The 60,948-nt window shown below is 38.3% G+C and overlaps 2 long non-coding RNA genes across 4 annotated transcripts; one reads left to right on the plus strand and one right to left on the minus strand.

The window, feature by feature from the left end:
- Positions 1 to 12,521: 12,521 nt before the first annotated feature.
- LOC143688024 (uncharacterized) lies at positions 12,522 to 14,559 on the minus strand. The gene is made up of 2 exons (XR_013177790.1): positions 13,999 to 14,559; positions 12,522 to 12,643 (listed from the first exon to the last, which is right to left on the minus strand). It is a non-coding gene; the product is annotated as an uncharacterized LOC143688024 (long non-coding RNA).
- Positions 14,560 to 14,653: 94 nt separating this feature from the next.
- Positions 14,654 to 60,565, plus strand: LOC143688027 (uncharacterized). 3 transcript variants are annotated; one of them, XR_013177791.1, is made up of 4 exons: positions 14,654 to 14,764; positions 53,543 to 53,763; positions 54,633 to 54,823; positions 60,090 to 60,565. It is a non-coding gene; the product is annotated as an uncharacterized LOC143688027 (long non-coding RNA). The 3 variants fall into 3 exon arrangements; XR_013177792.1 differs by having other exon boundaries at positions 54,633 to 54,811; XR_013177793.1 differs by having other exon boundaries at positions 54,633 to 54,738.
- The last annotated feature ends 383 nt before the right edge of the window (positions 60,566 to 60,948 follow it).

Raw genomic sequence — 60,948 nt, forward strand, 5'->3', positions numbered from 1 at the left:
AGTGGCCAGGGAAGTCTGGGCAGCAGAGGGGGTCTCACAGTCCAGGCCTCATGCTCCATATTCCTGAGCTCTGCCCTCTGCCTAAGTCATCGTCAAACATTCATTGGAAGCACGTTTAGCATGGAAATTCCCATTGCAGATTATAGCAAATCATTCTCCATCACAGAAAGAATGTGGGAGTCGGTTCAGGCCTCTTCCCTCTGTCTATAATCACCCACCTCAGACCCGCCCAGAATTCATAACTGCATTTCAAATAATGAGAAGATTAAAAAGGCAGTGGCATTGCTCACAGCCATAAGGAGATGAGCTGGGGGCTGGGTTGAGAGGAGGCAGAGAAGCTCTGAAAGTTCAGCCTGTGAATCATTATGAAAATGTTATGTTAGCCAAACCTCCCAGGTAATATCAGAGTGAATGGTTAACTTCATTTCCTCATTTCTGGACGTATGAATTTTATGGAGCACAAGTGAAAGCAGGAGCTACAAGACACAGCAGTAAGCTTTGTTTGATCATCCTGATAGCAAGTGGCCTTTTCAGCATTTCAAAGGTAATTTGCAGAGAAAGCTGCCAGCACTTGTGATCTCCTATTCCAGGCTGCAAAGATTTAATTCTGAAGCCTAAACTTACTATCTGTGATCTGGGCTTTAAATGTACCCTATGTTCTTTCTCTAGATGAAGGGAAAGCTCAGTGAGTCTTGCTATAGTGGAGCTTAGCACTGTGTAGAGTCATTAAATTGTTTGAATTTCACCTTTACCTGTCTCTTTTCCCAGCATGAGCTTCTTCATTAAGTAAAGTTAAAAGCTGTTGAATTCTAAATAAGGCAGAAAGATGAGAATTGTGATCATGGAGACAAAATCTTCCCAGGACACCATGTTATGCTATTAACGCGTGATGTTATCAAAATATAAGAGAATAGGGTCATATTCATTAATTAGATAGTGTTGTTTAAAGACTCTCAAACTGGAAAAGAAAATCTAGCACTGCCTTCATCATTGGCCCATCTCTATCTCAGTGCAGGGTGTGAACTCATTTCAAATACTGCTTCTGCTCCTCACGAACTACCCTTGGCAAGTTACATACCATCCCTAAGCCAAAGTTCCATCCTTTTTCTTCTATGAGTGTAACGAATAAATGAAAGTACGCACACAGATACAATGAGCACCTAGTACGGCATCTGTCACAGAGTGGAGTAACATAAATGGAAGCTGCTTCTATTTTTATCAATGATAGGTGAGTCAGTTCTGGGTTTCTTTGGTCTCTAGTCAATTCCTAGGCTTGTTCTGTTCTAAATCACTGACCCCTACAGGCTGTGCTGCCCAGGCTCCTGGATCTCTGACTTCTGGCAGGTTCAGCCAATGGAGGCAGTGGCACAATATTGGATGAGGGTGGGGTGGGGTGAGTGGTGGGGATGATGAGCAAACAGGCTGTTTGGGGATGTCACCCCTGTGGCTCTAGCTCTTGCTAAAATGACAAAGCTGTGTGGTCCTACTTCTCTTGGGGGTCCTTGGTCACTAGACTCCAAGAACACTGCCTCTGCTACCTCTTTCCCTTTAGTCTAGGGATGGTAGATGTTTCCTTCTGTTAATCTCTGGGTTGTCTCAGTGTCCTTATTTGACTTCTCAGCTCTCCATCACTTATGTAATTCATCCCCTGAATTAATTGCTTCTATTTTAAATACTCAAGTGTTTTCTTCTCCCTTGCTAGATCTGATTGGAACAGTATGGAAGCATATACAGAAGGCATATAAGAGAGAGTGCTGACATAATTAATGGATGATAGACTTGAGATATAAAATGCTGCTGCAATACTTTAGCACACACTCCATTAAGAGAGATATAGTGTCAAAAATCTCCAGAAGTAATTAAATTTATGATGTTCTACCCTGGCCAGGATGTTAAGATATCACATCTGCTTCTGTATGCCTCACCTTTGGAGAAATGGTACAAGTTGCTGCTGACCAAGTAAGGTTAGCCAGAATGACCAAGGAGTCTAGAAAGAGGGCACATGAAAAGCATTTGAACTTTATAAGGTTAAATCAGGATAAAAGACAACTGGGAGGAGACATGACATTTGTAATTCCTAAACGTTTGAGCATGGGTAAGGCAGATTGGAACTTGGAGTGCTGCTCCTGCATGAACTTGCCCTTGGACAAGCTGTTTAAAGTTCCTAAGCCTTGTTTTCTCACTTGTATAAATGAGCCATTAGTACCTACTTTGTATGAAGTGTCAGGTTTAAATGAAATAGTGTGTATCAAGCATTTAGCACATGCCAGGTATGTGATAAATGCTCAATAAAATGTGGAGCCGACTCTTTGGCTCCCTCACCTTTTTGGGTTTTGGTTCATAAATGTTGTCTCTTCAGTGAGATTGTCCATGGTTTCTCTGCTTATCTCCACCTCCCTGATATTCTTGTTTCAAATACTTTGTACAACTTCACATTTTGCACTTTTTTTTTAGATTTTGTACCTTACATTTTATTTATTTTGTTTTTCTCATCTCCTCCATCAGACCCTAATCCCCAAGGCAGTAGGGACATCATCTCTTTAGCTTACTGCTCTAGTCTTAGTACCTACCATAATGCCCAATAAATATCTGCCAAATGATATCGGATTTTCCCACAATGTGCATTGGAACTTGCTCAACATTGGGTGTTCTTAACAACGTAAAGGTCTCCACTACAAAGCATGGGCTCTTGGATTCATGCATTGAGTGATATTTGTGCCAAGTGCTTTCAAAGATTCCTCTCTACTCTAAAGTACTGTAACCCGTTCACTTTTCAACCATCCCCTCATGTTCATATTACAAACCTTTGCCTAAGGGTTCCATAATTCTCATCCCAAATTTAAATTGATGTGAGAATTTTTTTACTCAGAGAAATCAAAGTTCACTGAGAAAATCTATCAAATGATTTGTCTTTCAGAGTTTCAACTTGACATTTAGTACCCTGCTGACTCAGTTAAACAACTGGGCAGCTTAACAAAAAACAGCATTTTGTATCTTAAGTCTATCAACCATTAATTATGTCAGCACTCTCTCTTATATGCCTTCTTTATGTACTTCCATACTGTTCCAATCAGTTCTAGCAAGGAGCAAGAAAACACTGACTGTCTGCTTAAATTAGTCATTTAAATAGTACATGTGAGTTCTGAATAATCTCATCTAACATGTATTTGGCAAAATAATTTTTGTTTGTTGTTAAGGACTTAACATGTTATTTATTTCTTTAAACTTGCAGTAAAATCTATGCGTGACTTTTCTTTATACATATGGCTTAAATGTAATTAATGTCAAATGATACCTTTTGTGAGATTAAGCTCTGTGTGTGTACATGTGTGTTGAAACTACCCAATGATTCATAAACATGTAAGCAGGTAAGCATTTATAGTACCTTTTTCACCTGCCATCAGTTCCCACTTGTACATAATTGGATCTTTGCAATTGATGACTAAATGGGTGGATAAGAAAAAGTTGTATGAATATGTTTTTCTTTTCTCTTGATATCTGTGTTCACATGGTACAGCAGGCACTGTCATTTACCTGCCCATATGTGCTAGTCCTACCTGGAGGTTACCTTACGTGCAGAGAACTTCCTGTATCTCTCTGCCTGAAGGTGTTCTCTGGCTGTGGAACTTGTTCAGCCACATTCATAACATGCTTGAAATACCGTCGAGTTAATACCCCAGCACTAACCCTCTTTCAGTGATGGACAGGATCTGGTGGATAAATACCACAACTTTCTTACCATTCAATGGGACCGTTCTATAAGTTATCCCAGGCTTTGACGTGAAAAGTCCCTATTAGAACAGAGTCCCAGTTGGCCCAGCAGCAGTCTGCTCATTTCTCACCTTTTATTGCCTTTTAACTCTTCCTTGATATCCTTCCCCAATTCTTCACAAAACTTCCTGGTTTAAATTCCCGAATAAACAACTTGCACCCAAATACCTATCTCGGTATCTGTTTAAGGGGAACCCAAGCCAAGACAGTTAGTAGTGAAAGTAAGGTTTTTCTGAGATGGAGGGTGTTCCCAGGACACCAGACTTTTGGTGTTAAACTTGGGTAAGTCCAAGGCAAACTGGAATAAGTTAATAATTCAAACTAGCAGGAGTCCTCAGGAGCCGATCTTTAGGAGAAGATTCTGGAAAACAACAAAATCCTACTTGTAGTGGGATACTTATAACTCCCCTCCTACTTCAGCCATCAAGAAGTGACTCCTCACCTTGCTAAAGAAGAAACGTTTTCTCTTGCCTAGAGAACATTCAAAACATAAAGCAGCTAGCTGTCTTGGGAGATGAAGTTTGCTTCCCTTACCCCGACCTCACCTCATGTTTCTAGACCAAAAGCTGCAGACATGTCTCAGTGGGACCCAGACTAGAAAATACTGCACTTGATATAGAAGGAAATGGATAATTCATCAAAAGAGCAGCAGAGTCTGACTAATATGTTCTAGCAGGAAGTAGAAGAGCATGTACGGGAATAGATCTTGAACTTGTTGACATAATAGAAGAGGCAGTGAGAAATATAATGCCAGATATAAGGACACTCTCCTGACTCAGGATATCTGAAAAGGAAGCCTGAAACCTGACCTAATATGCTGCTTGGATGGTACTTTGATGCTTGGAGAAGATGATTACCTTCCAGTACTGGAGGTGGAGATGCTGGAATTCCCAAGACAGAGCACTGAAAAATGGATGACTAGTCACAGAGAAAATAGCATGCTAGGATCATTTGTTAGATAAGATCAGAGAGCCCCACCGGTTGACACATGTTCTATGGACAAGCCCAGAGGGTGGAGCTCACTTTCTTAAAGCAACATAGAATGCATGAGTGAAGGGACACGCACATCATTGAGAAGCTCATTGATAGCTGTCTTCTTGAAGCCAGGGCTGATGCTAAGTGATGATGCTATAAGGATGATAGGGTAACACAACTGTCAGAGGCAAGATGGGCATAATTGCCATAGTAGGCAACAAGTCTTGAATGGCAACCAGAGGGCTTTGCCCTGCAGAGATCTACAGTGATGTTTAAAACACCGTGGTATTCATAGATGGTTAGCAGATGAGGATATTGCTTGACCATATACCCTAAAAACCCATGTAACCAAAAAACATCAAGGGTAAATGAGCCAAAGATTGAGGCCAACTGCTAAAATGGAAAACCACAATCCATTTCCTGATTTATAGAACAAGTTCTAAGGCCCAGAAACAGTTGATTGAAGAAGTGACTGGGCTCCTTTGAAAAAGAAACATCAATACCAAAGCTTGTATATATAATAAATATTTCATAATCCTTTGCCAAAGGGACCTATAGACATGTAACTATAGTTTTTGTATACTAGGGAGGGAGGATATAAAAATTATTCATGAAATAACCGAAATACAAGGACCACAAATAGCATCATGGCATCCCTGCTGAATCAGTGACAAAATAGAGTGGATTTAATAGGGGCATGGATGTATCTGAATAGTGCAAGTGGTAGACTATAGCAGATGCTGTCCATCTCAGTCCCACCAACATACCCTTGGACTAGCCCAGAGGTGATGGAAAAACAGATCTGTTTGTGCTAGTGTCTTCTGGTACGTCTCTGCCAGAAGCATTTCCTGGCACACCTCTCAAAGAATGAAGGATAGGAATTGATGAGAAACACAACCTAACTTCCTCAACTGTTGGTGAACAATTCCGAAACATATTCTATACAGACTGTCAGAGGTTCCTAGTGAGTCCCACCTATCTAGAATAGAGTTGGCGGTTGAATTGTATCCCCCCAAATAGTCCAAGTCCCAGCCCCTGTCGTGAATGTGATGTAACTTTATTTGGACATAGAGTCTTTGAAGATGTTATTAATTACTGTGAGAAATAAATACCAAAAACTACTGTTGTTTTGAGCCATCCAGTTTTTTGGCACTTTGTTATGGCCACCCTTGGCAACTAAGGCAAGCAATAACCTCCTCATTCAACCCTAATTGATTTTCTTTCTCCTTGTTGCACTTCTCAACTTCCTCAAAGTGACTGCTGCCTATGAATTTGAATATAGCCCAGATCTGCTGGGGCAGGGCAAGGCATGGACCTAGTACTCCTGGAGAGAAGTAGCATCCTAGAGAGCAGGGAAAACAGTCTCTTCTCTCCCTTGCTCCACTTTTCTGATCAGGATTTCAGACAACTCCAACACTACCACACACTCACTGCACATCGAAAACATGTCTCTGAGCTGCCAGCTCTACATCTTCTAGCTGAGGGGCCCAGTTCTGCTAGCACACCTTGTAAATCTATTTACTCAATTTATGGGACATCCTGGACATGCTCAGCTGAGAACACACGTGAATGCCATCTTGGTGTCTAATTCTTCAAGGACCCAAACTGACACACCTTATCTCCCAACTTTATAAAAAATATATTTTTGAAAAAAAGTTTATGTTTCAATGATATGCAGAGCCTCTGAAGTGCACATTCCAAGGCAGGGGCCCTTCTTGCCCAGGACTAAAGGTAGATCTGAGTAAACCACTCAACAAACACTATTGACTGCTCTATGCTAGACCTTGTAACAAAGAAATACAAGATTGTCTCTGCTCTCAGGAGTTTAGTCTGCCTGGGGAGAAAAGATTGATGCATAAAACTATTGCAATGTATAAATGACAGAATCTATTCAGGTTTAGCTTGTGCATTATCTCTAAATGCAACAGGGGTTCAGGGAAGAGGAGTACATGAAGGGTCAGCGTGACTGAGGATAACATCATAGTGGGAAATTTTGACTTGAGTAGAAAGACAGGCCGGTATTTGAGTGGCCACTGAATAACATGCTCTTAAGAGGCATGACCAGATTCCAACCCCCTAAAGGAAACAGACTCATGGTCAAAATCTCTGTTTTTCCTTTCCTTTTCTTCACAGCATGGAGACCTCCACTATAGTGGTTATTAGAACCTGCTCCTTGGAAAGCTGTCTTTGTGACAGTAGGAAGCTAACAGTTCCTTTATTTCTCTTTTAAATTCTTGATGGTGTTTCTGAAAATGGAAACATGATGAAGCAGCCAAACTGGTCACGGTTAAATTGTCTGCTCTACTTGATTCCTTTCCTTGTTCTGAACATAGTCTGTTTCCCACAACCTGTCCTGCTGAAACAAAGAGAAAATGCTTTTTTCTTATATTAGGGCACTTACATCAGAATGAGACGATGCTTCTCTGTCCTCTGTGTTCTTCTCAGAAAAGAAAAAGTTAGGTCACTCAACACTTTTGAGATTTAGTCGTTGGAATCATCTGGTGAGATAAGCATTAAATCATACATGTGTGTAGAGAAAGAAAATGATTTAAGCATAACAGAAGCAAAGTGGTGCAAGATAAACTGTAAATACCTCTTTATTTTTTAAATATTTTTTTTGAGAAATCTTCACACACATACAGTCCATCCATTGTATAATTCAGTGGCTCACAATATAATCACATAGTTGTATATTCATCACCATGATCATTTTTAGAACATTTGCATCAAGATGAAGTGTAAATACTTCTTAACAGGGACCACATGTGATTTGGGCTAGGGAGGGGTAAAGAGAAAGTGGAAAGGAAGGAATTAGAAGCAAATAACACTGTGGACTAGAGGTTTCCTTTCACTTTCATTTAATTCTTACAACTTCCAGTATTGGCAGAGCAAGGACCGGTTCAGAGTATGTACATGTCAACCATGCTTGCTAGCTTCCCCATTGTGATGTCATGGGAAGAAGATGAAGCTGAGGCTTTATTACCATGATTATAGTCTGCTCTGCCTTGAGCTGTGTCCATCCAAGGAACTAACTTTAAATCTTCTGCCTCAATTCTATTTTTCCAAAGTAGCGGGAATGAGGGTGCACGGGTAGTTCAGTGGTAGAATTCTTGCCTGCCATGCAGGAGACCCAGGTTTGGTTCCCAGCCTACGCATACCAAAAACAAAGCAGCAGGAATGGAATTAGATCTGTGCTTTTCAAATAACATTCCAAGAAGCACCAGCATTCCTTGAGTTGTCTGGGGAGAATAGAGGGTACCAAGAGAATGGTGCTTACCATCATTTCACCAATCCCCTCTCCTAACCTCTCCTAATTTTTTTTTAAAGTATCTCTGTATATCTCTCTTTGTTATATTTGAATTTGGAGTAAAATTTTGTGGGGGAAAAAAGGCTTGGCTCACTGCAAAAATTGGAAAGCCATTAAAATGGAATTGAGAGTCCCTGATAGTAGAGATCAACTAAGAGCAAGTGCTTTTAAAGTCTTCTGCCATGAAATCCTGTTGGCTGGTGTTTCTTATATGGACATTTGATTTATGTTCAGCAGTGGCAGAGTACGGTTCCAAGGTTTTGTGTCCTTCAGTGAGGAACTGATGTATTACCAACAAACCTATGTATACCTTTTGTGGCATCACATTCCAGGTTGGCAGAAGAGAAAGGCTAATTCTACTATTTATCAAATGTAGTCACATAATTAGGTTTTCTCCACCTGATGTAGCATTTTGACTTTTTGTGGTTATCATGGGTGTCTATCCTACCCTTTGAAGTATAACCTGGGAAAGGTATGGATATAACAGCCAAGTTTATCTACCAATTTGATGGGTGGTTGGAGCTCACATGGGTTCTGCTTCTTAAGTATTCTCAGGAGCTACAACAGGAACAGGACCTGGTCTCAGGAGATGGGGGGGGGGGGTGGTGGCTATAAGCTGGGGTCGTGGAGGGCTTATACCATCACCTTTCTGAAAACTCCATCTCCTCCCATCATTTCCTCCCCTTTCTCCATCAAAATAAGTTGGCTCTAATCCATAATATTGATATGAAACCTTACCATTTCAATCAGTTAAATTGGTCTAGTTGGATTGAATTAGCCTGTTATTGATGCAGAGCACATAACAGAGTTTTAGTAAATGTTTTCTGTTTTTATCGAGTGACCATAAAAACAGGAGAGAAGTAACATATAAGTTTATCTTTTATTATTACCAACAACTATTCTCCTAAAGGATAGGGCTGCCTCTTTCAGCAAGATATTACCCTCTGGAGCATATGATGATATTACCTCAGCTAGAAATAGAAATGGGATGGAGAAGAAGACTGGAAAAACAATACCAATATTTAGTTCCTACTGCTTTGGGAATATTGCAAAATTAATCTGAAAATGACTATCTTAGGCCTTTTGACAGGTTTGAATTTGATTCTGCCCTAAGTCTCCTTGTTCCTTCTCCTCCTTCTCCATGCATTGGTTGAGTGGTTCATGTGCACAGCCCTTAGAAAAAGTGATGGAGTGGGAAAGACGATGGAATGCAAAGGCATCCAAGACAAGCATCATGCTTGAGAAACACAGATGGATAACATCATTTAAGGATTGTACAGCAGACAGACAGCCTTTATGAAATTTAAAAAATATTAGATTTTTCAAACCAAAGGCATTCTGACAGGTTAACTCTTCAGGCCAAATAATGTACAGAGACATGGAATTTGCCTTAGAGGCCAATCTTCTACCCATGGAGGAACGATGCCTCCATCCTCTTCTTTGAGATCCAGTTTCCTCAAAATAATTGGTAAAGATGGAGACATGGAAATTATCCTCTTATCTGTTTCCATGTCATTAGAATGAAATACTCATAGTCCTATTGAATAATTTTTTTCTAATATCCTATTAACTTTGACACTCATTTCTCTGTGTCTTATATTACATTGTATTATCTGAGTAAGAATAAGTCATTTCCCCAGTAAAATGATTGTAGGCTCCTTAAAGGGATAGACTGTGTCTTAGATATAAAACTTAGGAACACCCCCTCCACCCCTATAAGGAATTGATCACTCACTCATTTAATATACTTTAAAATTTTTGTCTCACATTTTCCTTTTTATGTTTTGCTAAGGACTGGCTAATTGCATTTTCCTCATAAATTTAAAAAATACTGTTGAGTGAAGAATAACATATAGAGGGCAAAAGTAGAAGCAGTAACATCAAATAGTTTTCCTGCTTTTTAGGGACACTGAATATGGCAGTCGAGAAAGACATGGGTCCAGATATAAGGAGAGAAATAAGTGAATTGGAGATATATTTTGGAGACAGAACAAATATTGGCTTTGTGATATGGAGTTTAAGGAAAAAATAGAGAACAAAAGATGAATTTAAAAATGTCTCCTACATTTGAGATTTGAGCAGGTGAAGAGATAGGGGATGTATTTTGCCTTCATAAGGTCACTTTTTCCAAGACCATCATTACGGGTTTCTTAACCCTTCCCTATGTTTATTTCTTGGAAATGGAAGGCAAGACTGGCAATGCTATGGTTAGAAGTTTTTAGTTTTTTTTTTAGATAGATTTTGAAGAATAAAAACTGAAAGTGCAAGTGAAATGCTTTTCTCTTCCCCACCCACACATGAGTATCTATTTTACAAAAAGTGGGTTTTGTTTAACTTCTTATGCACCGGTTCTGGGTAGCTGGGCAAAGAGATGGCCTTCAAAGATCTTGGTTGGTTCTTAATGGCCTTTAGTTTTCATCAAGTAGATAGACCATCTTCAGTAGCTATCTGAAACTATCTGAATATCAGGATATTCCAAAGACTTAGGGCAGAGTAAATTTCAGTTGAGTATTGCAATTGTTTTATGAGTAAAAAACCCATAACAAGATTAGATTTGACTGATGATTTGGGGCACAAATGGCAACAGCTATTCACTATATTTAAGCTTTTCTCTGTTGCTCCACAGAATTTAAAAAGCCAATAATTCATGACAGCAGTCTTTTTTACTGCAAAAACACCATACCAGCTGAACAAAAGTTATGGCAGGTCAGAATGACTAGCAAATAAATAAGAATCAAATTGGGTCCTTATTTAAGGAAAAGCAACAACTTTACAGTTTCCTTTTTCTGCTGTACTTGTTCTTTTTTTTTAACACTGAAATCAATGTGCTTCATAATGATGCCAAATGTGTTAGTTTGCAAGCTGCCAGAATGTGATTTACCAGAACTGGAATGACTTTCAAAAAGGGGAATGTAATAAGTTACAAGTTTAGAGTTCTAAGCCTATGAAAATGTCCAAACTAAGGCATCCAGGAAAAGATAACTTAATTCAAGAAAGGAAAATGCATCTGGAACACTTCTATCATTTGGGAAGGTATGCTGGTCGCTTGCTGGTCCCTTGAATCTGCACTCCATTGCTTTCAGCCTCTGTTCCTTTGGGGGTTCCTCACTTTGCTTCTCTGGGGCTGACTTTCATCTCTTGGCTTCCCTTGATTCTCTCCAGGTTCTGGCTTGCTTAACATCTCATGATGACATCAGCTGAGCTCCAAGCATCTCCAAACATCCATGCCTCTGTTCTCCAAATGTTGGCATCTGTGTCAGCTCTGCTCTGAAGTTTCTGTCAACTCTGTCACTTCTGAGGTTTCTCCAAAATGTTTCCCATTTTAAAGACTCTAGTAAACTAATCAAGACCTACCTGTAATGAGTGGAGTCACATTTCCATCTAATCAAAAGGTCTCATCCAGAATTGGGCATATCAGGTCTCTGTGGAGAAAATCTAATAAAAAATTTCCAACCTACAGTATTGAATTAGAATTAAAAGAAATGGCTGCTCACACAAATTTGGATCTGGATTAAAACATGGCTTTTCTGGGGTATATAATACTTTCAAGCTGGCACACCAAATATCGTTGTCATTATTATGTCCGTTTGTCTACTCTTTGGCATTTTTCAAGGATGCACCTATAGGACTCCCATTTTTGCCCCAGGTCAGCTCTTGTTACAAATGAAAGTTTTTGCTTAAGTAGATATGGGATGGAGGCTGAGAATCTACAATTATAACAGGCTCACTGGTGATGTCAATGCTGCTGTTCCAGATAAACACTTTGAGTAGCAAAGTCCATAGAGAGATTGGGAGTGGGGATGGTCCTTCCAAGTTGCCCCCAGTTGTGGCAAGGGGACTGGGTTTCGTACTCCTCAAACCAAACAGTAATTAGATGGGACCATCCCTGTTGAAGCAGTTCCCTTAATCCTCTACACTATCAAATCAGGCATTGCCTGCTAATTTAAATTCAAATTAATCCAGTATGTAGAGCTGAGACAATGTTGTATGGGATTACGGAAAGGGAATGGCATTCATAGACTGCTGACCTGGAGTTGAATACTAACTCAATTCAACTTAAAGACAATATCCCAATTTATTTAACCTTAAAGATCTTATTTTCAAAACCTCAGTATGTTTCCTCAATTACACAGTTTTCAGAGAGATCAAGTGAGATATTATGTGTGTAAAGATTTTGTCAATGTTTTTTGGTTGGCTCTTCTAACTTCAAGATGTGAAGCAATCCATAACCCATACTGCATTTTGCATAGTAATATTTTTATAACAAATACACACCCAAATACTGTGTGTATGTGTGTGCATGTATGTACATACATGAATATACATATATTTATATAGTTCATATATATAATGAATTTCCTTATTCCCTTATACATCTATGTGGTATACTGAGCCATGTACCCCAACAAACACATGCTCTTAATCTTAGTCTACCTCCTTGTGGGCATGAACTGGCTGTGAATAGAACTTTTTGGATGTATTACTTTTAATTCAGGTGTGGTCAACTGAATCAGGACAGGTCCTAATCTGGATAACTGAAGGCCTTGTAAAGAAAACTCAGAAGTCACAGAAGCCGATGTCAGCAGGAACCTGGAAGAGAAAAGGAGAGGACATTGCTATGAGATGGTAGGCAGAAATACAAACTAAGAAACCCCAAGGGATACTGGTATTCAGCATCAGAACATTATAGTCCTTCAGGAGAAAGCATTCTTGAGGATATCTTTATTTTGGACTTCTTCTAGCCTCAATTCATTGAGTAAGCCAATTCCTTCCTGTTGTTTAAACCAACCTATTGTATGACATTTATGATAAGAGCTCTGGTAAATTAAGATAGTACCCATAACATAAAACCATGTAATTTAGCAAATGCAAGTTTTTAATTTGCCTAAACAGCTTAGGGAGCTAGTGATCTTATTATTTTTTTTAGTCCCCTCCATATTACAGCTCCCTTTCTAGGACAATTTGTTCACTCTCATCTTCACTTGCTCTGATTATCCTGGCTGTGGAAGGAAAGAAGAAGGGCTGTGAGGTTAACCACAGGTTTGATGGGAACTGTCATAGATGAGATTCCCTGGAAGGAGTCTCTGAGGCAGATATTTGCTTGCAGGAGGTCTATTGGGGTGGATTCTTAAAATCAATTCCTGTAAAGGAGTAAAGGAAGCTATATCCAACAGGGCAGATATTAAACTGTGATGCGGTTGCAGCAGCTCCCATGGGGAGCTTGAGAACTTGATGGCTCTTCAGTTGCTAGTTGTTCTTAGTCAAGGCAAAGTGATCTAGTTTGTATCCCTGTATTAAGTGGAATCTGGGTGGGGTGCTCCCTGGTGAAGCAGCATCCGTTGGCGTCATGTCACAGAGAGGTGCACAGCTATGAACCATCAGCCACCAACACCACTCATATCTCGGGGCATGAGTGCCTTGGTCCTGAACGGGTGCTGTATCACATAATACAGGAGTCAGAATTAGATGCCATTCCTGTGCTTCTGTGGAAGAAATAGGCTCATCAGAAACCAACAAGAAAGACAAGTGACACAGCTCCTTGGCACAGATGCTTTATGATCTTCACTCAGATGGAGATGGACAGTGTTTGGGACCAGACTTGGTTTACACAAGGCTCTGGGAGCATCATGGAATTGTTCTTTCTCAAGTGGAAGTTGCCAGTCTTGAGAAGTTGTCTCAAATCCTGGTCCTGTGGATGTTCCAGGTCAAGTCCTTACCTCCTAAACCTCACTCACCACTACCCCTTAAAGCATCCCCCAGCTATAAGAGTCTTTCAAAAATGGGAATATTTTCTATTGGGGGCTCTTCAGTCTTTGTCAGATATTCTCTCATAAATGTTCTGGGCGCATGAGTCATTCATATAGGTGTGTATTATTTTCCTGTGGCTGCTGTAACAAATTTCCACAAACTTGGTGACTTAAAACAACATAAATTGAATGTCTTACTGGATTAGAAGTCCAAATCCCAGTATTACTGGGTTAAAATCAAGGTGCTGACAGGGCTCCTCCTAGGCTCTAGACTCTCTCCCATGCCTTGCCTCTTCAAGCTTTTGGTAGTTTCTGGCATTTCTTGTCATGTCACCTCTTCACTCTAATTTCTGCCTCCATGGTCTTCCAGTGTGTCAAATCTCCCTCTTCACCCTGTTATAAGGATACATGAGATTACTCAGTTACTCCAGGATAATCAAGATCCTTAATACAATCACATTTGCAAGCTTCATTTTGCCATATAAAGTAACAGTCACAGGTTCCTTGGATTAAGACATGGGTATCACTTTGGGAGAAGGCATTATTTTCCCTCAAACAGATTTTTTAACTCATCAGTTAAGAACTGAATTCTGGATCAGAATACTGATTGAATTTTAGAACTGCTTCTGTCCAACATGGAAGTACCACCTATATGAGGCCACTTAAGTTTAAATTGATTAAAAGTAAACGAGTTTTAAAAATCCAGTTTTTCAGTCACACGAGCCTCCTTTCTATGGCTCAATGTCACGTGTGGCTGGTGGCTTCTCTATTAGAAACAGAACTGACTATGGAATTTTCCATTATTGCAGAGTTCTATTGGACAGCACTGTTTTAGAGAATTAAAACTCTAAAATCTAAGCTACAGCCACTCCAAAAGATTACAGACTCACTCAGAAATTGATCTACATGGGCCCTTAAAACCCCTAGGTGGGTTGTGGGAATAGGAGCAAAGCAAAAGCAAAACGTAAGTATACACACATATACAACCCTCAATCTCAGCCAAAGGAGACAGCCCTATCATGAAATTTTCCAGTGCTAAAGAGCTAGAGAGTAGCAGTGTTACAGCCTAGGGGATGTCCCAAAATAATCACTGTTTTGCATTGGGGAAAAAGGTTAAAGGGGAGGTCTAGAGGCAGTTGAGTGTCTTTGAGCTTCTCATGATGAAAGACCACAATACTGAGGAAGCTATTCAATGATATGATTGTTCTCAGAGTAGGCAAGTTGCTACCAGCATGCTTTTAATGTCTTTCTTGACTGAGAATTTTGTTTCCAACAGGATTCAATTGACCTGTACTAAAAGTAGGTGAATTAAGCTGATCATATACCCAATTGTGTTTACCAATACAGAAGAGAACTTGATGACTCATTCATTCAACCAATTTCTATTGAGTTATTATATGTGTATGCTGCCTGCTCTTCCAGTATGGAACTCATTGCTTTTCTGGGATGGAACACAATTCTGTAACATTTAACTCACCACATCCCACATCTTAGGTTATGGTCAACGAAGAGAGAAAGTCAGTTAAACAGTTTGGTGATATAAATGGTATGATGGAAATAAGCTTATGGGTAAAGAGAAGGGCACTGTATTCAGCTGGAAGACTTAGGGAAGACTGGTTGCCCTGAGATGCTACCTGATTTGAGCCTGGTAGGATGAGTTGGAGTTAGCCAGGCCAGCAGAGAGGGAGGAAAGGGGATGTTTGTAGATAATACCTATTTTTAACTTTATTTACTTTTGTCTCTGGAGGACATAGGGAGTGGTGCCTGAAAGAATGCTAAAATATGCTGATAATATTTTGTAGGAAAATTAAGTTGCTGGTGATTCAGAGAATGACCAAGATGCATATATGCAAGAACTATCTCTTTTAGTTTCAGGTTATTAATTTCTTAAAAGTTAGTTGTTGACTTTGAAACGTAGTGATGCTTTTGGTTTTGCAACTCCCTAAAAGGAGACTGTGCCAGAGTTTGGTTTCATATTCTCATGTATCTGCCCACCTGAAGTAGATGCTTGCTGGCAGAGAAGTCAAACAAGCTGCATCTGCTTGTTTGACTTGGAAACCAAGACAGAAGGGAATGATGTTGAAGAATTGGAAATAGTACTTTATCTTTATTTAGGCGCTCCCAGCATCAAAGTTTGTTGAAGAACTTAATTGTGGACTTTATAGGCAGTGTCAGCCTTTCAGATTTACAGAACACCATTTAATTCATCATGATGCATTTCATTAAAAAAAAAAGTGATCTGAAAGTGTATGACATACACACACCAGGTTCTCTGATGGTTTCTTTCAAGAAATGCAAGAGTTTTCTAGATCTTGCTCTAGATTTCACACTAGAAAAAAGCCAGGAAGAGGCAACTATAGGGAGAAATTGGTATGGTTAACATGAACAATAGGGGGAGATTTATAGAGGGAGAGTCATTACCCCTCTAGCAAGAACCACTGGAGGCTGTGCAAGAACAGCATCAGTCTACCAGGAGCAAAGCTGCCTGCAGGTTAGGAATTTGTGTTGTGTTCAATATCTGTCAATAACAAACTGTGTGTCTTTAGCTGCTTGTCTGCAGAATGCCAGAATATGATACATCCCCAAAGGAAAAGGGAAAGTCATTCAAAATGAAGGTACCTATGTAACAGATTGAGAATTTTGTATGTATATGGCTTGTAGTTGTGGCCCAGGAGAGTCTGTAGAAAATGCTTTCATCAAGAATTCTCTAGGTGCCCTGAACGAGCTGTCTACGCAAATGTTGGGAGCCTGCTGGGGCACAGACAAGTATCACGATGGCTGAAACACATGGATGTTGTAGCTATCAAGTCCTGATGTCCAGGAACTCTATATTTCATGCATGATTTTTCTGTAAGCCTACAACTTCTCTAATAAACAAACAACTCATCCCTTTAATAGTTGTGTAATGTTTTATAAATTCCTCAATCTCACTGATTCTTAATTCCCTCCTTGTAAAATAGGTATGATAATAAATCCTGCCTCTCTGGTTCACGGGAAGATGAAAATAATATCTAGTTCCTGAAAGTCACCTGTTTAGATTTCCTTTTTATTTTTTGTGTATTATTTAACTTAACTTTCCCTTCCTAACCTTAGAGAGAAAGGGATCAAGAGAGTAAGAAGAAGGTCTCCTCTAGTCTGGGAAATGATGACAAGGCACACACAGCAGACCTGCTCGAACATTTGTCATCAGTGACAGAAGAGGTGGCCTGTGTGCAGGCTCCCCATTGCCCATGACACTGGGCCAGCAGAGAGCAATATGGCAATATCCGGAGCCTGCCCTTGGACCACGGGGCTTTTAATTTGAAAGATTAGGAGGACATCAACCTCTCCTTGGTATGATCAGAATATGCTGGCAGTGAGTGTGGCATAAAGTTGGCTCTAGCTCTAGTCTGCAGCTTAGCATTTATGATGGAGGGAGGATGAACTTCTCTCCTGGCAGGATTTAGGGCCTGGATCTGAACCTGGCATTTGCAGCAATGAGGCCTTCAAAGCCAGGGTAAGGATTATCCTCCCGGGGCACAATGTGGATTGAGGAGGGAGGTGGGGTCAGGGTTCTGGTTGACCAGGATTGAGTGCCCAAAGGATTTGGTCATGGCCAGTACCACAGAGCTTTGTGGAAGGGCAGTTCGTCTTCTGGGAGACCAGGCCAGAGAAGATTGCTCTGAAACAAGTTAATCCTTCTCTCTCCCTTTTGTTCAACATTTTACCAGGAAGCTTCTTGGACAGTTATTATTTACAATTAAAAAAAAGAGAGAAAATAGATGACTTCGACCTTATTTGAGACCAAATGCATCAGATTTTTTTTTTCTCCTTTGAAACTGAAATTAAGTGAATTGCTTACCACTGTTTTGTTATTATAAGGGACACTCTTATCTGACTTTTGCATTAATATAATCCTTGAAAATGGACCCAAGGATGATTAGGAAAAATATCACGTACTGAAAGGCTATTCATTTTAGTTGACACAGGATTTTAAGTTTTAGAGGCGAGGAAAAGGAAAATGGGTAATGCCAAAATGAAATTGTAAATTAAGCTATTAATCCTAGCAAGACTAGAAAATACAGTTTGCTCCTAAAAGAGTTAAATTGGTGTCATGTCTCAGAACAAGATTTGTATAATTCTGCCAGAAACTGTTAGTGAGTTTTGTGGGTGGCTGCTTCATTCTCTGAGGGGAAAAACACCCCTGTCGTTATCCTCCTTGCTATTACTATGTCCTAATGTCCCTGAATAAATGGGGCTCACACAGCCACTGCATGTTGCCACTGTTGCACCAGATTATAACCACCGGTTTTCAAATATTCTCTTTTTATAAAAAACAGGTCCTTCTGAATTCCATTTAAAATGTAACCTCTAGGTAGATGAACTCCCCTAAGAAATAAATTTAGGTTTCTATGTTCACTACAAACAGCATAGTCATTGCTTTTTTTTTTTTTATCTAAGTTTGCAGCCACATTTTATAATTTCCTATGTCTGATTTTTTCTGAGTGATTATAAACACTGATCCCAGAGTCTAAGCTTAATTAATCTTGGAAAATTAACAGTATGATAAATTCGGGCCAGTACAAGCACCTGCTCACTTTCTTAATGGTTTGAGAATCAATCCAGATATATACAGAGTGCTTACTGTGTTCAAGACAGGAAAGCAGAAGGCATAGTACTTAGACAAATATGCAAGGTATGAGCTCGGCCCTCAAAGAACTTCCACTGGGGAGGTAAACTATTTATGTGCACATAAAAAGATAAGCTGCAGGATAATTTGGTAAATAACAAGGGCTTTAGGAGTGACAAACTGTGGGGTTTCAGAGGAGAGGATGATCTGAGGGATATTGTGACAAGCCTGGCTTCAAGGAGGAAGTGTGATTGCACAGAGGCTTAAGGAAAACAGTAGAGTTCAGATAATGAGGAGAGAACCTTTAGGACAAAAAATGGGATGAAGGCAGGTAGGCACGAGGAGGTTACGTTGAAAGCATGAATGTATGTCTTCATATGGACATTAATCTGGCCTGGCACACTCAGAGTCATGAGATCAGTCCCCAGTGATAGAAATATAGGCATTCCACCCTCTTCACAGCCAGAGGCTGGACCCTCTCACCTCTTTCTTTCTTTGCTTTTCATTCTCTTCTCTCATTTCCTTTCCCTTTGACCCTCATGATAAGTTCAGCATTTTGGGTTTGATGTATTATCTTGGCTGTAGTTCTGAACACTCTCTCTTGGCTTCATCTACTCAATAAGCCCTTGAGCCCAATCCTGTCCTTGACCTGTCATGCTAACTCCTTACCTCAGAGCACTGTTCAGTGCATGAGGTTGTGAAAAGGAAAAGATGATGAGATGAGGTGAAAATTGAGTTCACGGCTACTCTTCAGGGCCCTGACCTCCCATTTGCTTGGTAATGCCAATTCAGACTGTGTGCTAGGACAGCATGAGGAAGCAAATGAAACAGATTTGGGTTACCAGAAGAGAAATCCAAAATACGCACTGCTCTAAAAAAGAAGAAATCAGCTCATTTCTATGACGAATAAAATAAGAGAACCCAAACAACTGGGAGGCCACTGTGAAAGAGGTGGGGAGGCCCAGAGGAGAGAGGAATACAGGGCATTGTTGCAAGATGGATCCAGCAGAGCTAGAACAAGATAGGGATGGTTTGTTGCAAATGGTCGCCAAGATGAACCCTTTCGGTGTGTTGCACTTTGCAGGCATTGGTTCATGCTCTCAGGCTTTGTGACTCTTAAAGCTCTCACCACTTCCTCCTCTTACTATAGATTTCCCTTCCAGCTAAGGTGGGAAGACAGTGCTTAAACAGAAGGTGTGGGTGGAGACTGTGAGTGCCATCCTTTTGGGTTATACTCCTCTCGTTCCACCAGGTATGCACACTCCTCAAGTGTCCCCAGTCATGGACAGGACAAGTGACCGGTCCTCTATAGGTCTGGGGATGGGCTGTCAAGGCAGCAGGACTGTAGCCAACAGGTAGTATAAGAGATGGAGTATGAGATCAAGGGAAATTGATTTTACCTTGCAAGTTGTGGAGAATCATTAAAAGTTGCCTGAACAAACTTAGGTAGCAGTGAAAAGTTGAAAATCTCTGTATAAAGAGAGAGATTAATCTGACAGGGATGTCTACAAAAGATAAGTGGGGAGGGGAGAGTCAAGTTAGAAGAACTGCTGCATCAAGTTGAACAAGTCCAAAGGTAGTGGCAATAGAATGAAAAAGAAACATTACAAAGAGAAGATCAAAAGAATAAAGAATTATAAAAATATGAAATACAAAATTCGAGTCCTTAGCATGAATTTAGGTTGTTTAGAGCAGTCATCACATTTTACAGGTGATAACGCTGAACCTATGAGAAGAAAATGCCTTGTGGGATCCAATTCTAGAAGGGACAGAGATTGGGGAGGCTGAGAGGACAAAAATCTTTGCTGGAGTAAAAGGTGGTCTTTACTCCTGGCAAAGAGACTGAGATTGAGGCAATTGCTGGTCATTCAGTTGAAAATACTTAGCTTAGGGTGCAAACCTCCAGACTATAGCACAGGAGAAGGTCAACTCATGTCCTCTTCCATTTCTGAGCATCTTCTGTCCAGTTGACTATCCACCACTTGGTTCTTAAAACCCCTTTGCTTTCTTGGTTCTGGTTCTGATTCTCTGGTACTACTCTTGTTTTTCTTGTTGTTGTTATTTCACCAAATAAATTCCCCATTACAAACATCCCCCCAGATATTATGACTGCTTTGTAATGATCTAAAAGCAGGCCATTGTCTCTGACTTGAAACCAAATGCAAGATGGCAAAGCAAAAATAAAGGACTAACTAATCACATCTGGGAACTACCCCTAATACATAGAAACCAGGTATTGATCCTGCAAACTTCTTTTACATGGAGCCAGAATCCTTCTTTGGGAAGATAAGAAAGTAACAATTGTCTAAAATAAAGGTAGCAACCGCATGCAGCTTCCCCATTGTTTCCCCTAGGCTGTCTTCTGCCCTTTTGTAAAATTCCCTCATCCTTACCACACTTCTATCTATCAACTGATATCGACTGACATTTACAGCCCATTTTTCTTTCTTTAATAACCACTGCCCCTGAGGTATGCTTTAGTCATTTTTTCTCTGTGTGACAATCAAAGTCTTTGGGAGAAAGGCCCCCTTAAGTGTGTAATCTGCTTCATGCAGAAGGATGACTCTTCTATATCTACTTGCTTCCCAACTCCAGATCATTGCAAGATCTTTGTTGTTGGCACAGTAATGGAGAAGATGGCTGTAGCACTCCCCCTTGCTCATTTATAAGCTCTGTTTTCAGGGGGAAATATTTGTGAAGGACTGGTGTGCTGTCAAATTGCAAGTGCTGTGTAAGGCTCTTCCGTCCTTTGACTCACCAACCCCACTGTCTCCCCTGAGAAGGCAACTGTGTAAAAACTCCATCCATCCATTATCATCCATTATCAAATGGAAGCATTCCAACCCCCGAGTGAGAAACAGAAAGCACTGATGTCCACATGGATACAAAATTATTGACCGTGAACTGAGGAAATGTGTTTCTTTCTCCTTTCACATGTGATTGGAATTACTAATTAGATTAACATGAAATTAAAAGGATTCCAAGACTGAAACAATTGGAGAAGAATCTCTTGAAGTCCGTTTTTCATCACTGAACTGAGACTAAATTATGCTCTCAAAATGCCATATTATTTCAAATTAGCCAAATTAATTAATCTAACTCAGTTCTTGGCTATATTAATCATCTGTTTTAGAATTTTATTAGAGAAAGAACATGACTTTTTCAGCTTAATGCATATAGATGAACTTCACTGACAGGTGTTTTTTCTTCTGCTCAAAGATGATATTTTAAAATCTATGCAGTAATAGGGTTCCCTCAAATATACTAACACGCTTTTACAGTTTCCTATTTTATTTTGTTTACATTTGAAAATATCTACCTTCCTGCTGTTAAGATTGCAAGGAATAAGTGGCATTTTTTTTTTCCTGAGCCTTCCCATGTTTTAAAAAGATTGGCTCATATACAACACCTTTTTTATGGTGGTTCTCTTTTTAAATGACAGAAATTCAAAAGTATATGCTTAGGAAACCTTTTCTATGGAACTCCTTTGGGTCTCAGTAATTGCAGATTCTCCAGAAAGTGGCTCACAGCTGAATTATCACTTAGGCAATGCGAGCCATACTAGGTCCACCTATGGTTTCCTCACTCGTTCTCTGGAATGGACCCAGAATAGTTGACTCTCCCTGCTCATTTAGTAATTGTGCATGCTTCATTTACATCCTTGATTTATTCCTTGCAATTTATCAGAAAGCTTTACCCACAGAAAAATAACAATGATGATGAAGACGCCAGGAAGTGTGTTAAGCCACTTAACCTGTAGGTACTATTATTATCATGATCATATAGATTAGAAAACTGAGGCAGGATTCCCAATTTCATGGCCATCTCATTATGACTTAGCAGCTAGATAATAATAGAAAGACAAAGAAGTGCTCCACAAATCTGGATTTGGGGGTGTTGGGCAAAATTAGGCCATTCTGATCGTCACCATCACATTCCTCACTTCCTATCTGCAGAAATAGCTCCCATTCTAGCTCCCTGCGTTTGACATCAAAGGAGAGGAGGCATATGAGGAGAACGAAGGGAAAGCAGCTGTAGCAGCAGCTGCAGTCTGAGCGTCACGCCTGTGGTTATTGGCAGAGTCTGAGCAAGGAGCTAAGTGGTGTAGTGGAAAATGGTCTGGACTGGGAGGCCAGGAGGCAGTCGCCCTGACATCTGGCCCAGTTTCGCTATCATCTTGGTTAAATGTCTCTGGACCTCAGTTTCCTCCAAGTGAGTAGTTTAGGCTCAATTATCAACAAATCCTCTGGCAGTGCTACAATTCCAGTTATGCAAGTCTGAGGGAGCATTGTGAAAAGTACATTTCATCTGCTGTCGAATTTCCAAGCCATTCTCCATCCCTATGACCCAGGCAATGAAAGCTGGGGCTATTTCTATAATCATTACTGTTAGTGCTGCTAATGAGGTGGTTGAATTCATTTAACGTGTTTCCTGGAAGGGACCCCGTTTTTATTATTATTGCTCATTTCTCTACTTCGGTATTCTGGCCGAGACCCAGAGAAGAAGTGGAAAACTACTGTGAGAAAGGTTGCACTTGTGGTATTTCTGGCTTGACTGGATGCAGGAAGTACAGCGATTTTAGGGAAAAACATGTTTACATATTTTTCTGGATATGTTTCTATATCTCTCTCAAACTTGGAGGGTTGATGTTTACTGAAAGGTTTAAAACCCTGCCTCAAATTACAAACCCGCACTAGGTTTTTCAAAATTGGCTCACCTACCCCCCCAAGCAGTTCCAGGAGTATTTTGGAGCCAGAAAAGGTAGCGCTGCACTACAATCCCCAGAGGGCATGAAGACATTTCTGGGAGGCACTGGGCTAGAACAAGGACTTTGCAAAGTCTTGTTGAGAAGCGAAGTTTACATTTTTCCCACTGGTGTTCAATATTTGTCTGGGCAAGTACCAGATTATAAAATCTGTAAATATCATGAAGTATTTTGGTATTTTGTTTAGCTTATTTTAGAAAGAGCCTGAAAAAATTTCCTTTTTAGGACTCATTGGCAGGTAGGATTTAGAATTGTCATAAATGACAAAGTAGTGCCTCTCTCTATGCTTGACTTTTCTTCTAATCAATGAACTTTTTTTTTTTTATTAAATCCAGCTCAAAACTTCTAGTGTCTTCCTTGACCACCTCCACACTTTTTTTTTTTGTTTACCCTTGTATTTAGTCTTGACCTTAACATATGAGTGTTCTTTCTGTATCATATTACCTTGTACTTATTTCGCTGATAGTTCACGCATTTTTTTGATGAAAGGATTGGTTGGAAGGTACACATTTGGTCTGAAATTTCTGCCTTCTGATGACTATCCTTTTTTAACCCAAGGCAAGCATTCTAAAATTGTGTACAAAATAAATCTTTCCTGAAGAAATGACAAACCACATTAAATTTTGAAGAGAGAATACTTTCACTAGAATCATAATATTATGAATATTTTGAAAGAAACATGTTAAGTTGAAAATTCTTTAGAAAACTGGATTCTTTGTGTAAACTCTGCAGTTGATTTTGAGATTGACAGTTATACTAGAGACATAAATAGGGCCTAAATGTATAAATATTTACTACTTAGGATCATAATAAATGTGGCTATCTATGGTACTGTCAAAATAGATAATACAACATTTATGAAGCATCCATAAAGTTTTCCCAAACTTTTCACTGTCAGACATGCATTTTATTAGATGGCTTTACTTTGCTATATCTATTTTAATAACTATATATTCAATAACTTCATAAGTCTTATTCCTGCATATTTCATTGATATGACCAACTATTGGAAAAAGGAACTCTAATGATGGCTAGATTATGAGACTAAAGAACTAGCGTACCCCATGATGAAGATTTTTTCTTTAGAGTGATCTTCTTTTAGATAACAATGCATGTAAAAACTAGGATGGCTTTTGTACTGTACACACAGACAAAGATATTTAATTTTTTCGCTATTCACAATCTTGATCCTGTCACATGATTGGGGAATTCCCCACTGTGTGTATTTTGCGGAGAGACAAAACCAACCTTCCTCTAAATAAAGCCCCCAGATCTAGATACACTCCTTCTCCCCAAACTGTATAATAGGGATTGTCTAGGTCACATGCCTACATGACACATTGGATCTGGAGCTAGGGTTGCAAAAAAGCCAGAGTGGAGAATTAATTTCAGTGGTTGCAGAGGCAGAAGCAGCAACATTTAGTTGCAAGGGCAATAGCAGCTTCTTGTGTCCAGTGCTGGGAGTGGTGGAAACATAAGATGTGTTGTCCAGCAGCCAGTGTCAGTGTCAATAGTGGCTCATCAAACTGGTTCTTTTGTAAATGTTTGCCTGAGGCTCCAAAAAGCCTAGACTCTTTTTGTTTTTATTGATTTTTCTGAATCACCCAATAGACCTTCAAAAATGTATTCTTTTCCTTAAATTATTCAAAGTTAGTTACCATTGGTTGCAAATAAGAATCCTGAGTGATACGAAAGTTGGTACCAAAAGCATTTGTAGCCAACAGGTTCTTAGGAAATTGGGGAGATTTAGAGTTGAAAGTATTGAAAGTAGAACCCAAATTAAGGGATACAAATCTGGACAACCATGGTATGAAGTGGCAAAACAGTTTAATAAGTGTTTGTCTGTGGTTAACCTAGAATGAAATACCGACTGATGGCAAGACTTTGGGGAACTTGGTTGCTGCTATGTAGAATTGAACTGGGGCATACAAAATTCAAGGACACTTGGGTGGTATGTCTGGTTACTGATATATTAAGGTCTTGAGAAATATATTGAAGTGAAGAGTCCAAGCATTTTTGAAAAGTTCTTTGGAGGCTTTTCTCTGATGGCCAGGGATGTAGAGGGAAGATGGTGCTGTTAAGGAAATTAACTCCCTGAATTCACTGTTGATGTTGGGAAGCCCAAGTGATGGCAATTAAAGAAGTTAATAATGTGGGCACTGGGACCAGAATCAGTGAGAATGCTTTCATCTGTAAGGATGGTTGGTGGTGGTTTATTAGTTAAAGATGGACAGCTCATAAATTCTTACTTAGTTTATATAACAGAAATTGTTTTCACTCAGACAAACTGATGCTGGATTTGAAGAACTATGGTAGAAGGCACTTGTCATCCTCTAATTCTCATGTTTGAATCAGTTTACAGATTTTGGGCCACTTGTAATAAACACTAACTATACATAAGGAAGGACTCTGAAATAATGTCATACATATGTCTGGGGATATTCCTCCTAGTTTTCCCCCTAGTGGACATGTAAGCATAATTCCAGGTAACTTTACTCTGTGAAAAGGATAATAAGAAAAGCGTTAGAGGATTATTAGTCACACATTCTGAGTTCATACTAATGCTTGGTATTGTGACCCACCTATCACAGTAGGGGTTCTTGGGTGATCAGGTGATAAATGAGTTTTAAATTGTGACTACCTCACCAAGGACCCAGTAGAATTGGTGTTTTAGTTCCTCAGTTAGAGAATGAATATGGAAAAGCCATCCTCAGTCACTGTGGTCAGAATCTTCACATTGGCTTTCAGGACTTTAGAGTTAAAGTTGTTATGGTAAAGGTCAGTAGTTTGGTTTTTTAAAAAGAGAAAATAATCACATATGATGGTGTGATGCATTATATCATTCAATTATATCACATTATATCATTCAATATGCATTAGGCATTGATAAGGGACAAGCGCAGATGAGTAATCATCAACTCCTTCCCACCCCCCATGCCATCCCCATTTGGGAAATCTTTAGCTTGGCTTGGATTCAGAAAGTCTCTCCCGGTTTTGTGTTTTCTCTAGAGTTTGTTAGAAGGAGGGGGAGGTAATCTAAAAAGCCTAAAGAATGACTTTTTAAAGCTCAAAAACGAACTACTGAGTTAAAGCAAGTGTCTCCCTAGGGTATCTAGGATAGAGAGAACCCTATATGGTATAACTAGAGGAATAAAGAGATTATGTTTTCTGTTTTCTCTTTAATTTGGAGGAAAAGGAAAAAGTGATCAACAAATGTTTTGTAGTTTCAAAATACAGTCTTGAAGCTCTAAAGTGCTGCACCTGAAATGAAGCTCAATGCTTCAAGAGTTCTACCGTCTGTTTTCTGGTAAAACATTTTAGCGACTACGAAGATGGTTAAGTTTTGTTTTAAAAGTGTTAAGATAAAGAAAAATAGCTCTGATGAGTATATAGGTATTTAGATTTTTAGATGTTTGTTTTGTTTTATTGTTCTTTAAATGAGTTTTGCAAATATTAGCAATTAGAGAATGACAATATTCATGGTTTCTTTGACTCTAGTCTCGCTTCCAAATAATATAGCCTCCAAATAACAGTCAAAGTAAGCTCTCTAAATCATAAGCCTGCTTCTAAATATTCCCTCATCTGGTCCAACCTCATATGTCTGCTAGCACCCGAAGCTCTCTTACCTGGCATTGTCCTTCAGTTCTGTTCCACCCATACCACCTGTACCAAATAGTAAGAGATTTGGAGACAATTGAACTTGGCTTTCTAGTCCATTCCTGCTCCTGCTCAGCTGTGTAAATTTGGTCAAGTTACTTAATCTCTCTGTTTAGCCTTCTTTGTACAAAATTGAGATAATACCCCCATCTGATAGGACTGAAGGGACAGTGAGAAAAAAGGTGTGATTCACCTTTGCAAAAGTCTGACTCAGCAGATGAGCCCTTTCTTCTTGCCCATTCCATATATCCATTACCACATTATGTTTCCTTTCAGTAGGAGTAGTAGAGGTCTTATCACATGGTTGTCATCATGTGTTTGTACATCTGGCTTCCCAAAACAGAGTGAGTCCCAGCAGGACGATGGCCATGTCTTAGTTACCGTTGTTTAGCACAAAGTAGTTGCTTAATAAATATTTATTAAATAAAAGAATATGTGATAGTCTACCTAGACTTGGAAGAATATTGTTTCAGTTTCATGGGGGCTGCTGTAACAATGTACCTCAAACTGGGTGGTTTAAAACACAAGAAATTTATTGTCTCAAGGTTCTGAAGGCTGGGAGCCTGATATCAGTGCATCAGCAGGGCCTATAGGGGGTGAATCCTTTTTTGCCTATTCTAGATTCTAATATTTGTGGACAATTCTTGGCATTTCTTGACTTGTAGATGGATCACTCCAATCTCCATCTCTTTCTTCACATGGCTTAGTTCGCTCTATGTCTCTTTGTGATTGGTTAGGTTCTGGTATCTACTTAGTCGAGTAATGATGCCCAGTTATCTTATCAGGCAAGCACTAGCCTGACTATTGCTGCAAGGATATTTCGTGACTGGCTGATAGACTAGAAGGCTGATGTATTACGTTATCAGTCAGTTGGTTGCATCTGTGGATGATTACATCTGTGATCAACTAAGGTGTGTCTCCCACCAATGAGATAATACAACTAGTTGAAGACTTTTAAGGGAGAAGAGAAACCTTTTCACTGCTTCTTCAGTCAGTTAGCCTCTCTTATGGAGTTTGTCCATATCCTTCATCGGAGCTGCCAGCTTCGCAGCCTGCCCTATGGATTTTGGACTCCCATTCCCACCGTTGCATGAGACACTTTTATAAATATCATATTACAGATATCTCCTATTATTTCTGTTTCTCTAGAGAACCCAGACTGATACACTCTCCTCCTCTTCTTTTAAGGACACCAGACATTCTGGATTCAGACCTATGTTAATTCAGTATGACCTCATCTTAATTTCAACACTTCTGTAAAAATCCTATTTCCAGATCAGATCACACTCACAAGTATAGTGGGTTAGGATTTTGTGATGGCTAACCTCATGTGTCAATTTAGCTAGGTTATGATGTGCAGTTGTCTAGTCAAGCAAACACTAGCCTGATTGATACTGTGAGAGTATTTCATGGCCTTAAATCATTAGTAATTTGATTACATCTGTGGCTGATTACACCTACAATTAATTTAGAGATTGCCTTTAATATTGAGAAAAATATTATACAATCAGTCAAAGTATTTAAAAGAAGAAGCAATGATTTCAGCAGTCAAAAGAGAGAATTTTCATTTCTTCTTTAACCACCCAGCTTCTCCTGGGAATTCATCAAAAACCTTCATTGGAGTTCCCAGCTCACTGTCTGGCCTATGGAATTTGCACTTGCCAATAACCACAGTTGTATGAAACAATTCTTATAAAAACTCATATTTATATTACATCTATATATCTATATTATCTATCTATCTATCTATCTATCTATCTATCTATCTATCTATCTATTTATCTATCTATCTATCTATCTATTTACCTATCTATCATCTAACTAATCATCTGTCAGTTCTGTTTCACTAGGGAACTTTGAATACAACAACTTTGGTGTAAGGACTGGTTCTTAAAACACAGAATCTTAAAGATGAGACTTCTGAATTGTTTCTGGGATTTTTTCTAACCTGATTAGATTTAAATGCACTAATGGCTCTATTCCCAGCAATCGAGATGGCACTGATAGTCCATGGCATGAATTGGCAATAGAGAGATGCAAAATATCCCCACTGGATATGGCTACTCAAATGCATATAAGAGGCAAGGCTCTTGGTGAGAGTGTTTCTGACACCTTAACAGAGTTTATAGAGTAAAAAGTATAATGATATTGATTGGTTGTTCCTAAATATGCTGTATACAGTTGTACAAGAAAGGGATGAGATCAAGGCTTCAAATTCCCAAATAAGTGCCATGTAACGGATGTGAAAGTTTCTCTGTGTTCCCTGAAAGAAAATCTTACCTTGTGCAGCCACAGGCTTGAGATTTCTAAAAATCAGACCCATAGTCTCATTGTGTGGGTGGCTGAATTACAAGGTACATTAAATTCCCAACCTTGCAAAATGTCTGTTGTTAAAGAAATGGCATTGTTTGGAAGGAATTGAAATTCTGAAAATTGGAATGGGGATACATAGGTTTATAATGATGGTAGTGGGGGCATTGAAGATTCTGCTGAGTTTTTGATAGATAAATCTATAATTGTCTGCCCCAAGGAATCAGGAGGTGAAATCAGTCACCCAACTCCTGGTTGCCCTGAGGAACCAGTCTCCCAACCTTCAGTCTGCCCTAAAGAATGTATCATCCAATCTCCACTGAAGAGATTAGCTCTGCTGAGCCTAATAAACCTGTTACCACCTCCCCTGGGGAAACATCCCTCACTTCTCTGTCTGAAGAGATTAGTCCTATTTCACCAGATGAAACTGCAATGGAATGCCTTGAGGTAGTTGGCTTGAAGGGCACTTCTAATTATTTTCATGACCCACCCCCACCATCCTCTTTTCTTCCTGGTCTATAACTAGACTGAGGTCCTAAAAAGCTGCAAAAAGCAAGGTAAAAATGTGAACCATGAAGAGGTATGCTATGCTCCAAAAGAACTGAATGATTTTTCTAAATTATATATAGAGAGCTATCAGGAGAATATGAGTGGGAATGTATTTAAAGGGTGAGGGATAATGGTGGAAGGAATATAAAGTTGGATCAATCTAAATTTATTGATATGGGCACACTACGCAAATAATCTGGATTCAATATTATAGCTTGGGGGTTAGAAAAGGCTCTAACAGTTTGTTCAAGTGGCTGACTGAAGCACGGATCAAAGGGTGACCTACATTGCCTAAAATTGAAATGTCAGGACTGCCCTGGTATAATGTAGATGGAGGAGATCCAAAGACTTAGACAGATTGGACTGTTAGAGTGGATTTATTATGTAAGATCTGCTCAGCCATCACAGAAATGTCCAGAGGACATATTTTTCAGCAGAACTGTGAAGAATGAATTTCTGAAACTAACTCCATTATCCCTAAAGGGCTCTATGGTTGTTCTCTGTGGGTCAGATATTACTGTGGAAAGTGTTGTCACTGAACTTGGATCCTTAAATACAATGGGGATAATCGGTTCTTAGGTTGGCAGAAGCCAAATAGCAGCACTAAATTGCCAAAGATAAGGTGGGTGTGGTTACCATCATGGACAGCAGACTCTCAGCAGCAATCAAAATCATCTGACACATAGAGACCTATGGCATTGGCTAGTAGATCATGGGGTACCTAGAAGTGAAATAGGTGGGAATCTACTAAGTTCTTACTTGATCTGTATAAACGGAAGAGTTCTAAGCCAATTCAAGTCTAATTTGAATAACAAAAACAGAGAGTTATGGCCCCTTAACCAATTCCAAGACTTGAGACAGGTTATGGACCCAAAGCCCTTTGAATGAAGGGAAACCTGTGTCCTCTTGGGGAAGGATCCTCCTACACTGCCAAAAATATATACTGCTAATCTTCCTCCCAGCCTTCCCCAAAAAGACCTAAGACCTTTTACCATGAAAACTGTTTGAGGAAGAAGGAAATGATCATTTATTTCAGAGACTATTAGATATCATCTCAGAAGTGATACTGATTCTAGCAGATCCAAAATGTCACTGTGATCCATCAGTCAAAGTAGGTGTTTATGGAGGTCAAGTGATCAATGAAGTTATAGCTCCAGTTCATCTCACAGTGGATCCAGTGTTTCTCCAAATAAATTCTGTGGTTGTTTTCCCAGTTTCAGAATGCATAATTGGAATACACATACTCAGCAACTGACAAAATCCCTACACTTGTTCCCTGAACTGAAAGCAAAACCACATTCCTGGGGCGATTGCAGAAATTAGTGCCACCATCAAAGACTTGAAAGATGTAGGAGAGGTGATTACCACAACATCCCCATTCAACTTTTCTATTTGGGCTGTGTAGAAAACACATGGATCTTGGAGTATGACATTGGGTTATCACAAATTTAACCAATTTCAGTTACTGCTTCAGATAAAGTATCACTGTTTGAGAACATCAACACAGCCTCTGATAACTGGTACACAGCTAATGACCTGGCAAATGTTATTTCTTCAATTGTTTCTGATAAAGAATATCAACTCTCCAGCCCTATTTCATAAATTTGTCCACAAGGAACTTCATCACCCCCCCCATAAGACATTGCACTGGTATATCATATTGATAATATCATGTTGATTGGACCTAGTGAGCAAGAAGTAGCAAATAATTTAGACTTATTGATAAGACATTTGTGTGTCAGATGGTGAGAGATTAATTCCACAAAAATTCAGGGTTCTTCCATCTCAGTGAAATTTCCAAGAAGGATAAACTGTTGCTGCTGGTCCTTCCTACAATCAAAACAAAGACACAATGCCTAGTTGACCTCTGCAGATTTTGGGAACAACATATTTCTCATTTGGGTTTGCCATTCCAACTCATTTATGGAGTGACCTAAAAAGATGCTAGATTTGAATGGGGACCAAAGCAGGAGGGTGGGTCTGCAATATGTCCAGGCTGCTGTGCAAGCTGCTCTGCCACTTGGGCCATATGATCCATCAGATCCAATGGTGCTGGGGTGTCAGTGGCAAACAGAGATGCTATCTGGAACCTGTGGTAGGCCCCTATAGGAGAATTACAATGCAGTCCCTTAAAATGTTGGAGCAAACCCTTCCATCCTCTGCAGATTACATTTTTTTTTTTGAGAAACCGCTTTTAGCCTGCTCCAGGTTGTAGTAGAGCTTGACTCCTTAACCATAGGCCAATAAGTTACCTTGGTGAGATTCCTATCATGAATTGGATGTTACCTGACCCAACAATCCATAAAGTTGGGCATGCATAGCAGCATTCCATCATAAAATAAAAGAGAGGACTTGAGCAGGTCCTGAAGACACAAGTATATTACATGGAAAAGTGATCCAAATGCCCATAGCACCCACTACTATCACATTAACTTCTCTTTCCCAGCCCACAGCTATGACCTTTTGGGGAGTTCCTTATAATCAGTTGATTGAGGAAGGGAAAACTTGAACTTGATTTATATATGGTCCTAGAAAATATACAGGTCCCACGTGAAAGTGTGCAGTTGCAGTACTACAGACCCTTCCTGTGACATCACTGATGGACAAAGGTGAAGAAACATCCTTCCAGTGGGCAGAACTTTAAGCAATGCACCTGGTTATTCATCTTGCTTGGAAGGAGAAATTGCCAGAGGTGAGTTTATATTTTGATTCATGAGTTGTGGTCAAGGGTTTGGCTGGATGGTCAAGGACTTAAACCATGATTGGAAAATTGGTGACAAAGATATTTGGGGAAGAGATGTGTGGATAGACCTTTGTGAGTGGGCAAAAAATGAAGATACTTGTATCCTATCTGAATGCTCATCAGGGGGTGACTTGAGCAGAGAAAGATTATAATAATTAGGTGGATAAGATGACCTGTTCTGTGGATACAAATTGTCTTCTTTCCCCAGCCACTCCTGTCATTGCCTAATGCTCTCATCAAGAAAGTGACCATGGTGGTAGGGATAGAGATTATACAAGGCTTCAGCAACACGGACTTCTACTCACCAAGGCCAAAGTGGCTACAGTCACTGCTGAGGGCCCAATCCACCAGTAGCAGAGGCCAACACTCTGTTCCCAATATGATACCATTCTCCAAGGTGATCAGCCTGCTCCTGGGTGGCAGGTTGAATACATTAGACCACTCCCATCAAGGAAGGAGCAGTGTTTTGCTCTAACTGGAATAGACACATACTCTGGATATGAGTTTGCCTTCCCTGCACTCAATGCTTCTGCCAAACCCAACATTCATGGACTTACAAAATGTCTTATCCACCATCACGGTATTCCATACTGCATTGCTTCTGGCTAAGAAACCCACTTCACAGCAAATAAAGTGTAGGAATGGGCACATGCTCATGAAATTTACTAGTCTTACCATGTTCCCCAGCACCCTGAACTATCTGGATTGATGGAATGGTGGAATTATCTTTTGAAGATTCAATTATACTGCCAAATAGGTGATAACAACTTGCAGTGCTGGAGGTACGTTCTCAAGGAGGCTGTGCGTAATCTAAGTCAGCTTTCACTCTCTAGCGTCATTTCTCTCATAGCCAGGATTCACAAGTCCAGGGATGAAGGGGTGAAAATGGGAGTGGCACCATTCACTACTACCCCTAGTGATCCTTTAGAAAATTGTTTTCTTCCTGTATCTGCAACCTTAAACTCTGCTGGTCTACAGGTTTTAGTTTTAAAAGGAGTGCCTCTATCAGGAGGCATAGCAAAGATTACATTGTACTGGAAATAAAGGCTGCCACCTGGCCATTTTGGGCTCCTCATGCCTCTGAATCAACAGGCAGAGAAGGGAATTACTGTATTACCTGGGGTGATTGATCCTGATGATCAAGGGGAAATAAGACTGCTACTACACATTAGAGGTAAAGAAGAGTTCACAGGGAATTCAGGGATCCCCCAAGGCATCTCTTAGTACTAGCATGCCCTGTGGTTAAAGTTAACGGAAAAATGCAGCAGCCCAATCCAGGCAGGATTAATAATTGTCTAGAAATTTCAGGAATGAAAGTTTGTGTCACCCCACTAGGCAAAAAAAAAAAAATGGTCAGCTGAGGTCCTTGCTGAGAGTGAAGGGAATATGGAATGGGTAGTGGAAGGAGGTAGTTGTAAATATTAGCTATGACCACATGACCAGTTACTGCAGTGGGACTATATTGGTTATGACTATTTCTTCCTTATTTTGTTGTGAGTGTGTTTGTATATATAAATAAAGAAAATATCTTTGCATTCTTCCCTATCTCATCATCTTATCATATGACATAAATTGCATGAACTTCATGTCATAGTATTTCAATTATAGGATATCAAGTTTAGGAGTGAATATTCATCAAGGACTTACACCCTGTTCTGGAGAAAGTCAGTGCATTCCTGGTTGTATGCAGGTGGACTGAGTATTGTTAAATAAAAATATGAATGCTAGTGCTTTTATTTAGAGATTAAGTATGGTTTAAGTAGTGTGTATAGGTGCCAAGTTGGCCAGGGGTTAAGTGTGATGGTTATGTTCAAGGGTCAACTTGGCCAGGTTATGGTGTTGAGTTGTCTTATCAAGCAAGCACTGGCCTGATTGTTACTGTGAAGATATTTTGTGAACTTAAATCATCAGTAAGTTGATTCCATCATTGGCTGACTACATCTACATTAAACTGAGGATATTGCCTTCAACATCGAGAGAAGTCTCATCCAATCAATTGAAGGCCTTAAAAGAAGATGATTTTAGCAGTCAGAAGAGAGAATTTCCAACTCTACTTCAGCCAGCCAGCTTCTCTATGGGAATTCATGAAAAACCTTCACAGGAGATCCTAGCTTGTGGCCTGGCCTATGGAATTTGAACTTGCCCATATTCACAGTTGTGTCAGTTCTGTTTCTCTAGAGAACACCGATTAATACAGATTTCAACATATATTTTGGGGGGACACAATTCAACCCATAATAAAATGTATATGTGCTCTAACAGGTAGAAATGACTGGAGAATTTTGGGTCCATAATCAGAAAAAGTCCATGCTAGCTCCCTTATAAAAGGATATCTAGATTTAAAAAAAAAAATCATATGTAAATGCTTAAAAATGCTGCTCTGAACCACTGACACTGCTTCTAGCTTCATCTCCATTCTATACATATTTATGGCCTTTAGACAGCCAGAGAGGTAAACAGATTCCCTTGCCATGTCCGTTTGTTGTTTTTCTTGCCTGGCCTCCATTCCTGTGGATCCTGGTGACAGCACTAATATTTGACCTGGAAGGAACAGATTCTCCCCACTTTCAGTCAGTAAGCTGTGCCCACACCTCTGATCCTAGTGATGGATAATTTCTGGAGTCATGGATAGGTTTCTTGAGTTTCTGGAGGGAAAACGTCTTTTCTCATTTGTGGGAATGGCTGGAAGGGAACCTCTCCTCTCTGGGAAGGTATGTTTATGTGTGAGCTAGATTTGCTGTAATCATTTTGCTAGTGGAAGAGGGGGTCCTGGATCTGTAGGAATGAGGCAGAAGTTGCCATGGCAAGGCAAAAAAAATTAGGTCTTTGGTGACCTTGTTTGAGCATTTGGCTCAAACTACATCTGAACCTAGACCTATTTACCAATAAATCCCTCTTCTTTATTCTATTTTAAATTGAGTGTTCTGTCACTTGCAACAGAAAAATTCTTTGTTTGTTGTCCCCATGTGAGTAAGGATCATTTTCTTAGATGCTTAGCCCTGAAATAGTCCCCCATTACTGCCTTTCATGACAACCTGGATCATTTTTCATGGAGAAAATACAAAACTAAAGCATTTAAGATTGAATTTGGGGCTTGGTTCAGAAAGAGAGAGTCTGAGTTGTTTGCTCAAACTGGCCAATTGCAAACCTGCTGTGGCCTTGTCATAAGTCTTAACATTATTTTAGTATGTTACATCTAATGTCCAAGATAGTGATGTTCCTTTATTTAAAAATATGTACCCCAGAGAACAAAATAATATCCCAAACCTTCCTGGAACGTGTCTTTAATGACATACTTTCATGTAACTATATATCAGATGTGGAGAGGTCATTGACATGGGATATATAACTCTTTTTTAGCAAATTCACTAAAAATCAGATGCATTTTACAATTGGTGGCATAGTAAACCTTTTTTAAGAACTTCCTAGAATGGATTAAAGCCTGCTTGTGTATGTGTGTGTACATATATACATGTATGCTTTTAAATGCTCACCTTAAACCTAGAAATATAATGAACACTTAAAGACAAACGGCTGTTCATATACTGACAGACCTTGGAGAGTTTGGGTTCACGGATCATATGAATTCAAACAGAAGATTGTATCCTGGAAAAACTGTCATGAATAGTAGAATAAAATATATATGATAAAAATTCCAAGGTTTATGTGTGCATTGAATAACTGTAAAGAGGAAATGGGTATTGTTAGAAAGGATAAGGCAAAGCAACTGCTAGAAAATTGTGTTGAAAGGATTATCAATGAAAATGTAAACGTTATCTTGAATTCCTCAAGAATTAGAGCAAGAGAAGGTATACAGAGTAAAACTGTAATCATGATATTTAGTTTATCTTGGAATTGGGAATGAATCAGCAAAAGGCATTGAGAGTCTCTGGTGTAAATAGAGTTTTGGAATTCTGATGAAGAGGTCTGTGGCTTTTCAAGATTTGCTCTATACTATAAGCATCTCTTCTATTCTCATAACTTCCTAAGATTTGTCTCCAGAAGTCAACCAATTGCTGAGTCTGCAAAATCCATTGTGATAATCCTTATTTCGTTATTATTATTTTTCTTACTACTCTCCCATAAATGATGGTCTCCTTGTCTTCATTCTCTGCCTGCTTCGGTTTTTCTCATATAAATGTTAGAATGATATTCCAGAGAGACAGCTTTAGTGATGACACTCAATTGCTGAAAATCTTTTTTTTTATATTGTAGGAATAATGTATTTTCTGGGATTATTGAGAAATAGAAGCATTGAGAACATCAGAAATTTATAATTACATAGGGTTTAAACTAAGGTGTTCTATGAAAGATGGAAAAGTAAAGTCTCAAGTTAAGTAGAAGTTTCTTTTCTATGAAAAATTCAGTAGAAAGAGGTATAACCCTTTGAGTGATGTTATCCTCAATATGCATCTTTTACCTGTACACCAAAATTGGCCAGCTATACCTTTATCATTTCCCAGACAATAGAAAATGGGGTGGGGGATGCCAGTCGAGTTAGATGAAGAAAAGCACTTATTTATTCCTTTTTAGTTATACAAATTGGAAATATCATGCAGAACTTCCAGTCATGCTCCATCATCTAAATTTAGTCACAAAACCACACAAAACTGGAGAAGCGTCTAGAAAGTAACTCTAGTCACGTGACCAGCTAAGACTTTCTATATCATTAAATAAGAGTATAATGAATATCAATGAAAACTAATGGTTTTAACTAATGGCAATTTAACCATTAATTTGTATATTTCTTTACCTGCACAGAATATGCAGGAATGTTCAAAACCTAAACTCCAAGTAGTTACTGACCCCAGTTTAGAGTCAAGTGTTTACATCAGATTGTTTTCCTAGAGATTATAAAACAATAATTTTTTTCATTATATGCTACCTTCAACATATATGTGGACATGCAATCACAAAATTCATTAGAGGAGAAGATTTTGAGTATACATGAAATAGAAATAAATTCATACATGTATAAAGATGACTGCATAGATAGATGGACTAATATATTAGAAACATTGACTCACACAATGCTCATGCAATCAAAGTTATCAACATGTGGTGGTTCTGTTATCATTCACCAATTTTGGTACCTATTATTTTTTATTTCTAAAAATTTTAGCCATTAAAACACTTTTGTTTTCAGTATCCTTTCTTTTTTTTGCATAGGCAGGCATGGGGAATCGAACCTGGGTCTCTGGCACAGAAGGCGAGGAATCTGACACTGAGCACAGTTGCCCACCCAATGTTCATTTTAATAATTGCTGATGAACATTTTATCATGTGATTATTAATTTGCCTTCTGCACAGTACCTTTAGTAAAACGTCCATTCAACTTTTTTGTCCATTTATTAATTAGGTTGTTTCTTCTCCTAGTGCTGAGCTTTCAAGTTTCTTTTTATATTCCATGTATATTTACCATGTTGGATGTGTGATGTGAATATGTTCCCCCCAGTCTGTATCTTGCATTTGCATTACCTTAACAATGTCTCTGTCAGAGAAAAATATTTTAATTTTGATAAATCTAATTTGCCAATATTTTCTTTGGTGGATTTTGATTTTAGTAAGTTATCTAAGAACTCATTGTCTAGCCAGAGTTCACAAAGATTGCTCCTATGTTTTCTTCTAAATGTATGTAGTTTCACCTCATATATTTAGATCTATGATGCATTTGAGTTAATTTATGTATAAAGTATGAGTTGTAGATTTAGGTTAAATTTTTGCATATGGATGTTTAGTTGTTCAGCACTATTTGTTAGAAATACAATCCTTTCAGTCTTAGTGTTTCTGGCTTCTAAGATAAACACCACACAATAGATTGGCTTAAACAATGGGAATTGGGTCATGGTTCTGAAGTTATGAGAAGTCCAGAATGAAGGCATCAGCAAGGCAAAATTTTCTCCCCAGGATCTGTAGAAGTATGAGTCTACATTCTGACAATCCCTGGGCTTCCTTGGTTTGTGTCTCTGTCTTGTATCACATGGAGATGTCCTCTCTTTTCTGGGTTTCATTAACATCTGGCCTCTGATTCACCCCAAAGTTTTTTTCCCATATGGCCAGAATTTCTTCACTGAGAAGCATTTCCAATTTTGTCAAAAAGCATTTTCTCAGGCTTCTGGAATGGCAGGATGAGCAGTTCAGCACATGATATATCTGTAGCTATATCTGGGCCTGGGACTGGTTGAGGGGTGGGGACGTGGTGTTCTCCAGTAGCACAGATTGGGTCAAGGTGGTGGCACTGGAAGAGCTCACACTGGGATCAGCTGATGAGCTGGATGGCTGACATGGTGGCCAAATTGGCCTGGGTGGTGGTAGTCTGCTGCTGTGTGGTGCTGGTGTTGGGGAGCTGGCCTGCCAGAAGGCAACCAGACTAGGCAGCTGGGCATTGCTGAGCTGCTGCTGGAGCATGAACTCGTGAAGATATTGAGTGGCATTGGGCTGCCTCTGCAGTGCTTGCAGAGCCTGTGTTGCTGGCCGTTCATACAATGGCATTTGAGCTATTTGGGGCCAAGAGCTGTCCCCCCATCCCCACCTCCGAGCTGGAACTCCCATTGGTGGAGCTGGAATTCTGCTCGCTCTCACCTCATGTGATGGTCCAGGGTCCCCAAGTCTGGTGCTCTGATTCAAGACCTTAGTTCCTGCCTTGGCACTGAAGTCCTTCCGGGGGACGTCCACCTCATGTGTCGGGGGACCCCAGTCGCCAGGCTGGTGGGGGGAGGGGCGGGGCTCGCTCTGCCTCCGAGGAGGTCTACCCTTGCCTCCTCCCCTTCCTGGAGGGGCGGGGGCGCCAAGGGAGGGGTGGGATGGCCGGTCTTGGGGACTCCTTCCAGTCCTGTCACTTCTTGCCGACCGAGAGGGTGGGGGTTCTTCTTTTAGTTTGTCTCATTCTTTATTATTTTTTAAAAATTTGTCATGTTATGTATTTCCAATGACGAACTTTTGTCATATATTTTTAAAATTTATTAATTTTTATTAAAGAAGTCATGGATTTATGGAAAAATCATTCAGAAAATACAGAATTCCCATATCACTCCCCTTTTACATGCATTTTTCCCCTATTTGTAACATTTTACATTGGCATGGTAACTTTGTTACATTGACGGAAGGATATGGTTATAATTATTATATTAACTGTAAGCTGTAGTTTGCATTAGGTTTAGCAGTTTGCGTTATACAGTCTTTTGTTTTATATAATTCAGTGACATTAATTACATCCACAATGTTGTGCTACCATGATCACCACCCAAAACTTTTCTATAACTCCAAACAGACACTTTGCATCCATTATGCATTAACTTCCCATTCCCTACCTCTGCCTTGGTCCCTGGTAACTTATATTCTATTTTCTGACTCCATGAATCTGCTTATTTTAAGTATTCCCAATCTGTGAGAGCATACCACATTTGTCCTTATGTGCCTGGCTTACATCACTCAACATTATATCTGTAAGTTTCATCCACGTTGTCACATGTTTCAGAAGTTCATTCATTTTATAGCTGAATAATATTCCATTATACATATGCACCATATTTTGTTTATCCATTCATCTGTCAATGCACACTTGGGTTGTTTCTGTTGTTTGGCAATTGTAAATAATGCTGCTATAAGCACTGATGTACTAGTATCTATCTGTGACCCTGTTTTCCTTCTCTTTAGGTATAAACCTAGAAGGAGGATTTCAGGTTCATATAGCCATTCTGTATCTTTTTGAGGAACACCATTCTACTTTCCACAGTGGCTGCACCACCAACAATGCACTAGAGTTGTAATTTCTTCATATCCTCTCCAATACTGTATGTTTTCTGTTCTTTTAGAAATAGCCATCTTTGTGGCTATGAAGTGGATTTTGTTGTGGTTTAAATTTGCATTTCCCTAATGGCTAATGATGTTGATCATCTTTTTATGTTTTCCCTTTCTTTCTTTCTTTTTGTATGCTGTATGGTGGGGGTCATATCATTCTTTTTCCATGTGAGTATTCCACTATTGCAGCACCATTTGTTGAATTTTTGTTTTTTTCTTTCTTTCTTTCTTTTACTTGTTTGTTTGTTTTGGAAAGTGCATGGGCCAGGAATTGAACCCAGGTCTACTGCATGGCAGGTGAGAATTCTACCACTGAACTATCCTTGCACCCCCCACTTTATGTGCTTTTCTACCATTTGTGTATCATCTTTGGAGAAATGTCTATTCACATCTTTTTCCCATTTTAAATTATTTGGGCTGTTTGTCTTTGTTTTTTGCTGATTTGGAGGAGTTTATATACATATATATATATTCTGGATGTTAATCTCTCATTTGAGATATGGTTTGAAACTATTTCTCCCATTCTGTACATTGTTTTTTCACTTTCTTGATAATTTCCATTGATGCACAAAAGTTTCTAATTTTGATAAAGACATTTATATTTTATTTCTTTTGTTGCTTGTGACTTAGGTGCCATATCTAAGAATCCATTCCCAAATACTGGGTCATGAAGATTTGCCCCTATGTTACTTTTGAAATGTTTTATAGTTTTGGTTCTTATTTTTAGGTCTTTGATCCATTTTGAGATAATTTTTGTCTATGGTATAAGGTAAGGGTCCTCTTTTGCATATGGAGATCCTGTTTTCCTAGCACCATTTGTTGGGGAGACTACTGTTTCTCATTGAGTGGACTTGGCATCCTTGTTAAAATTCATATGGCCATAGATGGTGAAGATTAATTCCTGATTTCTCAATTTGATTCCACTGACTGTCCTTCTGCCAGTACCATGCTGTTTTGATTATTTTAGCAGAGTAATAATTTTTTTTAATTGGGAATGTGTGAGTCCTCCAATTTCACTCTTTTTTTCACTGATCTCGGCTATTTGGGAACCCTTAGCCAAATAGGAGATGATTGACTTTTCCATTTCTTTGAAGAAGGCTTTTGGAATTTTGATTGGGATTTCTTTGAATCAGTGAATTGTCTTGGGTAGAATTGACACCTTAGCAATATTTAGATTTCCAATTTATGAATACAGAATGTCCTACCATTTATTTAGATCTTCTTTGATGTCTTTAAGAAATATTTTGTGATTTTCCACATACAATTCTTTTACATCCTTGGTTAGATTTATCTTTGCTAGTTGCTCAAAGATTCTGTGGAGGAGATGACAACCTGGAGTGACTTTCACCACCATCTTGTTCCATCAGAGTTGATCAAAAAGCTCTAATAGTTCTCATTCTTGTAATAAAATGTATACTCTTGCATAGCACTTCAAAGAACTTCATGATCACATCCTGTCTACCTTTCTAGCTATTCCCCTCATGTATTCTACAGTTCATCTAAACTGAGTTATTCCTTCTTCTTCCTTTATGCACAGGGTTTTTGCTCTCTTTCCCTCTTTTTTGTTACTTGTTGTCCCTGGAATGTAGCTTTTTCCACACATCGGAATTTCTAACCTTTCTACAAATGAAATTCAAACTCTGCCTTTTACAAAACCTTTTTTGATTCTTCCTTCCTATCAAGTTGGAATAATTATTTTTGTTCCTTTGAGCTCCCCCAAACACTGTATAATTAATTATGTCAACATTAATGAGTCATCTACCCTATAATGTGGTTATTTCCATAATATCCTTATGGGGTTAAAGATCTCTTTGTTTTGTATGGTATAAGATCCTAACTCAGCACATTAGCACATTGTCTGTAGAGTATGTTCATTTGATGTTAAAAAATACATAGCCTAGTGCATTGTGCATAGTAAATATTCATTCAGATATAATCAAAAGCATTTGAAATATATGAGATGATGTTAAAGTAATGCAAACCTAATGCTATATAAATATAATTGAATTCACATTTCACAAAAGGATGGGTATACATGTTAAATAAGCACATGTAAGATACTCAACATTGTTAGTAATTAGGAAAATGCAAGTTAAAACCACAATAAAGTACCTTGCACACCCAGTAGAATGGCTATAATAAAAAAAAGGATGCAATAAGAAACATTTGTGAGGATGTAGAGAAACTGAACCTTTTATACAAAGCTAATGGGAATGTAAATTGTACTACCACTTTGGAAAACAGTTTGGCATTTTCTTTAAAAAGTTAAAGACAAATTTACCACACAACCCAGCAATGCTAATCCTAGGAATCTACCCAACTGCAAAAAAATTCATATCAACAAAAGGCTTGTACGTGAATATTCATAGCAGCATTAGTCACAATAACCAATGGGTGGAAACAATCCAAATGTCCATCAACTGGAGATTAGATGAACAAATGTACAATGTCCATGCAATAAAATATTAATTGGCAATAAAAAGGAATGAACTACAGATACATGCTATAACAAGAATAAACCTCAAAAACACTATACTAGTCAACAAATAACACAAGGTCTATGATTCTATTTATATGAAATATCCAGAAAAGACAACTCTATAGAGACAGAAAATAGATTCCTAGTTGTGTGGGGGTAAAAATAAGGAGTGACCACAAATGGACTCAAGGGATCTTTTCATGATTCTAAAATTGGATTTTGTTGATGGTTACACAATTTTGTAAATGCTGTTTTGTAAAAATAACTCAATTGTACAGTTAAAATGGATGAATTTATGGTATGTGAGTTAGGCCTTTCTAAAATAGTTAGAAATAATTAGACTTCCAGATTATAGCTACTTTATCCATTGGAAGAATAAAACACAACCTAACATCATTTAAACGATATTTTAGCAGAAACATTCATAAGGATCACAAAAAGGATAAAATATGGAATTTGTCTAATTCTCACTTATTTATGATGTTTTAATAGGATAGTTGAACTGATGCAACAAAGTAAAAAGAATATCTTCCTATACACGCTACTGAAATGAGAATGAAATTTTGGAGAAAACTCACACGACTATTGTTTTTAAACACAGTTTTATATAAATCTTAAATTTTCAACATTTAAGTTCGAAAAGTTTGCTTCCATGAAGACTTTTTGGATTTAATATATTAGTTTAGTCACATAAATTGTCTGTACATAGCAGTCTTTTACTGATTAATTATTCACCCCGATGTCTATTAGCAAATATTTACCACTTATAGGCTAATTAAAATTGAACCTAGGCTACTCTTAAATAGAGGTCATTTTAAAGCTCTTCCAAAGAGAAGGGCTTTTAGGAGAATTGCCAAGAAAGTCCTGCTCAGAGGGTAGTTATTTATAGATCAATAAGAAATTTAAAAACACAGGTGGCCTTCAATACTCATAGGTCTATTGTTCATTTTAATCAAGCATCAGATTCTTTTACACTGGATGATGACATAAATCAGGAAAGAGGAAGGTGGGTTAACCGGCAGTAATTAGTAAATCAACACTTACATAATAAACAGCACTATTGTTCGTGTAAAATGATAATTTTTTTTTTTTTTGAGGAGGGAGATAGCTTCCTCTTCACCTTGCCCTCTTAGCACGTCTCCTTGAAAACATAATAGGCCAATAGGAGGCTCCATATTTTGATTGTACAGTGTAAGATCAAAGACCTTCTGACCATTGCAAATGTAATGCAATGGAGCTATGACTGGAGCTAGCTCAGGGGTCCCTCAAAGGACATTTAGGAGACAATCACAAGGCACATCCACTTACCTCTCAAAGAGGTAAAAGAGTTTTAATTAATCTTTTTCCTACTTTACTGTATACATTTCTGTGAAATTCTGTCCAGAATTTGTTGTCACTTTCATACTACCTTAGATGCATGTAAATGAGGTCACGCTTATTCAATAAAACATTTTCTCTTTCTTGGTACAGAAGGGTCATTGTTGACAGAATTGTTTTATTCCTCCAACACTACAAATCAGTGTTAGGAAAGGGTAGCATAGTCTCAACAAGAGAAGAGTTTAATCTTTTTCTGATGAGATATTGCACCTTTAAATCTATGGTATCGATTTCTTTTTAGAAAGATGTTTGCTTACTTATACTTCCCCACTCCTATGGAGTATTATGAGCTCTTTTCTATCTATTTCTTCCTTAATGACCACAAGACAATTCTTTGAGGGGCTTGTAGATTGTACTCACATATAAATGACCTTACAAGATCAAAACAAGCAAATACCAATAATTGTAATAAGGTCATAGACATGTTAGTATAAAAGATATGCAGAGTTGAGAAAGGACTATTAGTTATTTAGGTACAAGAGAGGAAAAGACTTCTACTTTTAAGGATATGTATGACTAGATAATCGAACATGATCTCCCCATCACAAGGCCCTTAACAATCACATTTGCAAAGTTCTTTTTGTTATGTAACTTAATATATTCACAGGCTCTGTGGACATTTTGGGGTCCTACCATAGTGAGGAAATGTGGAAATGGTCATTCTCATATCTACCTGTTGGGAATCCCTCTAGAGAGGGATATAGGATTAGCAAAAGCCCAATAAATATATCAGACATTCAATTCAGCAATTTTTCTTTAGAAATCTATCCTAAAGATAACAATCATTTCTATACTCAAAACTGTTTATATCAATGCTTTTGGCAAGGGAAAAAAGTTAGGAAAATCTCAGTGTCTAACAATAACAGTAAATTAGTTAAATAAACCATGGTATATCCATGCATTTCTATTATCTATGTCTGTGCTACAAATTTTCTTGTGATTTGCAACTTAAGCAATTGTTGTTTATTTTTTTGCATAGTTTCTGAGGGTCTGGAAGCTGGGAGAGGTTTGCCTGGGTGGTTCTGGATCAGTCTTTCATGAGAATGCACTTAAATGTCTGCTGGAACTGCAGTCATCTGCAGGCTTGATTAGGGCTTGTGGAACTCCTTTCAAAGTGGCTCATTCACCACCTGGAAAGTTAGTGCTGGATGTTTTCAGTTGACCATTAGACTTCTCCATAGGGCTGCATGAGTGTTCTCATAACATGGTACCTGGGTTCCCCCAGAGTGAGTGATTGAAGAGAGGGGATGAGAAAGAAAGCACATTTTATGATCTAGTCTTGGAAATCATTTCCCATCAATTCTATAATGCTGTCAGGTGACCATTAGGCTTCTCCATAGGGCTGCATGAGTGTTCTCATGACATGGTACCTAAGTTCCCCAGAGTGAGTGATTGAAGAGAGGGGATGAGAAAGAAAGCACATTTTATGATCTAGTCTTGGAAATCATTTCCCATCAATTCTATCACATTTTATTGCTTAGAATTGTGTCACTAAGTCCAGCCCACACTCAGGAGGAGGATAATTAGACTCTTGGAGAAGGAGACATATCAAAGAATTTAAAGACATATTTTAAAACTACCACATCACACATATAATCAAATGCATTTAAAATGTGTTGCAAAAGTGCACCAAAGATTAAAAAATAGTAATAATATAATGTAGTGCTAAAACTATATTAGAGGACGTGCCACAGTGGCTCAGCAGGCAGAGTTCTCGCCTGCCATGCCGGAGACCCAGGTTCAATTCCCGGTGCCTGCCCATGTGAAAAAAGAAAAAGTACATTACAGATGGGAAGATGGCAGAGCAAGAAGCTCCAGGAATCAGTCCCTACAACAGCACCAGAACATTAGGAACTGTCTCAATCAACTATCATGAAACTCTGAATTCCAGGAGTATGTTGTACAACATCCAGGGAAGAAAATGAGGAAGTGGCTGGTAAATTACAATAAATTTCATGAAATTGTTCTCTCCATGGTGGTTACCATTGCCCATTCCCCACTCTCATGGCAGGCAGCAGCAGGGTCTGGCTCACGGTCTAGCTATCTGGTGTCAGGAAGGGACATACAAATCCACTTTCCTAAAATCTAAAGCAGGATATGTTCAGATTGCAGATCATTGCTTTTGAGTAGCTACTTTGGGATCCTGGGGCCCAGGTCTGAGAGAGTTCATTGTTACAACGGATCCTGGACAAAGGCGATAGAGGAGATTTAAAAATGGCACATTTCTCCAGAGCTACAGAGGAAGGCGAGGGAGAAGATCTTTCCTGGGAAGTAGAGGGGACATTTCAATTCCTATAAACATTTACCTTGGGCTGACCTGCCTCCCAGGAGGACTGATTTGTGATGGAGAGCACTAACCAATGCAAAGCCAATTTGCAAAACCCATGAAAGGTGTTGTTTTGCTTGTGTTCACTTGATTTTGTGTCTCTTGAAACTTAAGAAAATCTCTGCCATATCACCAAGTGGATGTAAACTCAAGATAAAGGCACGTCAGGGAGTAAGTTCCAGAGTTAGTATTTAAACATATTAAAATATACAGGGTGCAACAAAAAAAATGTCAGGACACACAAAGAAACAGGAAATGATGGCCCATCCAGAAGAAGAGGATAAAAATCCAGAAAACATCAGCAAAGAAGAACAGTCTGTGGATATACCGGAAAAAGACTTTTAAAAAATGATCTTCAATATGCTCAAGGAGGTGAAGGAAAATACAGGGGAAATAACTGAAGATATCAGGAAAACAATGAATGAACAGTATGGGAATCTCAATTAAGAGATAAATTTTTAAAAGGAACCAAACAGAATTATTGGAATTGAAGACCACAATAACTGAAATGAAAAATTCCCAGGAGGGTTTCAACAACAGATTGGAGCTGGCAGAAGAAAGAATCAGTGAACTCATAGACAAGACAATTGAAATAAGTCAGGTTGAGGAGTTAATTATAAAAAGTGAAATATAACCTAAGAGACATCTGGGACACCATCAAGTGTACAAATATACACACTGTAGGAGTCCCAGAAGAAGGGCAGAAGGATTCTTCAGAGAAATAATGACAGAAACCTTCCCAAACTTATTAATTTTTCAAAAGATGTGAATTTGCACATCCAAGAAACCCAGAGAACACCAAATAGGATAAACATGAAGAAAGATATACCACATTATATTTTGATCAAACTGTTGAATTCACAGGATGAAAAGAAAGTTCTGAACCCTGAAAGAGAAAAACAACAAGTTATGTAAAGGAAGTCCCAATTAGAAGTTCTAGCAAGAATAGTTAGGCAAGAAAAAGAAACAAAAGACATTCAAAATTGAAAGGCAGTGGTGTGATGGTGGCTCAGTGGCAGAATTCTCACCTGCCATGCTGGAAACCCAGGTTTGATTCCCAGTGCCGGCCATGTAAAAATAAAAAAATAAAATAAAATAAAATTGAAAAGAAGAAGTGGTTTTCCTTGTTTACAGATAACCTGATCCCATATATAGAAAGTCTTGAAAAACACACAACAAAGGTCCCCAAGTTAATAAATGAATTCAGCAAAGGGGTATAAAATCAGTACCCCAAATCAGTAGTATTCTTATACACTACTAATGAGCAAAGTAATCAAGGAAAAAAATCAATTTGCAATAGCAACTGAAAGAACAAAATATCTAGGAATAAATCTAACCAAAGATATAAAGGACTTATTCACAGAAAATGACAAAATATTGCTAAAAGAAATCAAAGAAGACCTAGTAAGTAAATGGAAGTAAATGGAAGGGCATTCCATGTTCATGGGTTGGAAGACTAAATACTATTAAGATGACAATTCTACCCAAAGCAATTTACAGATTTGATGCAGTCCCAGTCAAAATTCCAATAATCTTCTCTGCAGAAATGGAAAACCCAATCATAAAATTGTATGGACAGGTAAAGGGCCCAAATAGCCAAAACCATCTAGAGAAAAAATGAAGCTGGAGGACTTCCTGATCTTGAAACTTATTACAAACCTCCTGTAATCAAAACAGCAGGACACTGGTACAAAAACAGACATATAGACCAATGAAATAAAATTGAGAATTCAGAAGTCAACCCTCTCATTCATGGCCAAATGATTTTTGACAAGGGGGCAAAGACCACTCAAATCATACAGAATAGTTCCCAACAAATAATGCTAGGAAAACTGGATATTCAAAAGCAAAAGAATGAAGGTGACCCTTACCTAGCACCATATACTACTAAATATGGATGAAAGTCCTAAATATAAAAGCCAAAACTATAAAACTCCTAGAAGAAAACATAGGGAAGCATCACCAGGTCCTTGCAATAGGCAATGATTTCTTAGATCTTACACCCGAAACACAAACAACAGATGTAAAAATAGATAAATGGGGCCTCATCAGAATTTGAAACTTTTTGCATCAAAAGGTTTTATCATGAAAGTAAAACGATAACCTACACAATGGTAGAGAATTTTTGGAAACTGCATACCCTATATCCAGAATATATAAAGAAATCCTCCAACTCAACAGCAAAAAAAAAATCAACCAAATTTAAAAAATGGGCAAAATCTTGAACAAACATTTCTCCAAAGGAAATATATGGATGGCCAAAAAGCACCGTAAAAGATGCTCAACATCATTAGCCATTTGGGAAATGCAATCAAACTCACAATAAGATGAATTTTATTACAATGGCTACTATTATAAACTGGAAAGTTATAAGTGTTGGAGAGAACGAGAAAAAATAGGAACACTTATCATTGCTGACAGGAATGTTAAATACATAGCCTCTGTGGAAGACTGTTTGGTACATCCTCAGAAAGTTAAGTATAGAATTACGACATGGCCTGCCAATCTCACTTCTAGGTATATATCCCAAAGAACTGAAATCAGATCCCACCTGGAGCCTGCACATTTATCTTCACACTGATGGTCATAGTGGCGTTATTCATAATTGCCGAATGATGGAACCTAAGTGTCCATCAGTACGTAAATGGATAAACAAAAGGAGTATAGCCATACAATGGGATTTTATTCAGCTGTAAAAAGGAATGAAGTTCTTGTACATGCAACCACATGGATAACCTTGAAGAGATCATGCTGAGTAAAATAAGCCAGACATAAAAGGAAAAATATTATATGATCTCACTCATAAAAATTAATGGGAACAAACAAATTTATAGAGTCAGAATCTAGAATATAGTTTACCAAAAAATGAAATGGGGTAGGGAGTAGGGAAATAATACTTAAAATGTACAAATGTACAGAGTTTACCATGCAGGAGACCTAGGTTCAATTCCCAGACCATGTTCTCCCCCCAAAAAATTCACAGAGTTTCTATTTGGCATGATAGAAATGTTTTCTAATGGATGGTGGTGATGGTAGCACAGCATTGCAAATGTAATTAACAGCACTGAATTATACATTTGGATGTGGTTAAATTGGTAAATTTTAGGTTGTATATGTTACTAGAATAAAAAAAAAAAATTAAATCCATGGAACTACCCAAAACAAATAGTGAAATTCTAATTACATTATGGACTATAGTTAATAGTACAATGATAAAAATGTGCTTTCATTTATTGTAACAAATGTACCACATGAATGCAAGGCGTTAATAATAGGTTGGTATATAGGATCTTTGTATTTTATGAATGATTTTTATGTAAACCCACAACTTTCTTAATTACAAAATGTACAGTACAGAACAGAATATATGTTGTGATATATAACTATCATTAGCTATAACAACTATAATTATATAGCCACTAGCCAATTGCTTGGAAAACTCTATATACCTTTTCCTTAATATTACTTGTATAATCTAAGACCCTCCACCAAAAGTAAATAATTTAAGAAAAAGAGACTCTAAAATATCAACACTGATTTCCTCTGTTTATGATTTTGGATATTCTTCATATTTGGCACTCTGCTAATTTGCATTTTCAGATTTTTCTATAATGAATTTGTATGAGAAGCCGTGTAATATTGCAATAAAGAGCAGAGTCTCTGGAATTAAACCTCCTGAATTTGATTTCCAGTTATGCCAATTGCCAATTACTCAGTGTGTTACCTTGGAAAAGTTCATCATCCTCTCTATGTCTCAGTTTCCTCTCATGTAAAATGGGGGTGATAATAGTATAATCTTAAAACTACCGAAGGCTGACTCTTACCCCTGAAGTTCTGATTCAGTTGGTATGGTTGTGACCTGGACGAAGGTCAATCCTATCTTCTCAAAGATTCTAAATTTCAGTCAAGTTTCAGAACCACTGAAATAGACTTTTTTCCTCATTCATTTCTGGATTTCTTTAAGTAGGTCACATTTTCATCTCAGTGGAATAGGCAATGAACATGAGTTGGATGATTTTTGTTCCCTTCTTGCTAAATTTATAGGAAGAGGAAAAAAATCATTGAGGACAAAGGTTAAAATTCAAATGTTGTTACAACATATACCCCATTTATCTCTAATGCTACTAATTGATTTTAATATAACTTTAGTTATAGTTCAATAGCTAAAATTCATGTCTTTTTTTAATAGTGCTTAAGGACAGATGACTGCAATGTCACATAAAGTAATGTGCTCTGTACTGATTTTATATTATATGTATTTTTTATCGCATTGTTCCTCTTGTCCTGACATTGAAATAAACTCTGAGTAAGGTTTCTTTATTTTAAGTGAATGAGTGAAAAACATAACCCTGACACTGACTTTGAGCCCTTCTAATTATTTTGAGTTTTACTGAACTATTTTCCATTGATTTAAATTTTGAAGAAAATTCCTTGGTTTAAGGGAATAATTGGTAAATTGACCATGAAATCAATAGGCCTGGATGTGAGCTTGGCTTGGATATTATGGAATGCCCCTTTCTTGTTCAAAGTCAGGATGATGCTAGATAATCCTTATTGAGCAAAATGTAATTGAAAAACTCAGCACCACATCATAAAATCATAGAATCGTACCACTTTAGAGCTGGAAAATCCCTCAGAGATGATCTGGTCTAACCACCTAATTTTATGGATGAAGAATCCAATAAAATACAGTTTCAGTTTATCAAAAAATATATTTGACTGAGCCCAGCTGCTTGGAAATCTCCAAGCTTGAGCCAGTGAGGCAGGGTGGGGGTGGAGGGAATTAGAGTGTTCTGTTGCCAAGCAAATATCCATTCACATTTCTTGAATGTTAGGCAGGACATGCTTCTGGAACTCTTAGCAAATTTGCCATTTCACCGGTAAAATAATCAAGATGAACTGGGAAAGGCCATTAGGGACAGAAGATATGGTGGGTAGTGGTCCAGAACAGAATATGTCCTTGAATGACAGTTTTATGGTTTAGTTGAGATATAACCAGAAAGGTGGGGGGAGGAGGAGGAGAAGATGAGGACTAACAAAATAAGCATCAAGTCAGAATTTTATGTTCATTTCCCTTCCTTGCATTTTAAATAATATTTGATAGTTTGGAGATTTATAAACAATTACTTTTGCCTTTACATTCTGATTTCTTTTTCTAGGGCTTAGAAACAAAATATTTGAGAGTGTCCTCTGAGATGTAAACTTTAGAAATTGACCCATATTCCTTAAAGAGGTAGGGAAGTTTCTAAATCTGTAACCCTGAACTGTGGCTTAAAAAAGGATGTACAGATGGGAGGGGTAGTGAGTCAGCCTTGGAAATACATCAAAAAAGGAAAGACACAGTGGGAAAGTTTGGCAGTGACCACCTAAGGAGAGGGATATGATTTTCCAGTGGAAGCCCTATTTCCATTTTGAACCTGACGGTATCAGCTTATCTTAATAACTCATCCTTCTTTCTCACATCCTATGTTCATTGAGGGAAGCTGTTTTTAATTTGCCTGTCCATCTACCAGGACCTGACTGTCTGGTCCCCAAAGTGATTATATTAATGACAGTAAGCCAAATAGTCCACTTCAATCCCTATGAGTTTGACTGATGTGAGTCAGACTTTAAGGAAAGATTCACTCTGACAAATCAGGTGTCTGAACTTACATGGCTCAAGAATAGCCCAAAGGGTGAATTGACCATGTTAGAAAGGTCCCACACTTACTGGAGTGCTTTAAGAGGGAACCATTTTGGAAAAAGTTTTAGACTCACACAACCAGAGTCCTTTGGGGAAAGGAAACGTCCCTGGGGAAGTCTTATGAAACAGAAGCTAGGAGAGACAGGTAGCAGACATCACCTTGTGCCTTCCCAGCTGACAGAGGTGTTCAGAAACCAACGACCTGAGCAGACACCAGCCATGTGCCTTCCTAGCTGATGGAGGTGTTCTGGATGGCATCAGCCTTTCTTGAGTGACCCTTTTTTGTTGGTGCCTTAATTTGAACATTTCATGCCTTCAGAACTGTATACTTGCAACTTAATAAATTCCCCTGTGTGATGATTAGGTTCTGGTGTCAACTTGGCCCAGTGATGAGGCCCAGTTGTCTGGTCAGGCAAGCACTGACCTGACTGTTGTAGCAAGGATATTTCATGGCTGGTTGATAAACCAGAAGGCTGGTGTTTTAAATCATCATTCAACTACATATGCAATCAACTAAGGCATTTCTCCCACAGTGAAATAGTACAATCAGCTGAAGCCTTTTAAGGAAGAAGAGAGACTCTTTCCCTGTTTCTTCAGCCAGAGAGCCTCTCCTGCGGAGTTCATCCAGACCCTTAATTGGAGTCGCCATCTTTACAGCCTGTCCTATAGATTTTGGACTCTTCCACTCCCATGGTTGTGTGAACACCTTTATAAATCTCATATTTACGGATTTCTCCTGTTGATTCTGTTTTTCTAGAGAACCCTGCCTAATACATCCTATTAAAAGACATTCCATTTCTGTTATACTGCATTCTGGCAGCTTTAGCAAACCAAAAGTTGGCTTATTGTATTGCCACTGAGTCCTGAGAGGAAGACTTGATAGAAAGAGCATAAACAATGCTTTCCATTTACTTAATGGAATATAATTTTTCAAAGCACTTCCATATAGATTTTTGCATTTTGTCTTCACAATCAGCTTTTAAAGTTGACTAGGAAGGTTCTGTTATTCATTCTCATTGCACATCTAAGAAAAGAAGGCCTATGGAGGTCAGAAAGTAGAGCTAGAATTTGAACCCAGGTCTCTTAAATCCTACCCCACTGCTCTCCCTACAATGAAGATTAAACCATTTATTTTAGAAAATGCTGCAAAAGAACTAGAAATAATGACTTCATTTGGGGTCTGCAATGGCTCACTGAATTGTATTGACTGGCTAGAAATAGAAAAAGCATGAAGATGACAGGAGTTTTTAGGGGCTTTTAGCAGGAGAAAGCTGCCATAGATGTGCTAATGCAATATCCAGTGTTAGTATTGCAGGTGTCCCATGATTAGGATGCCATTTTCCAGAAGAAGGGAGAGTAAACCAGAGAGCAATGCAGGGGAGCCTCACCTTCCATGTACTCCCTAGAGGCCTGTGTGTGTTCAAAGTTTTCTCATTATTTACAGATGACTATCTCCTCTCTGAAAAACCTTTAGACAGACCTGGCTTCCTTTGGATTTTCACTCTCATCAAGCAAGTTCCAGCCCTCCTGGGTTTTTAATGAGAGGAAGTGGCCACTTGGCTACAAAAGATAAGAGAAATGATGAGTCAGGGATAGAGTGCTATCTCCAGGCAGTGAAATAAATTCACTTTCACATCAGACTTTCTCACTGCCCTCTTTAACAAGGTAAGCAGAAATAGTTACTCTTCTGAAGCAGTCAAATTTATGAAATTGGTTTTGGTTCTAACAATAAATATATTAAAGCTCCCCCAACCCAAGATTCTCCTCATTCATAAAACACATGTCAATCTTAACATGCACTTGTAGCTTTTATTTCTGGTATAGAATTTCAGTTAAGATAAAATGGTCCAGTTCCATACATGCCCTGAGAACAAAGAGCTGTAGTTTATTACAGGGATTCCAATTAACTGGTGTCTGTGACCAGGATTACAGCTGGCTAAGTGCTAATGCATTATTGGAGGAGACTTTGAAAGTTTTTTAAACATTGTAAACAGCCTCAGAATAACTGATTCTTGTGCATAATGGCATTATTAAAATCAAGACAGAAATGGACTTTAATGAAGGACACTAATTGACAGCACATGAAGGAGAATGCTTACTTGTAGGTTTGTGTTTGGGACTACATAATTGTTATTTTCAGGTAAGAACTGCAAAGGAGGCCACAGTGGGCTTAACATCCTGCAACTCGAATGTTAATATATGAATCAAAGTATCTTTGGGGTGTACTGTTGGCTCTTCACTCCCATGGAGCAAGGAGAAGAAATGGTGACTTGGCTACAAAAGATAAGAGAAACGCTGAATCAGGGATAGAGTGCTATCCTAATATCTGTGGTCTCAAGCAAAAAGATATTTCCTTCTGAAAGGGGAAATTAAGCTGCTAGTCCTCTGCCAAAATTAAACCCAGAAGAGAAAAGTGTTACCCAAAATTGAATGAAAGGGTCACAAAACAATGTTTAAGATGCCTTCATATGCAAAGCCTTCAATGAATCCCTTTTCCTGAGATACTGACTATATTTTTCTTTTGTTTTTTGTAGATGAACATCCTTCATAGTAAAGCTAAAGAAACTAAAATGGCAAATGGATGAGAAGAGTAGGAAAACTGATGGAGAATGCCCTATTCATGCATCTATCTGCATGGAGGCCCCCGAACACTGAAGATTTAGAAGCATGAGGTTTGGGGCACATTAGTGTCCCTTTGACAACTATCTAGAGAGTGTGTACACCAGTTAAGTCATTTTATTCACAGCATTGAAAAGGCAGATAAACAATAACAGGGAAGGAAAATAAAGTATTTTTTTATTCTAGGAATGTTTTACAGGGAGAGATAAGATGCTACAATGCTTAGGACATTTGCTTATCATGATCGATTAAAATATATGAAGCATCCACTGAAGCAAGGTCTGGATTCTGAGACCCAGTGAGATAAAAGGTTATACATTATCTACCCATAATCTTAGAATTACATTTTGGTCAATAATGAAAAGTTTTGACTCATCAAACCTTTGGCCGGAGCTATTAAGGGTAGCATATTTGACTATTTCATGTTATTTTCCTTCTCAGAGCTGACCTTTTATCTGCCTGGGATTGAAGGAGGCTAAAAAATGCCTTCTTCAATACAAATTCTTTCCCCATCAACCTGCCTCTCTACCTTTGTTTCAAACTACACCTTTAGACATTTGTTTCTTTCTAGTTTTTGTAGGAAGGTATTGTTAAAAAAAAATTCATTGGAAAAATATCCATTTTAAGATACTACTAAAGTTTGTGATTTTTGATACTTTTATGGAAGCAGTAGTTAACAATTATTGTGCTCCTATCATTTGGCTAAGAATTAAACACTATCTCATTTAATCCTTCAAACAATGTTGAAATAAAAGTACTATTAAAATTTTCGTTTGCTGATAAAGATTCCCTATGACTTGATCATACAGTTAGAAAGTGGTAGAACTTGCCCAGTGGGCTTCTTAAACACACCCCCATTCTTTGTTCTTCTTTCCTCCTTCCATTCCTACTTTCCTTCATTCCTTTCATTTGACTTATATTTTACCAAGTACATACCAAGAGCTGGGCAGTGACCTCTTCACCAAGGATTCAAAGTTAATATCAATTTTAGGGTCAACTCCTTTAACTCTTTTTCCCAATACTTCATCTGATAATAGTACCTTGAGCTAAAAAGTACCCTGTACAACGAAGTTTTGGAGGGGAGGAAAAAACACAACTGCACGTCTGTCTTGGAAATGACTGGTCGGTCCAGAGTTTTTACTTGGAGCCAGGGATTAAGAATCAGGGTAACTGGCACATTTGATTTATATGACTGGAAGGCAAATAAATGGTGACATAAAGTGTGCAGAATAAAATGAATTTCCAAGCCCTACCAAGGACAAGTCCTTCTTCTCATTGACCCCCAGTTCCAAATTATTTTCTTCCCTTACTTTTCTCTTGTTTCTCCATCTCTTTCTCCATTCAAATAAAGACTGATAAGACTCATTGAATTATCCCCTTCTTATGCTTTAAAAAAAAATAGAATTGAAGTGCAAACATTTCTTCAATTTGCTACTGTCCACACATCCAAATGAGGGGGTAGGCAGCCATGTTCTTAAGTTCTTGGTTTGTCATAATCACTTTGTGAAAGCCATTAAGATTCAAATAGTTCAAGGCTGAGTGTGCCTCATTAATTCAACTTGTAAAAGCCACTTAGTGGTGTGGCTAATTACTGTTTAGAAGGTGCTGGAAGTTCCTCAGATGAAAGCACTTGTAATCATTACAGAACTCACAGCTGCTAACCAAAGAAACACTTTTTTTTTTTTCATAGAAGTTCAAAACTTATGAACTGAGTCACATTGTGGAGCATGGGCTCAACCTTTACACAAATGAGTGGAATTGTTTACTGCTTGGTCACACACCCGAACTAACAAATAACCCAGGCCAGGTTCCAGCAGGATCTCAGAAGAACCGTTCTTCTTTGCTGCACCTCTTCTTAAAGGTCTGCTATACTTGGAAGAAGCTGGTGATCTTTCTAAGGAGGGCCAGCTTGATGGTGTCCTCTCTGTAACTGTGGATAGGAATAATGCACGCAGCAGGTAGCACACACTTCAAATAAGTCTGGGTAGTCCTTGAGGCTATTTTGCCTCCTTCCTTTTTCCCCTCTTAATACTATATTCTGTTTTTGCCTGTTTCCAGGCAGCTATTTCTCTGTCAGAACTATCCTGATGTCCAAAGAGAAGAGGGCTTGTCTGGGAATCTCACCAAAGATTTAAGCACTTAAAGAGGCTTCATTATGAAAAGCACAATAAATGACCAAGGCTGTATTTCAACTCCAGTGGCTTGTTTTCCCTGCTGTTTTGTAGTGGGTTGTAAATATAACGAGTCATTGTAAGTCATTATCAGCATAAAAGATCTGCGATTTGCTAGTTAGGAAGTTTAATCACACCAGGCAGAAAGGCCGCCACCAATAAAGCAGCAGAACCCACTTCCTCCTGGCGTGCAACAATTTTTATAAACTCTCCGCAGAAAGAACTCGTAAGTTGCAGGTCATTCGCCCTTGCCTGCCAGGTCGTCCTGTTAATGCAGGATCCCAAGGGAATGAGAAACTCTGTCTTTTCACTTATCGGCAAGGATGCTTAACATACTTTACTCAAAAAAAAAAAAATTATATTGGGAGATGTTGAGCTCCAAATTTAAACAGAGCTTCTACTTGAAGGGTACGCCTACTTTGAGGGTAGATCAAAGGGATGAGCCTTTCCAAATTGCAGTTCAAGTCAACATTCCAAGAGTCAGAAGGGGCAGATTAAAATAGAATGCTGCTTGCAATAACAGTTGGGGTCTGTTCTGCATTGCTGAGTGCTTAATACAGCAAAGAAATCTGATTTACAAAGAGCTATGGCATGCCTTTAGCTCCCTAATTCATCTCAAAAGTAATGTGAGTTTCTTCTCGATGGGAAGAGCTTGCCATAGGGATTGCTGTTTTCTACCGGTAGGGGTTACCAGCCTATTTCAAATCAGTGGCTTTCTTTCTCGACTGGCAATAGAGTACAATAAATATATTCTGCCTTGAGAAAAGAATTTGTAAACAAGTGTGATGTGATATCTTGAAAACTGGTGCAAAGTGAAACAATTCATCAAATGCAAACTGAGACACGATTGTAGTTTTTAATTTGCAGCTTGTTTCTATGAAATACTTTTATCATTATTATTACTATAATATTGCTATTATTAATATTATTAATTGTCATCTGCCACTCCAAAGGCTAGAAACAGTGAATTCATAAGAATACAGAAAATGAAGGGACCTCAAGTCTATCTTCTCTAAAGCCTGCTGCTCAGCCAACCTATCCTGAACCAGAGAGCCCTTTTTCTGTGTTATTCTGAAAGCATCAGAGATGTGCATTCTAGGGCTTCCTTTCATAACAGTCTTCAAAAGACCTCAAAACTCTTTTCATCTCTTAACTGAATTTCTCTTTCTTCAGTGTAATTCAATTTGACGCAACAAAACCATACTATTTAGTACGGGGTGAAAACAAATATATATAAATGCTACTGCAGAGAGCTTTGACGCTAGTGAAGGAATGTATCATTTAGTAAGGTACTGTGTTTCTTTCTGACATCAGGGTAACTATAACAACTGTTTATTTCTAGGGTCATAATTGGCAGTTTGCTTTCACACAGGGGAAGGTCTCTAGCTCTATCTAGCTTCCACCTTAAAATCCTAAAGTGATATATGTTAGTAAAATCCATTTACATGTAAGGAAACTGAGGGAAGGGGAGTAAATGATTTACCCAAGGTGAAACAGCTATTGACTGGTGAAGGCAGGTTTAAAATCAGGTATTGGAGTGAAGAAAGCCAGACGCAAAGGGGCAGATATTGTATGATCTCACTGATTGGGAATAATTAGAATAAGCAAATTCATAGAGTCAAAATCTAGAATATAGGTTACTAGGGCACAGAGTAGGGATAGAGAATGGGAAATTAAAGCTTAAAATGTAATAGGTTCCTACCTGGAATAAGGGAAAAGTTTTATTCATGGATGTTGGTGATGGTAGCACAACACTGCAAACAGAATTAGCAGCACTGAAATATGTATCTGAATGTGATTAAAAGGGGAAATATATATATATATGGTAACAGAATACATTTAATAAAAATATCAATGGAACAACACGACACAAATTACATAGTCAACCCCAAGTTCAACCGCAGATGATAGTACAATTATAAGAATGTGCCTTCATCAACTGTAACAAATGTCCCACACCAATGCAAAGTGTTAATAATAGGCTGGTAAATGGAAATCGTCTATTTTATACATGATTGTCCTATAAACCCACAACTTCTCTAATGAAGAAAAAAAATCGGATAAAGTCCAATACATGAATTTTTTTATCTGCAATTCTGAAATCAAAAAAGGTCTCAAAACACAGCTATATTAAAAAGTTTGATGACCATAATTTATATGACATAACTCATAATCTTTGTAAAACTTTTATTCTGAGTATGTATAGCATTAGACGTAGAAATATTAAAATATTTTAAAAACAGAATAGTGCTCCAGTTCTTGCTGGGAGTATCATGTAACACGTGATGAATATATATTATCTTTCTAAAATTAAAAATTAAGAACTCTGAAACACATATTGCCTGAAGGGTTTTGCCTAGGGTATTGAGGATCTATATTTTGATGCTTCTTAAGTAGAAGGGTTACAGCAATGTCTAATATAATATTATATAATTTGTACATTATAAAATGTGTATTAAAGTCTCAGAATTGAAGAGAATCTTTACGTTAACATTCAACTTCCTTCTCAATGAAAATAACTCCTTTTTCAGCACTTCTGACAGCAGCTGGTTCAGCTTATCTGATTGGTAGTCTTTTCCACTGCTGCTCAACTTAGATTTTTAGAAAATTCTTCCTTCTATTCAAACGAACTTTCCTTCTCCATATCTTCCTTCACTGGCTTGAGTTATTTTTCATGGTTAAGCAGTATAAATACAGCAGAGCATATGCCCGGTTCCAGCAATGCTGCCATTTTACAGGACCATTTCCTCATTAACTCGTTTATTTAAACATTTTTAAAGTGATTTCAGATCTTTGAATCAAAGTTTTAGCCCATAAAAACTAATGCCATTCAATGGATGCTTTTGCTTTTCATAGTTCTAATTCCCCCGACCCCCCAATTTTATAAATGAACCTTTAAAAATACTTCAGCATTTAACAGAAAAAATACAAAAGTAAATGCTAATGAATGTAAGTGTTTCACCTCATGTACCTCCTTAGAAGGGAAAATTAAACTTCTCTAATAGAATGTAGATACTTTATCTTCCTCATCAATTGGCTTAAGAATAGAGTGCAACAATCAGGGACCTGAGAGAAGCCGTTGCCCAGGGATTAATTAGATTTTAGCTGCAAGTCTGGAAATGTAGATTTCCAAAATATTCTTAGAACAAATTAAGAATGAGCTCTTCACTTCTAATCTAGGCTTTTTTTTTTTAACTTAAGGAACAAAAATGGATTTATGGAAACCAAGAGAGCTACTTTAAAACGAGAAGCTGTAAAACCTGATTATTTCCTGGTAACACTGGATCATCTAAAACGTTTCGATGATCGAGAGTCTTACGTCATGAAACATTTCTATCACACACAAGGCCTTTCGGATGTCAGGAGTAGGTCGATGAGAGGCTCAAGTGAGATGTGGAGTGAAATGACTTCTACAGCTTGGGAAAAGGACAGTGTAACTCACAGGAAGTGATGCGGTTCTCCAAATCATCTCTCCGGAGATTTGAGAACGCTAAACTGGGAAAGGTCCAAGTCTCTGTTCTCCCTGTCTCTCTGTAAACCTACACACATAAACTCATATTACCTTTGTCTCCTATCCTTACACCCAAACATTCAATGATTTTTAATTGTGTGAAGGAGCCACCTGGACAGCTTTTAGACAGGAAGTATGAATTTTGTCATGGATAAATTTCTCTGCACAAACCGAATCACCAGGGTTTTTCCTCATTTTACTGAATAGTCTTGTTACTAGGGCATTTGTTCTCTCCTTTCAACCGAGTACCTTCCTTCATTTTATGTCACTCTCAAAATATGCTAAGCAGTATTACTGAGTCCAATGCTGTTTTAGTATAAATTTAAAAACTTCAGGCTACAAATATTTATAGGTAGTTAATTTCCAATTAAGTTATATAAAATTTTAGCTTATATTCCACCTTGATTGATTTATCGAAATATTCATGTTTTCCAAATTGCCTTTTTAATTTTTAATCCAGGCAAGGAATATTCTTATTAGCTCTGGTTAAAAGAACTTACATTGGGTACACGGGTGGTTCAGTAGAGTGCTCGCCTTTCATGCAGGAGA

The sequence above is a fragment of the Tamandua tetradactyla genome, chromosome 1 (assembly GCF_023851605.1).
Source record: "Tamandua tetradactyla isolate mTamTet1 chromosome 1, mTamTet1.pri, whole genome shotgun sequence".
In the NCBI taxonomy this organism is placed as follows: domain Eukaryota; kingdom Metazoa; phylum Chordata; class Mammalia; order Pilosa; family Myrmecophagidae; genus Tamandua; species Tamandua tetradactyla.